The 72,089-nt window shown below is 39.0% G+C and overlaps 1 pseudogene; it reads left to right on the top strand.

Annotated features, from left to right (window-relative positions):
- Positions 1-32,423: 32,423 nt before the first annotated feature.
- On the top strand, positions 32,424-68,155 carry LOC130848056 (S-adenosylmethionine decarboxylase proenzyme 1-like; annotated as a pseudogene).
- The last annotated feature ends 3,934 nt before the right edge of the window (positions 68,156-72,089 follow it).

Below are 72,089 nucleotides of genomic sequence, written 5' to 3'. Positions count from 1 at the left end.
TTTTGTCAAAGATCAATTGGCTTTATTTATGTGGGTCTATTTCTGAGTTCCCTATTCTTTTCCAGTGATCTGGGTCTTTTGCCTCTCCATATAAACTTTAGAACCAGTTTGCTGACATACAGAAAATAATTTGCTGGGATTTTGATTGTGATTGCATTGAATCTATAGATCAAATAGGGAAGAACTGAAATCTTGATAACATTGATTTTTCCTGTCTACAAACATGATTTCATTTAATTAGTTCTTTGATTTTATTCATCAGAGTTTTGTAGTTTTCTTCGTATAGATCTTGTGCGTATTTTGCTGGGTTTATACCTAAGTGTTTCATTTTGGGGGATGCTGAATATATATGGTGTTGTGCTTTTTTTTTATATAATTTTATTTATTTATTATTTTTGGTGGTGTTATGCTTTTAATTTCAAATTCTGCTTGTTCATTGGTGGCATATAGAAGAGCGATTGACTTTTATATTAATTTGTATCCTTCAACCTTGCTATAATTGTTTATTAGTTTCAGTAATTTTTTGTTTTCAATTTGTTAGAATTTTCTATATATGATTATGTCAACTACCAAGACAGTTGTATTTCATTTACAATATGTATATATTTTATTTCCTTTTATTATCTTATTGTGTTAGCTACAGTTTTCAGTATGATGTTGAAAAGAAGTGGTGAGAGGAGACATCCTTTCCTTGTACATCATCTTAGATGGAAAACTTCAAGTTTTTCACCATTAAGCATTATGTAAGCTATAGGTTTTTTTGCTTTTTCTGCATCTGTTGATATGATCCTGTGATTTTTTTTTTTTGGGGGGGGGCTTGATGTGATGGATTACATTAACTGACGCTCAAGTGTTGCACCAGCCTTGCATACCTCGTGTAAATCCCACTTGGTCTTGGTGTATAATTATTTTTATAAGTTGTTCGATTTGCTAATATTTTGTTGAGGATTTTACATCCAGCTTCATGAGAGAGATTCACCTATGGTTTCCTTTTCTTGTAATGCTTTTATCTGGTTTTGGAGCTAGGTTAATGCTGGCCTAGTAGAATGAGTTAGGAGTATTCCCTCTGTTTCCAAAATGTCTATCTTTAATGTTATTCTTTTGCTTTATTTTACTCCAATCATTAATCTTTTTTTCTCTTTTCCTTTTACTTCCTTTTCTGTAACTTTAATTTTCATTATTTTTCCCCCATCCACCCCTTCCTCCTTCCTTTTTTCATTCTTTCTTTCTACCTATGTCACTCTTAACTTCCTAGTTTTTAACTCACTAGTTTTTAACCAGGGAAGCCCATCCCATGGAGGTGGTCACACTCATAAACAGAAAGCCTAACCCTCTATTTGCATGAACAATACAGGTATGCTGCACCTCAGAGGGAGGTATGTTGGCTTCACAGTCTGCCAGATGTGTATTAAAACCAACTGCTATGTTCCTTTAAGACCAATTGGCACCATGGAATTTTATTCTTAATAATTTAGATTCCTGAATGGGCATCATCAGAAAATCTACAAGCAATAAATGCTGGAGAGGGTGTGGAGAAAAGGGAACGCTCTTGCACTGTTGGTAGGAATGTAAATTGATACAGCCACTATGGAGAACAGTATGGAGGCTCCTTGAAAAACTAAAAATAGAACTACCATATGACCCAGCAATCCCACTGCTGGGCATGTACCCAGAGAACACCATAATTCAAAAAGACACATGCACTCCATTGTTCATTGCAGCCCTGTTTACAATAGCCAGGTCATGGAAGCAACCTAAATGCCCATCAACAGATGAATGGATAAAGAAGATGTGGTACATATATACAATGGAATATTACTCACCTGTAAAAAGCAATGAAACTGGGACATTTGTAGAGACGTGGATGGACCTAGAGACTGTCATACAGAGTGAAGTGAGTCAGAAAGAGAAAAACAAATATTGTATATTAACACATATATGTGGAATATAGAAAAATGGTACAAATCAACCTGTTTTCAAGGCAGAAATAGAGACACGGATGTAGAGAACAAACATATGGACACCAAGTGGGGAAAGCAGGGGGTGGGGGGGTGGTGGGATGAATTGGGAGATTGGGATTGCCATATATACATTACTAATAAGAAAAATATATATATAAATATATATATATAAAGTGCTCTAAAAACAAAAACAAAAACAAACAAAAAGAACACCATTCAAATGTTTTAAAATCATGTTTTTATGTTTGTTTGTTTTTACCATTGAAATGGGTTTAGATGAGTATCTGACCTTTTTACTCAATTTTTATTTTGTTGTTAACCAAGGCATGAAATAAATGACTCACTTGCTAGCAGAGATGTATAACTTCTTTAAAAAAACAATAATTTAGATTCGTTTTCCAGAATATGCCCATAAGTGTCCTAATATTGATTCTAACACGTTAGCTTTTATAATTGGGCCATTGTATATCTGTATGCATGATGGATTTAGATAGTTAAGTGTTTTCCCCCCTATATCTCTCTAGTTGGGAGGGTAAAAATAGTCACTAATGAAGGTGGGAGTACATCCATTTTCTGTCATCTGTAGAAGGGTTGCTTTTACGTTGGTGAGCTTAGTTGACCAGAATATGTTTTGTCGGCATGGTTTTATACCCTGGCAGGTTGTATGTCATATGCCTTAACAGTTGCATCCCTCATGTCAAGGAGAGTAGTGCCCGCATGAGTACAAAGTCACACTCTAATAATTTTTTTAGTTTGTATTTATTCTATTCAGCTCAAGGCTGAATTAATTTTCCCTGAACAGCAGGAGAAATGAAAGTGTCGATGGGGTCCTAGCTGGACCCGCTGACAAGTGGATGAGTTGCTTCCCCATAGAACAGTCTTCCAGAGACAGATGTGAATATATCCATGGCCCATACCTCACTATATACATTTACGAAAATACCTGGGCCATATTTCATGGTAGTACTTGGGCAACGTTGAGGGATTCCAAGAGATTATTTCAGATTTAGAATGTATTAGTTTATGAGTTAATTTATTACTACATAATAGATTACCTCAAAATTTAGCAACATAAGCATTTGTCATCTCATAGCTTTTGCAGGTGAGGAATCCAAGAACTTAACTGTTTTCTGGCCTGGGATTTCTCAAGTTACAGTGATTTCAAGGCTTCACGGGGTCTGGAGCATCCTCTACCAAGGTAGCTCATTCATATGGTAGGTGAGTGGTGCTGGCTTTTGGCAGGAGGACCTCTCCACAGGGCTGCTGGAATGCCCTCCTGCATGGTGACTAGCTTCACGCACAGAGGAAGATCCAAGAGAAAAGGCAAGCTGAAGCTGCAGGGTCTCGTATAATCTTGCCTCTGATGCCACACACTCATTTCTGCAGTATCCTGGTGGTTAGCTTACATCAGTCCTGCTCAAGGTGGCAGAGGCCTATCCAAGGGCATGAGTAGAGGGAGGCTGACTCACTGGGGGCTCTGACTGCAGCTGTCTACCTAGATGGATATAGGATGTACTTGATTGAGGAAGAAATCTTCATTAGCCCTCATTTTACAGCCTGGTAGAGTAGTCCCTGAGCTGGCAGACGCTCAGAATTAAACTGATGGAAACAGGATCTGGGAACACTAAAATGAGCATTTTTTTTCCTCTTAAGATCTTTGAACAGATGACTTATGTTCTTTGCTTGCCATTTTTAAAAACGAAGAGCAATAATACATCTACTAGGAGACTTTCATGATATCACCAAGGCAAGATACACTCCCTCTGTTTTTTATAATACGCTTAACATAGTGCTTCTTATGATTTGCACTTACCATTGATTGAGGTTTGTAATGTGATTACTCTTCCCTCTATCAAGCCGCCGTGCTTGAAGCCACTGCTTTGATAAAAGGTGACAGTATTATTGAGTACTTTTCTGAGTTAATCAGCTTTGACGTTGCGTGTCCCTTTCTGCCCCACCTATACAATGAATAATTGATCTGTCAAACATAATACTCAACTTTTCATTAAAAAGCCATAGCTTATTAGATGTCAATCTAGAATATGCCAACATGGCTGAGTTGTTGCCATCAGATACATTCTATCTCTATCTCTTTGGTTAAATTTAGTGTCCACCACAGACAACCCAAGAAGTCAGCCTCCAGCTTTGAAATTTTATGATTCAGTGACTCCAGGGTTCAGCCCAAATTGGTGCATTATCAATATTGCTGGTTTGCTGCCCAAAAACAATTTGTTCTGTTTTCACTTTTAGGGCATACTAGGGAATACAACCCCGTTCTATTCATTTAGTGCACATAATGGTTCAACCAAGCTCAATCCTGACAACCAATTTCAGCCTAAAACAAAACAAAACAAAACAGAGAAAGTGGCTGCTTTGAAAAAAAAAATCAATCTTCTTTCTCTCAAAAAATAAATAGATGGAAAGTGGAATGTTTATGTCTAACTTTGAGTTGACAGGCCTGTATCAGACATTTTGAGGACTTATTTTTAAAAAAGCAATAATGTCACTATCTATTGCATGAATGGCTATTGTAAGGGCTATCTAATGACTAAGGAAAGGTTAAAGCATTGAAAAAATGTAAAACATGCAGTTTCTCTAAGTTTATTTTTCTAGGCAAGCAAATGGTGAGCCTGATCTTTATCTTACATATAATGCTTAGAGGCATTCGATTCTTCTATTCTTGTTTTCCCCATCTCCCTAACAATATGCCTAGGCGTGAAGTGGTCCAACAAAAGCCAAGTGACATTGAGGAAAGATGTGAAAACCCAGGGATAAGATGGCCATCTATAAGCCAAGGAGAGAGAGGTCTGGAATACAGTCTTCCCTCATGGTCCTCAGAAGGAACTAACCCTACTGAGACCTTAATCTTGAACTCCTAGCTTCCAGAACTGTGGGAAAATAAATTTCTGTTGGTGAAGCCACGTAATATTTGGCTTTGTTATGGCAGTTGTGGTACTTTGTTATGGCGGCCCTGGCAAACTAATTCACTGTGCTTTTAAATCTCTGCACTATCTGAGATAAAGCCTCCAGTGTATTAATACATTCTTCAAATTCATCTCCCTTCTTAGGCAAACATCCTTTACCAATCTTTGTCTCACACACTTTTACCATCTTTGTATTTGTAGTGTTAAGATAGGGAAACGTGTTCACCAAAAACTTGCAAATGGTCTTAAGAGTTTGACCCTCATAACATGCAACAGAAAAGTAGCTTGTAGTCCAAATGGTTTGATAATCTAAAGGAAATCAATAGTGTGGCAATGGTGGTGTCTGCTCCATATATTTTATCTACAGGGTGTAACAGTTTCTGCCTGGTTCCTGCACGTCACACACTGTGCACACCAATATTCTTGGCACGATATGAGGAATCATAGGCATGGAATAATCTTTCAGGTCAGATAGTTTTGGATCCAAAGCCCACCTCTAAAAGCACCAAGACATTTGTCTAACTCCTTTGAATCTCAATTTATTCATGTATACAGTGAGCGTGATGACACTTACCTGATAGAGGTAAGTTATTAACTGTTAAATGTGATGAGAACAAGAGTACTTAGGTTGCTGCAGTTTTGGCACGTGGTAGGGCACACATCTTCCTTGCTCTTGTGACAGCGTGCAAGCCAGGAGGACTCACAGAGTGTTTTTCTGCTATTACTACCCCTAACTGGTCAGTGTCCATGTTTTGATTACATAATATCCTGTCCCTCTTCTACCCTCAGGATATCTTCCTAAGAAATATCATCTTCCTTTTGATTATATATTGCTCTAGGTTTTCAAGACCATTTTCAAATCCAGTCCTGTTTTATTTACTGTTAACAGATTTTCCTGTCTTACAGAGAACTCTGAGTTAGTGAGTATGTCCTATAGTTGTCATTCTAATCTTTGATTCAAATAGACATACAGGCAATCTTTATTTTGTACAGAACCATGTTAACTGAAACTCATGCAAAATTAGGACCTGGGAAAAATGAATGTAGTTCAATTAATACAATGCTGGTGCTGTGCAAAGTGTGTGTGTGTGTGTATGTGTGTGTGTGTGTGTGGCGGGGCTGGGGGCGGGGGGTGGTATCTGTAATTCCACAGGAAAAGTCAAAGAGATACACCTCGATGTATTTCACCCTATTGAGGTCAACCAATTGATAATATTGGTGTGCCTGACTTAAACATAAACACCCACACACATTTTTAAGTATGTTTTCGTTCAAAATGTATTTTTCTCAACATTTGTACCCATGTGTTCCTCTTTTATTTAATGATTTCTCCTACCCATTCCCCTTCATCCTGCTGAACTTCCTATATATCTCAAAGCTTGAATTAAATGTGATCTTGTGGAAGTTTTTCTTTAATTCACCCCAGAAAGCCAGTTTCTCTCTCCTCTGTCCTCCCAGTACTCAGTGTATCTCTTAACATGTATAAAATAGATGGCCTTTGGCTAGGTCAGTGATGAGGCCGGGCTTTGGTTGTCAGAAAGCATCATGCACCCGAGTCTGTGTGCTCTGCAGTGAACTGACTTAATTGCTACATTCTTGGAGTGGATCTTAGCTGTCACAGACTGTTCAGGGATGCTGAAGAGATACCCAGCCGTATGCCTTGATGTTCCTTGAGAACCAGGGGCTCTGTGGGAAAGAATTAGAACCAACGAGATGAGATATATGCCAACCTAATGGACTAGGTAGGAGAGTGGGGGTGATGCTTGACTGAATAATGGCCCCCAAAGATATCTATTCTTTAATCTCTAGGTCCTGTGAATATGTTACTTTACATGTGCAAAGGACTTTGCAAATGTGAGTAAGGTTATGGGAATGTGATATGGAAAGAGTATTCTGAATTATACTGGCAGGTCTAATGTAATTACACAAATCCTTAAAAGTGGAAGAAAAAGGCAGAGAGTCAATCAAAGAGATGTAATATGAGAAGGGCTCAACGTGCCACTTCTGCCTTTGAAGGCAGAAAAAGGAGCCATAAGCCAGGGAATACAGGCAGTTTCAAGACTCAGAAATGGTGCTCAGCTGACAGCCAGCAAGAAAACAGGGACCTCAGTCCTACAACCACAATGAATTGAACTCAGCCAACAGCCTGAATGAACAAGGAAAAGGATTTTCCTCTAGAGCCTCTAGAAAGCAATGCAACCTTGCTGAACTGAGACCTTAATTTTAGCCTTGTGAAATTGTAAACAGAGACTCAGATGAGCCCTCTAGACGTCTGACCTATGGAAAATATAAGCCAATAAATTGGTGTTTCTTTAAGCTGCTAAGCGTGTGGTAATTTGTAATGGCAGCAATAGAAAACAAATACAGGAACAGAGCAGGAGACGTCCATAATGAAGACCACCATGGAAGAAAACACCGTGGGGCTGCTAAGAGAAAAGTACCCTGGCAGAGTGTGAAAGTCTGGCAGAGTGGGCGAGACGAAGCATCCAAGCCTGAATTAGACCTGGAAGTGGTGTTAGGCACCTTGCATAGCTGTGTAAAGCCTCTCGGCTCCCCAGATCTCAGAAGCCTGATTATCATGTGAAGATTATCATGTGGGACAATGGAAACCACTGTGACCAGGGATTCCATCAGCTCTGCTGTGGGAGGGAATGCTCTAAAAATTCTGGGGCAAGCACAGTTTTTCTTATGGCCTAGAGGACAGTCAGGCAGTTGCATGGTTGCGAGACCAGCAGTTCCATGCACAGCTGCTTGGGCAGCACCCTGGGGGCAGCTGGATGCCAAACTTCAGTGGAAAAGAAGGACCAAGAAAACCAGCTGAGCTGCAGGAGGCACTCTGCACAGGAATTCCCAGAGTGAAAGGATGACTCAGGAGATCCTGAGAACAAATTAGGGCTTCGTCAATTATGTCCATGGGCCCTTAGAGTGTTGACACACAAGAAAGCGTTGCAAATGTCTGTTTTCCACACCTGTGATCAAATTCCCCTTTCTAGCTCTGAAGACTTTAGACATTCACTATTCATAATGATTCTGCCTCTTTTTTTTTTTGAAGAAATGAATGGACATCAGAGTTGTTAACTTTAATTGAACATTTGTTTTGTAATGGTCTAAGCATGTTTCATAAGTTAACTCATTTTATCCTTCTAAGGAGCCCTAAGATAGACACTATTAGTTGCATTTTACAAGTGAGGAAACTGAGGCACGGAGAGGCTGTTCATTGACCCACAGTTGCATGGCTAGTGTGTGGTGGCACCAGCATTGAACCTAGACAAGAGGACTTCTGTCATCATGTTTCTCACCGCTGCTGTGGTAGATAGAATAAAGACACCCTAAAACATCCACCTCCTAGTCCTTGGAACCTATGAATGTGTTATGTTACTTGACAAAAAAAGAAATTAGGTTTTTAATCAGCTGACCTTAAAATAGGGAGGTTTTCCTGGAATATTCATGTGGGCCCAATGTAATCAGGAGAGTCCTAAAAAGTGAAAGAGGGAGACAGAGGAGAAGGTTGGAGTGATGTGATGTGGGAAGAACTCATTCTACCATTTCTGGCTTTACAGCTAGCCACTAAAAGCAAGAAAATTTGACAAAGGGCTTCTCCCGTAGAGCCTCCAAAAAAGAATGCAGCCTTGTTGACACCTTATTTTTAGTCCAGTGAAAACCACATTAGACTTCTGACCTATAGCGTTGTAAGATAACAAATTTGTGTTGGTTGAAGCCACTGAGTTTGTGGTAATTTGGTACAGTGTTGTAGGATTTTACAGAGCGACACGAGGCACCAAGGCTATATGCAGGAAGCAGCATTTATTTATACCAGCACAGGCCCAGCGGATTCCTGTCCAGAGGCTGAGCCCTGAACAAAGCAGGGCAATCTCTTTTATACTTTTTTGTTAACTTTCTATACGTTAGGCTTTCTTTGCCCCCCAAATAAGGTAACACAGAAGGTAGCACGTGACTTGATCGGATACTCTTCTCTCACGTCCTCTGGGGCAGCTTCAGAGTTACAAGGGCTACATAGTAATGGAGATATGCAGAAAACAGCAAGAGGAGTTGCCAAGTAAGCAGGCACATATAGATGACAACTGGACCCAACTTTGTTTCTCTCTGGTTGAATTCTGGCCTCTGGGTCTTAAAGTTCCTAGAGTTCCCACGACAGCAGTAGTAATAGAAAACTAATACATCTGCTAACTATTGTTTTCAAGTCATGGAAGTGTTTCTCAGAAAGAAAACTCCCTTAATAGCCACTAATCCTCAAGGCTGTGTTAAAAGTGTCATGCTGCCGTCCATATGGAGTCACAAGAGTAGTGTTCGACTGCACTACTCCCCCAAATACCGTGATGTAGAAACTATGAAATTGCTACATCTAGGGATATCCTTTCTCTGAGTTCCCACATCTGGATGACCATGGCCCCAATCCACCTTCCAAATAATATTTTCTCTGGCTATTTATGCTTGATTTGAACTCCCCCGTAAACGTATCCAAAGTGCTGGTTTTAATGGTTAGGGCATGTCTCGTTCTTTCTACATACTTTCCTGCCCAAAGAGGAGGTAATGGAAGGAAGGAAACTTGTTGGGCAGCATTTCTGGGACATCAGAGGGGTAACTTCTTCTGGCTGGGAGAAGCCTCACTCCACTTCCACCCACTCATAGCCCCTCTCCTCCCACCCTTGCGGTTTGGTGACGGTGCAGGCATGGGCTATGCAGCTATCTTTGTTTACATACAAAAACAAACTTGTTACATTTTTGGTGGGGAAGTGGGTATCTCTGTTTTCATGTGAAAACTAATTTGTACTGCTTTTTAAAGTCAGTGAAATAAGCATTTTAAAAGAGACTGTTAAAAATAGAAAGTTTTTAGACTGGGTGTCTTGATCACACCATGAAGCTTTTGGCCCTGGCCCAGGGCAGCGCAGGGTGCAGGACTGAGTACGGTAAAGATCGTCGATAAGGATTCCATGCTAACATTCACTTGCCTCGTTTACTGCCTTTTACTCATTTGCTTTGGGAAAGAGCCTGTAGCGCCCAAGGAAAAGTTTACTGACCCTCCGAGCATACTGTGGGCCTCTGCCACTATGCCATTTTAAACACAGAGCAGACCAACGGAGTCCATGAGGACCAGAGGAATCTGTTATTTCTGACAAGGGTGTCTACAGCGAACCAGATGGCATCGTCCCCTGGAGGGGTCTGTGTTCATGTTTGTGAAATGCCTGGTCTCTTGGTCTCGTAAGCTTCTGAGCCCTAGGCCCAGAGTGTTTCCTCATTTCAATCAGAACTACACTTGCCTTCCAGGGATCAGCCCACCTAAAAGCCCACCAAGGAAGCCTTAATATTCTGTCCCCAGAAACGTTCTTGTGTCCTTTCAAATTTAGAGAATGCTAAAGGCACAGCGCTTAGACTAGCTAACTGGATTATGATGTCCATTTGCACTGGGAGTGTTCTGACACAGTTGGAGATCTGGCATGAAGTAATTGGACCGCTTTGAGGCTTCTGAAATAATTGATCAAAGTGAAAGCTGTTTCCACGCAGCTGCTTTACTTTTCTAAGTTGATCTTCCAATCTCTTTGTCCCACAGTGACTTTCAAAGGAATTGCATGAATTTGTCTAAATTTACTGTGGCAAAAGGGATATCAAAAATGCATCTTAATTTCTTGAGACAAAATAGCATCCAATATCTATTTTTCAAAGGTATTCCAGGTAAAAGTTGGGTTTACTTTAGCTATAGCCAGTATATGAAAATCTGTATTGAAATAAAAAAGAGGACTGTTATTCACGGTTGAAAAAGAAGTTCAATAGCAAATAGACCTTCAGTTTAATTTGATTTGCTGAATTCCATTTATACCGATATTTGAAGAGAAATACTTTTGTGATAAACAAGATAGAGGGGGTATCACCTTTTATTGCTGGATTGCAAAGTTATAGCATTTTAGTCTGAAATCACAATACTGTTGAGTAAAAATTCTGGTTCCCAACATGATTAGGTGTGTAAACTTGAGCAGGTTACTTGAACTCCTTTTTCTCTGGTTTCTTCATTTATAAATAGAGGGAGTAAGAATATCTTATAGGATCACACACACATGCACACACACACACACACACACACACAGAGCACTTGGCACACTGCGTAGCAAAGAATAAGGGAAGTAACTAACAGCGGTCATCAATGCAGTCATCACTTAAAATAACAGAGTTGATGTGCACTTGATACTCTTAAGTTTCTGGGCAGTTTACTTGACTTGAGGAAAAGAAAGACTCCACTTCTATCCTGTAGCAACAGATAATATTTCATTAGCCTCAATTATGTGCAGTCACAGAAGATATGTAATTATAAAATTATTATGTATTTTACTCCATGTTTAGGTAACTGACTTAACCAGACTTTTCTGTGCACCAAGTAATGATCGTGAAGCCAAAAAACTAAGCATTGATAATCAGCGAGCCAAAAAATGCTCTCTGGTCTCCCATTACTGCACGTAAGTCTACTAAGGTTTCAACCTAAAGTCACGTATCTATGTAAATTACTTATTTTCACATTTTAAGTTATAATACAAGACTCACTTCAACAGACCACATTCTTTTCAGCATTTCAGGGACATAAGTTTCCTAAATGTGCTAATTCTTAGACATGAGGCATCACTTGGGATAATTTTAAATACTATACTCTTGATTTTGTTAAATCTTTTTACTCTTGATTTTATGTCTTCTTTGAGATTGAGAGATACATTCCTAATCAGAGATACCATTACCATTTCTGTTATCTGGGGTTATTTTCAATCACTGCTGCTTAATTCTGATTCTCCTAGGGTTGGACAATGAGTTGGACATTCAGGCAGTTGCATTTCCTATTAATTACGGTTGGATCCAGTGATTTTAGCTCAGCTAGCAGGGGACTGGAACTGCAGATGTCATGGGCTTCAAAATTTTTAAAAAGGGGATTGTCCTCTTAGTTCACATAATGTAATTCCCCATCTATTCTCAGTCTCCAAACAGGTAAATCATTTGATTGAATTTGGATTTTCTTCTTTCTTGAGGTCTTGCATTTTTCTTTCTTTCTTCCTTTCTCTCTTCTTTTTCTACCACACATTCTTATAGATATTCAGAATTCCTGAATGAATTTCAATGATCTCTGTGGCTGTATCTAACTTGCAGATACAATTCCACTCCAAGGTCATTTTGCTGACACAGTGGAGGGATTCAAAACACAGAATTTAGAAAACCAGAGAAACTGCAAAAGTTAGTAAATAAATGCCTAAATAAGTTTATTCATCCATGCAATGAGGGGTGATAAAGGATTTTTTTTAAAGCTCTTTGGCAGTATCAACAGAGGAGAGGCTTGATCGTGAGTCTCTTAAGGGTTGTTAAAGTTGTTTTTCTTGAAAATAAATATATTAAATGCAACTGCCAGAAAGAAAAGATAATTGAAATGGAATAGATATGTAGGTGTAAGGGTACACTTAACATTTATAGGAATGCATATAAACATAGACATTATTTCTTATCCATTAATGGGTTTCATAAAACTTGAAATGGAAGAATTGAAATCCAGTGATGAGTTCCCAGTGAATCTTTTTATTCATTTATTTATTCATTTATTCAATGGAAAAGTATTTTAAAGCCCCTTCTATGGACTAAGTACTATATATTAATTGATCCTTATTCTTCTTTCTTCATGCTAAACCTATCAATTTAGAAAAGTTTATACACTTATAAATCAGCAAGATGAGTAAGCTACAATCAGTTGTAGAATCAGCAGTAAATGATTGAATATGTTAATGTATTCTAAATAATATGAGGATCGGCTATACATAATTTCTTTAAATGATTACACTTGAGGGTTATCCATGTTTTACATATTTGTGTGTCTTTATATTAAAAGTAGACATACAAACCAACACACACACACACACGGAGAGAGACTTTAAATTCAGCTGATTTGTTTTAGACTTGTTTCACTCTGATCATCACAGTTGTCACAACACCTTATCTGCCCTGTGGTATAGATTACGGCAGCAAATTCACTGTGCTATGCAGAGCATACTGAGATGAAAAGACACAGTCTTAACTACAGGGAGTTCTAGCTAGGATGAAGGGCATGAGAACAAATGATTATGAAATAGTTTGATGCTGTTACAGAGGCATGGACCATATACATTAGAGCCAAAGCTGGGTGTGATCAACCCCACTTGGGGTAAAGAGTGAACTTCCCAGAAGAAGAGATGCTTAAACCCAGGACTCAAGCATGACCAAGAGCTCATCATGTAATCAGTGGGCAGATTTTCCAAACAGAAAAATAACATATACAAAGCCACTGATACATTCAACAAACACTTACAGAGCTAGTGCCTTGTGTGTGGTAAGGTTACAACTGAGTGGGTATTGGGGTGGGAGGGCATAAATAAATTAGTAAACTAATTAAGGGTGATTTTCCATAGTGAGACATGCCATAAACAAAAGAAAATAATGTAATTCAAAGTTACTGTGAGTACAGCCAGCATTTGCTCCTGCGGTCAAGGAAAGCGTCTCTAATAAAGTGACAACTGAAACCTGCATAGATGGAAACCAGCCATGCATATGCATGGAGGGAAAGCTACAGAAAGGTTTCAAGTGTATAGTCCCTAAAGCAGAAATGAGCTTGGCTCATTTGAGGATCAGAAGGAAGGTCTGTTTGGTTGGAGTGACTTGAGTGGGAGAATGGAAAAAAGGTGGGCAGGGAGTAGGCAAGAGTCAAATCATGTAGGGCCTTTTAGACCAAGGTATGCAGTGTGGACTTTTTATTCCGTGTTCAGCCACATGTGAACCATGCAAAGGACTGGTATGGTCATTATGTTTTGAAAATTCACTTTAGAGGTCAGGTGGAGAATATGTTTAAGAGGTAAGAAGGAAGAAAGAAGAGGGTCTTGCCGAAGGCCAGAGAAAACACGACGGTGGTATGGTGGTTGGAGTTGGAGTGGTAGAGGCCAGAAGCATTTGGGGCACTTTAAGTACTATTATGGCTGGATGTTTGTATATTAAATATATGTAGGGAACAAGATGGAGACTGGTTTGCATAAGTTGTCAGGGTCTAGGTTATAAATTCATTTTTGATGGTATGGATACTGAAATTTATTCTTTTGGCAATATGGAAACAAAGTGAGATTTGGGTTTTCTAACGTCATTCAGGCTGCACGGTAAAGAAGGAGTTGTGAGGAGGGAGACTGGAGCCAGCAAGACCAGCTAGAACCCTATCACACTGGTGCCCGAGAAGTACTGAGAGTTTAACATAAGGCATATGTGATAGGCAGAATGTAGAAGGGTTGGCTTTAAAATAATATAGAACGAATGCCAGTTGGTGAGTAATTGGGTGCTGGGCATAAGGAAAAATAAGAACTGCATGATGGCACCTGGTATTTGTTCTGTTCTATTTTGTTCTGTTTGTTAGCATTAGTGATGGAATGAGTGACAGCACAATGAAATAAGATTTAAAAACTCAGAAGGGGGCTCGGATTTGAAATGTTGTTGTGGTGAGTTTGGGATTTCCAAGAGGAGAAGTCTGTTAGCCAGTGGAGAAGCAAGGAGATATATTGCTAAATTTGAGAAGGAACTTGGGAACAAGTGGTCACCATGGGAACAGAATGGAGCATGTGCTAGTCTGGAGGGGGTCTGTTCAGATACCAAAATGTGAAGAATAGCTCACAACCCCGTAGAAATGAAAAAGCATTATGAGGACATGCAGGGCATGGGTTTTTTTCCAGTATTTGGGCAAGAATTTAGGCAAGGCTGGAAAACAAAATGAACCTTAAAAGTTAATAATTCAGAAAGTTTGGGAAGCATTGATCAAAACTTAGATCCAGTCAAGGATCCACGTATAAAATATGAAATGCTGTTGTACATTGATATTGAGTCAACATCTTGTCCCAGCCTGAAAGCTTTTGTACTGTTTACCTGCTTTAGGGAGGAAACAATACCTTGACATGACCAGGCCAAGCCCTCCCAGTGGACTGAATAGGAGGACCTGATTAGCAGAGAGAGGAAAGGAATGAAGAAAGGCAGGTTCAACAGTTCTATTTAGATTAATTTTTTTAATAAATTTATTTATTTATTGGCTGCATTGGTCTTCATTGCTGCGCACCGGCTTTCTGTAGTTGCGGTGAGCAGGGGCTACTCTTCATTGCGGTGCAAGGGCTTCTCACTGCGGTGGCTTCTCTTGTTGCGGAGCATGGGCTTTAGGCGCGTGGGCTTCAGTAGTTGTGGCACATGGGCCCAATAGTTGTGGCGCATGGGCTTAGTTGCTCCACAGCATGTGGGATCTTCCCTGATCAGGGATCGAACCTGTGTCCCCTGCATTTTAGGCGGATTCTTAACCACTGCGGCACCAGGGAAGTCCAGATTCATATTTTTTTGAGTGTGATCTCAGGACCATCTGAAACAGGATCACCAGGAATTTCTGTTTAACAAAAATAAGTATGCTCCTGAATCTTACCTAGATCTACTCAAAATCTCTAGAAATGGGGCTATATTTCCTTTGTAATCAAGTCATAGATCTAGCACCCTCTAGGACCTGCTTTGAGTCTGCCCCCAATTTTTATAGATTAGCTCAAAACTCTGATTCCTCGACGTCAGGTCTCCTGGCATCTGGAACAATTCACCTTTGGTAGATAAACAAGGTAAGTTAGCACAGCTTGGTCAGAGCAAGTCTGCTCAAAATAGTTACTGAACTCGCACCTTAAAAACCAAAACTGTGCTAGTGAAATCCAAACCCTAGATCCCATTTTATAAAAGAAGCACCCGAGGAAGGCTGTTCCTCCTCCACAGCTGCTGATTTTGATTATGCTTTGCTCATGAACTTTCCTCTGCTTTTGGTTGCATATTTAAAAAAAAAAAATCAGTGTATTTATGGGACTAAATATAACCTGTGGTGCCTATTAAGTACTTAACACAGGGTAGCTGCTATTATTATTATTGTTATTATTTGCATTTTTTTCTCAGGGGAACTTGTAAAATTGGAATGGAATCTAAGAAACCTCGAAATTAAAGTACCATACAAATAATAAATCATAATTATAATAGAAACGTCATCAAAAAGCGCTCCTGGTGATTTTTCCCTAAGAGAGTGTCCATCAGCAAAAGATTGTACAGAACTGAAACATCGTTTTCAAAAAGTGTATTCATTTCAAAATGTATTCTTTGTGTTAGCATGTGAACAGGAGATGAGTATTTAAAGCAGGACCTAGGAGATACCAGAACATTCCCTAAAGGGTCCCTATCCTCACATAGACGCTGAGCGAAGAGAGGGGCAATTGTGTCACAAGGGCGCCGAAATCAAGATTTGAGGAATGTTGACAGTGAAACGATAGTCCAAGCCTGGGGCTGCAGGGATGGTGCTGTGAATCAGATACATCCCCCCCAAATTCTGATGTGTTCTGAGATCGTCATCCCCCGAAGAGACACCTAATAAACCCAGTGTAATGTGCCTTCCGGGAGCCGCAGCGTGGCTGTGGTGAATAGAGACGCAGCGAGGAGGGTACTTGTACTCGGAAGGGGAACCTGTAGGGAGAGAGGGAGACAACGTGCAATCCATAAACTGGACGAGTTTCGGGGCCCCACGGGTGCATGGATGGAAAACACCCAGGGCACAGATGGGGAGAGCTCGCACATATTTAATGTGCTCCATTAAATCTTTTTAGCTAAAAAAAATCTCAGGTCTGTCTTCCGGCGGGGAGGAGGACGGGTGAGGCATCGTCTAAACAAAGCAGAGAGAAGAAAAACAGCCCCTTAAAGGATTAGAGACAGACTCTGACAGGTTCGTGAGGTGACTTTCTCACCATCATGTCCCCATCATCTAGTTCACTGATAAACCCCAGGTCGAATCTGACGTGTTGCCTGCGTTTGTAAACAAAGTTTTATTGGCACCAACCACTCTCATCCTTGGACGTATTGCCTACAGCTGCTTGCATGCTATGGCTGCAAAGTTGAGTAGTTGCAACAGAGATGGTATGCCATGAAACGATTAAAACAGTTACTATCTGGCACCTCACAGTAAAAGCTTTCTGACCCTGATCTTGTATAAAGCCTGGCCGAGAGTACGAGTTCAATAACTCTTTGATGGACCTGAAATGTATACTAGCCATATTCCTTGGGCAAGCTGATTAATCTCCCTGAAACTCAGTTTTCCACAGCGCTAAAATGGGCATAGTGATACCAAAGTTAGAAAACCTTTGTCTGCTCTGTCATACTGTTTGGAATGTGGTTTATGGATAAAAACAGTATGTCATTCTTCCTGGTCCTGTCCTGTCACTTAATGATGGTTTAATCCAGAATAGTCCGAGCCAAGGTCTCTGGTAATTTTGCAGCTTTCTAAGTTTTCAGCCATACAGAAATAATTTACTCTCCCAACTGAATCATTGGTTTATGATTATTTATGACTATCCTGAGTCAAGATGTAGTTTTCTCTTTTTTCTTATCCTGGCTTTCTCTCCTTTTAAGCTGAACGTTTGTTTTCCCATGCATCCAAAAAGTCTTTTTATTTTTACATTTACCACATGGACTCTAATTCATTGCATGTCTTCTGAAAGGGACCACATCATAAAAGTCTATAATGTCTGGTTGCCTTGCTGTTGACACAGTGGAAATAACAAAGAGCATGTTTTTTAAAGAAGTCCCCTCAACCTTTTGTGTTTGGTGACCCACGGCCCCCCTTCCCCCGCCACGCTGGCGAGAGAAGGAGAACTCGGGCTGAGGGACACCGCAGAGCCAGGCACAGCCCTGGACAGAGCCCGTGGGCGACAGGGAAGTGCCCTCTGACGGCAGGCGTGGCCCGCCCTCAGCTTTCCCAGGGAAGCCTGGCTTTCATCCTGTGCTCACCGCGGAGCAGGCCCTCTTCCCAGACAGGTACACTGAGGCCCTCGTGAGCGATGTTTCATCCCAGATCGTGTGGGTGGAACGGCTTTATGGTCACCCCTCCTCATGTTTTGCTTGACGGAATGTTTCACCAGACACGTCTTCCCCCTCAGGCTCCTCAGACCCAGTCCCGCAGGCGCCCGTTGCCAGCACACCTTCCACCCAGGACTCTCCCCTTCCTCAGCTGCTGTTTCCTGTCCCCAAATCCGACCTGGAATGCGGCCATTCTTCATTTCTTTGTAATGTCTTGGTCCTGTGTCAGCTTCTAGCTGCCTACCTGGGACCTCCAGGTACTGTCTTAAGTAAGGATTCCATTGAGGGTGAAGATGCGGTTTTGCTAAGCAAACAAAAGATTAGGCTCCCATCTTTCTAACAAAGTAATTCAGGGATGTACAGAGCAGTAATAACAAAAGCTTTGTTCTTCTTTCCTGGCTCAAGGCCAGGTGGAGGCAGCTCTGTCAGGCTTTCTTCTTTTGTTTTTCTTTTCTTCTCCCCAGAGGGGTAGATGGGGCTGGGAGGATTTCAAAATCCTCACACATATTTGATGTGGCTAAGACTTTAGTAGCATTTCAAGTTAAATGAGACCGTCTGCATCCCAGAAAGCAGGACAGCTCTTAAAAGCAATTGTGGAAATAAATTTGTAGTTTTAACAGTTGCCACCATTTATTGAGTCAATAGATTTCTCCTAGTATATATATAGAAATGTTAGTAAAATTGTTTTTGAGAGACAGTTACGGTTTATGTAAATATTAGTCCATTAGGATTAATCCAAACCCTTGGAAAATTTTAGTGTCATATCGCAAAATGTAAGTGTTAATTGAACTGCTGTGATTATGGAGGGATTTGCAGTATAACAAAACTAGCCTATCTTCATTCAGAACTCTGTGAGGGATGATCCATTGTGTTAAACAAGGAGCAGAAAATGAGAGCTGGACAGCTAGGAAAACAGGGCCAGTGAAGCAACGTGTCGGGAGTATCAACGGACAAACCCTGGCTATCTCCTAATAATAATTTTATATTTGGAGATTTACTGAGCCAGCAACCTGGGGTACCTCCTCAGTGCCTCAGCACAAGTCATTCTGGAAAGCAGGAGGTTTCAAGTGGCCCCTGGAGCTGCCTCATCCCCCACAGACTCCTCAGGATTCTGTTATCAACCAACTGGGACAGGGTTGAGACTCATCACTGAACCCAGTGGCCAGCATATAGTGGGTTCTCAGTAAATATTGTCCAAGGAAATAGGTAATGCAAATATTCCAAAGTGAACCTTGAGGTCTTCTGCTTCCACTGTGCGATTGTACACACTTTTCAATTGCATAGTCATTAAAGTTGTGATAGTCATTAAAGCTGTGAACCTAGAAGCCAAATGACTTAGGCTTAATTCCCAGCTCCAACATTGATTATTTTTCATGGGAAAGTTGATCACCTACTTGTGCCTCCACTGACACATATGTAAAATGGGAATAATAACAGCATCTACATCATTGCATTGTTGTGAGGATGCAATGAGTTGGTATTCAGTAAATGCCTAAAATAGTTGTGGGCCCATCGTGTTATCTTAAGTGTCGTCATTCTGTCCTGTCTCTAACCCACGTTATGAAGGTGTTAATCGGGATAGGACAGGGCATAGTATACCTCAAATGAGCCCTGAAATTTCTGAAAGCAACAGAAGTTCAGTTCTCATCTATAGCCCGGTATTCAGTGCTGGTCAGTGGGGATCTGACTTCCACACAGTCACCTGTCAACCCAGGCTGTAACTCTTTGTCCACTTTGAAACAGCACAATCTAGGACACGTGGCTTCTCCAGTCATCTAGACAAGAGTTTGCCTGAAAGTCTCACGGCAGTAATGACATACTTCGGCCTGGAAGTGGCAGGTCTTCCCCACAGATTGATGGCCAGAGTTAGTCCCGTGCTGCACCTCCTTGTCCAGGGCACCCTGAGGAATATTCTTGGCACACGTTGGTCGACGTCATCGCTTCAGTGAACAAACCCCCTGTGTTAACTGTGTTTAGCCCTGTTTATAATCTCTTAAGAATCATGTCTTTTTCATCTTTATCTCTTCTACGAGGCCTAAATACTGTTCGCAGTAGATGCCCAATACGTGTTCATGACAGAAAGAAGGAAGAAGAGAGAAAGGAGTCATGCTAAATCTTTGAGAACTCAGCAACTGAAGGAAGCTCTGTGAAATCATCAGAAAATTAAAAAAGAAAACAAAATAACAGGAAGAGAAAAACCCTGGGCCTTACAGAAGAATTGACTGGTTTTATACAATGGGTTCACCTTACCTAAACAGAAATCTCAGGCAGTGAATATTGTTAACCGACATTTGATGGGCTTGACTCAGGAATAAATCTGTTGCATAAACCAACATGCATCTATGAACAGATGAGAAGGGCAATAATATTTTTTTCTGTAATTTGAAGCTAAAGATTCTCCTCTGAATACTCATAACTTCCATATTAATGTTGTATTATTTTTCTTTCTGTTCTTGTTCAATTTCGCTTGACTCTTTTGTTCCATAAATGGGTTACCCTTCAAAACCTAAAATTGTCTCATACAAAAAGCCTGAATTAGACATTATTTTTACTTTTCCTTTCTTACTTCTGTAAGAGAAGATGATCAGAAACGTAGAGTTGGGAAGCATTAAGTAGGAATTGAAATACTGCTTTAATATCAGTCTCAGATGTGTTAGCTGAGTTAGCTATCTCCTTGCTCAAAAACTAAAACCTATTCAAGTTAGAAGAATTTCTAATTCAACCTTATTTTTCCCCCCTTATTTGTAAACCTGGAAAACTATCATATACTTAATGGGACACCTATTAGCCAATGGACAGTAGATAGAAGGAAAAAAGGAAATTAAGAGTTATAAATCCTACTCTCTATGAATAGGGTACATAAAGGCAGTTTAGCATATCGGTAGAAATAAAGCTTCTAGATGTAAATTGTCTGGGTTCATATTCCAATTTTCGTGCTTATTAGCTATGTTGCCTTATGCAGCTTGCCTCTTTCTGCCTCCGTTTATTTATCTCTAAAATAGGGGAGACAGTAGTGCTTACCTCAGTGTTAAATGAGTTATTATGTATACAGTGCTTATTTCAGCTTCTGGTACATAGTGATCAGTAAGTGTTTATTATGATTACTGGATACATAACCATGTGGTTTACACAGATGATCACATTTCATCCCAGAGTTTGGAGGCTGGGCATTTGACTCAAGGTCATACAGCTAAGAAAATGTGGCTGGAAAAATTAAAACTCAAAATTAAAACCCAACAAAATTAAAACCCAAAGCCTTGCCTCTTTGTGGTCCATCAGGGACCTTGGCGCTAATGAGAAGAGCAAGAAGGAAGTCAGGAGTGTTGGCTTTCTGGGACCTTGATTATCTTTGTTTTTAATTTTTTAATAAACTTTATTTTTAGAGTAGATTTAGGTTCACAGCCAAATTGAGGGGAAGGTACAGAGAGTTCCCACAGATCCGTCACCCCCACACAGGTACAGGTTCCTTCACTATCAGCATCACCCAGCAAGGCAGTACTTGTTACAATTGGTGAACCCGCATTGATACATCCTTACCACCCAAAGCCCATAGTTTACATTTCCATCCACTCTAGGTGTTGTAAAGTCCATGGGCTTGGACAAAGATATAAGGACACATCATTGTGGTATCCTACAGAGTATTTTCACCGCCCTGAAAGTCATCTGTGCTCCCCGCACTCATCTCCCACCCCAGGCAACCACTGGCAACCACTCATCTTTTTACTGTCTTTTTTTACTCTCTGGTTTTGTCTTTTCCAGAATATCATTTAGCTGGAATCCTATACAATAGTAGCCTTTTCAAGTTGGCTTCTTCATTTAGTTATATGCATTTTAATTTCTTTCATGTCTTTTTGTTGGCATAACAACTCATTTCTTCTTAGCACGGAAAATACCGCATAGTCTAAATGTACCAGTCTATTTATCCATCCATCTATTGAAGGACATCTTGGTTGCTTCCAAATCTGGGCAGCTATGAATAAAGCTGCTACAAACATCCATGTGCAGGTTTATATGCAGGTGGACATAAGTTTTCAGTTCACTGGGTCGTGTGGTAAGAGTATGTTTAGTTTTGTAAGAAACCTCCAAACTGTCTTTCAAAGTGGATGTACCATTTTGCATTCCCACTGGCAATGAATGTGAGTTTCGTTTGCTGCACATCCTTGCCACTATTTGGTGTCGTCAGTGTTTTAGATTTTGACGGTTCTAATTGATGTGTAGTAGTATCTCATTTTTGTTTTAATTACTAATTCCCTAATGACATATGATAGCAGACATCTTTTCATATGCTCATTTGCCTTTCATTATTTTAAAATTCTACTTCCATACCTTTGTGGAGACTATTCTTTTGTGGGACCATGCACATTGTTGTGACTTCCTAGAATTTATTATTCTTTCGTGACAATAATCTGAAAACTTTCTTGAGGAAACATCCCTTCTCAGCTCTCAGACACTAGGTGTCAGATGGAGTTGATCATGTCTCTTCCTTTATTCTGGCAATGAACAAAAATGTGAAGCCTGGACAGTCAGAGGATTGAATCCTCTGATCACAGTCATGGCTTCAGAAATAGGCACTTGACTCTTACAGTCAGTGACACGTGATGAAACTTACATTAATGTCAGGAAAACAGGTTCTCTTTCCTGCTGAACTTGAAATGGGAGAATGTAAGTTTAAAGGTGCCACAGTCAACTTGCCACCAAGAGGTGAGAGGAAGAAAATACTTGCAGCTCATTTATTCCAGCTGTGGCACCTGACAAGTTTATTATGTAGTTTATGGTACTTTGACTCTCATTATTGCCTTGATTCTTATGTTTTTTTTTTTAGTAAGCCAATCTTCCCATCCAAGTAAACTTCCCAGACCAATGTACTATACAAGATTTAACCAATCAATTTCTCTTCTGTTTAGGTAAGCCAGTCTGTTACTATGGTGTGCAACTAAAGATATCTGCTAAAACACATGTGAAATCTCACCTTTCAACTTGTCTCTATTTTAGAAGAGAACTGGTCTCTCAGAAGAAATCTGGCAGTTGCCACACTGTTGAATAGAAAAATATTCAGTGTGGAGCTCTTGACCAAAAACAATGGACTCTAATTTTGTGTTACTAGAGAGATATTTTTCTGCATTCAGACTTTGAGTTTATTCCAGTTGCCCAACTGGGTGAGGTAGTTTTAAAAGTGATAAGCCCTGAAGGAGATAGCTAATGAGTGTTTCATTAGTAGAATACTAGACAAAAGAAAACATCCTTGCTAATGCCATAGTTCCTGAGACTGGAAAAAAAGGTCCTTAGTTTAAAACCTTATTAATATAAACTCTTGCAGAAGACATTCTGTCTGGACAGTTTCCTCCAGGATATTCTCTTGGCTAAGAGGCAGCAAGCCTGGCTGGGGATGGAGGAGACAGACAGTTCTCATTTCATTAGGTATTTATGCAATGGTTATCATGGTAGCAGCCAACTCATGACAAAACAGGGCATATAAAATTATTCTGAGTCAATGAGGCTCCGGTGACAAGATACTCCAAGGAGAAACTGGGAATAGGGAAAGCACTTTTAGATGAAAGCAATTATTGTTACTCTGAGGAAGAAGCTAAGAAGCCCCTTTTTATTTTCCTCAAAGCCCAACCTATATCCTACCTGAATTCCCCAAAGATTCCATATTCTGCTGCCAGGTGAGTTGAAAGAAAAATGAGCTGCTTCTTTATTAACAGTAAATGATCTGCCGAGTGTATGGGATGCTTACCGGGGAATGAAGTATTGAAATAATGATCATGGTGATGCTGTGTAAAAGGATTTTGCCAACCTGTCCATTTGGACCCAGAATTCCATGGTTTCCAAGGACACAAAGTCAGCATTTTCATTGCAACTTCCTTTCAGTTAAAGAGAATCTCATAACTTTTACCATATAGTTCATGCCAAAGCCATTTGAGTGGTGATTAAGTCAGAGTGATAAGGATATATAGCATTTATCTCCTCAAATTGGCCCTTTTTCTTTCATATATCAAGGTAGTGATTCTCAACCCCAGTCACCCAATAGAACTGATTTGCAACCAGGACATTGGTGTTGCTTTAAAAGCTCCCCATGGGATGTTAGCAGCATCTAACACTGAGCACCAGTAATCTATAGGCACTCTACCTGTATCACTGAAGTCCACAATAATAAACATTTACTGTTAGTTTTGCTAATCAATTTTCAGTTATCAGTGCAATCATTATACTGTGGGCAACTTCTTACAGCTGTGATTTATGCTTCAATTCAAGGTCAAGGTGTCTTCTCACGCACTGGCTGATCTCAGTGAGACACACAGGCCACACGGCAAGTTCACCATCATGCGTCCTTGTTCTGAAACTGTACTTGTAACATGTACACTGAGAGGTCAGCTGCCAGGGAAGCTTTATAGCTCACAGTCTGCACAATGCTCAAGTCTGAATGTTATTGGTAACACAATTCTCTTGATTAAAGGAAGCACTGATATATATATATATATATATCTTCTTAAAATAGTAAACCTCTCCAAATATGAGAGCTTGCTTCATAAGTTGGAGCTAAGGGAGCAAAAACAAATTTGAAAGTGGGAACATAATGAAGACCTAGACATGAATATAATTCCAGCGAGGAACCGTGAGACTGTAAACTGTTTACCATTTATGAGGAACTGTCAGGTAGATCAGACTGTAAATTTAGCAACTTGGTTTAAAAAGCACAAAGTGTTGTGTAGGCAAATGCGCATTGAAGAGTTTTTAAAGTAAATTAGTGAAAACAATCTACTTGTTACGAATGCTGTCTTGCCCTAGAGACACTTAGACTTGTGCGTTTGTGTTCTAATGTACTACCACCTCTGTAATAGAAAGAGATCAGGTGTAAATTATACGCTTGTGACCTTAGGCATTTTCAAGCCCACATGTTTGTGAAATATAGGTATATCGTCTGTAATATTGAAAAACTAGCTAACCAACCTCTGAACAGAAGAGGAGGAAGAAGAACTCTAAATGTTAAGACCTCAATGTGAGCTTAAAAAGCCCAGTCAAGTAGGACAAATAAATAATTCTGTGCAAAATACATGCAGCAGGAACCTAGCACTTTCCTTGCACCTAACTGGATGTCAACATGGGATGCACTCAACTCGAGGAAGCCGCCCAGCATTGGTCCCATCTGCTGTAGCTTGTTTCTTTACCAATATTCAGCCAGACTTCTACACATAATTAATTCCCTCTAATATTTGCATATTTATGATGTTCTATAATTGTAAATTTTTTTGTGTGGATGTGGTCCCGATTTCCAATTAAATGCTAGGCACCATGGGAGCAGAAATGGTACACTCTCTTGTTCTAATTACACTCCTTTCCTCTTCTCCAAATAATTGTCACCTGTAATTGTGATTGACTTGCCTCTTAATGTTGTTGATGGTTAGTTCTTATGAGCAGATATTTCAAATTTTTGTGCAGACACTTCTATCGATTTTTAATCTCTTGTGATTTCTCCCGCTACTTTTAAGGTTAGGCAGCATTTTTCCTTACTGAGATCAAATAAAATAGTCCCCCGTGTTTTGTGCTGTTCGATTGATCGACTGCATCTTGCTGTTCCTCTTCTTCTTCATTCTCCCACCCTCTCCATTATAATTTCCAGTGCTGGTTTGCATTTCCTAAAGCCTCACTCTCTGCCGGATCTGGCTTTAAACGTTTCGTGTCTCGTGTAGTGTGCTCACCAACCCTGCACGTTGATACTAGTATTGTTCTAATAAAGGCTAAACTTTGCTCAAGGTCATGAAGGAATTAATCATATGTTTTCCAGCCCAAAGCCTTTGCTTATAACTATTATGCTATCTTTTCCTATTTGTTTGTAGTTTTATCGTTGTCAATTGAATTCTCTTGCAACCTTGACTGATAGCCCGTTTAAAAGATATTGAATTTTTTCCCCACATCTCTAAAATAGTATCGTAACATCCTGACACATGGTGTAGCTGTGAGGAGTCCATGAGGCAATACACATACAGCCTAGAACACAGCATTTGTCACAGAACAAATGTAACTGCCTTTGTCCCTTCACATTGTTCCTATGGAATTACTTTAGATCACAAGAAACTTGGCATCATGTCTTTCAAGTTACTTGTGTTATTTTCCTTTCAACTAGTCCACACGCCTCATTTCCTATCCTCCAACAGAGCACACACATAGAGGCCCCAGGATATACTAAGTCAGCAAATTGTTGGCTGATAGATTTTTAAAAGCTTTTTTGAACACAAATGCTTCCTATTTTACCTTGACAGCACTAGAAGAAAAATGATCCTTCAACTAGGAAGGACAGGCTCAGTCATGGCTCACTCAGTGACAACTCCTTGCATTATTTCCCTTTTTGTGGACATGGTATTAGTGCTGCTTTGGAACAAGAGTTTTCAGAATATCCATGACTCTGAGAATTGGACAAATTGCCCTGTTTCAGGTCTTGGCATAGTTCCACGTAAGGGCATGTGTCTATCTTGATGTGTCAGAAAAAGTATCCTCTTCAGCCAGGCTTGGAAACTTTCACCAGCTGGTTGGAGTGTGCTGGGGGCAGCGGGGAGAGTGAGAAGTGTGCCCTGGCATGGAGCTTGGTGCAGATCTGCATGCTGAAGGGGAGCAGGAGGGGAATGTAATGAATCATTTTATGAGGACGAGGTTAGCCGTGTTTGTGCCAGTTCTGGAGACCAAACTGTCAAGAGTGCTACAGACAGCAGCCTCTGAGCTGAGAATTCTAATTAAGGTTAAGAAATGAACAGGACACTGACAGACGGTCAGCACACAAGCCTGGTGCCCAGACCACAAAACCAGCGGAGGCTCCCACTCTGTCTTTGCCCTTTGATGGATAATAAATGCATCATATTTTTAATTCCTACAATTTTAGGGTCAAGTTAACCAGCATGGGCATTCGGCTTAATAGTGGCTACTTAAGTTAAAAATTACCTTCTTGAATTTATAATTCCAATGTGTTTATATAAACACTCACTTTGTTCCTTACCCCAGTACCTATGGAGTAGTAGGACATTTTATTCCACTTTGTAAAAACAGCAAAAATGATTTAAATTGCAAAAGGAATATATGCTGTGCAGCATTTTAGAGAGGAATAAAAAGGTGTTGGAAAGTGATTGAACACGTCTGCTCAGAGCTCTTGGGAGGTTCTAATATGGAGATTTCAACAGACTCGTGTGTTTTTCCTTCCTGTTCACCTCGTGTCAGTGGACAGCCCATGCAACCACAAGACTGTCTCTTTGAAGAGAAACTAAGAAGCTCCCTAGCCATGGATTGTCTTTTCTTTCCTCCCCCTCCCAAACACCAAAATTTTTTTCTGACCTGTTAGTCAGATCTTTCAATAGTTTCTTTCTTGCTAGATCCTTAAATAGAAGTCAAAATTAGCCCCCTCAAGTTCTCTTTTTTAATTTGTATAGCATTATCAATTCACTAAAACATGTGTGTGTTATAAAATGTCTTATATTTTTTAGCATCTTTAGGAGATCAATTTATTAATTCAGTTCTTCAACTATTTAATAAATCTTTGCTGAATGTGCAGTCTTGACAGGCACTATGCTAGAAATGGCAGTAACGACATGGGGAATAAAACATCCTTGGCCTCTATCCTCCTGCAATTCACAGTTTAGAATAGGATAGAGATATTTAACAAGTAAGTACCTCCTTGTTAAAGGAATCTTGAAGGGAGATAGTTAGGAATTATGGGAGAGAATTAAAGGAAACATAATGTGCCTTCTGTCCTTTGATGGCTAAAACCTCATACATAGTTCAAAATCCAGATGAGGGGCCATCCTCACCTGTAGCTTCTTGTCCCTTATCTCCCTTGCTTACGGTATTTACAGCCTGCTTATCTAGTTCCACGCTTCTCATTAATATTTTATTTCTTGTTTCCCCAATTAGATTGTGGTCTAGACTATGCCTCATATGCTTCTCTGTCCTTTAAGACTCAGTTCAGCTATTACCTTCTCTAGAACCCTTGCCTAGCTTTCCTTACAACCTTGAATGCAAGATATATTATATATAGATGGATAAATATAGTATATATGTATGTATATATATCCTCTCCTGTGTGCGTTAATTCTATTAGAGACCATTCCTTATCTCATTCTCAGTGCTAACATAGCACTAGTCCCAACAGCTTCTGCATGGATGAAAAAATGATTAGTCCTATTAATTTTGCTATGCTCATGAATTTAAAAGTTCAGGACTGTTCCAAGTTATGACTGCAGAATCCTGATATTACAGGGATCTATTACTAAAAGGTACAAACAAAAAGTAAGAATATTCACATAAGCACAAAACCTCATTCTTGGCTAAATATTTGACAACATTTCCTAGAGAAAAGGTAGATTTCAGTGATGATTGTTGTATAATGCATTTTTCTTATTTTTTTTCATTACCAGATCATGGTTCTAGAGTGAACATTACCTCTGCTAATACCCCTTTGGTTGGTGGTTGCATTTAAGATCACAGCTCCCTGTAGGTAAAGATATAAAAATTAGACATATCCTGAATATTTGAAAGCCAGGTAATTCCGTCTCTTATATACAGCTTGAGATACTTAGGGTCCTGATTCTGCCTGGGTTGGTTTTGTATACCAATGGGATATCAGAGAAAAAGGAGACAAAACCCTAATGCCCAATCAGCCTCAGAATTTTTCCTGAGAACTGCCATGATAAAGAGAGGAGGGCACATCAGAGACAAGTTATTAGGAATTAAGTATTTTTAGACTTTCCCTCACCATGCCAACCTTTGATATGGCAATTACCTGCCACCCAAAGCAGTGTAGATGCACATGGTCGATAAATATGGCTCCTGAGAATGTGGTGCGTAGAGAGGGTTCCCGATTTCCTTAAAATTAAGTTGATGCTCAGTAAAATTTTTTCATTGGTAGAGATTGGCAATTATCTACATAAAATTTATTTTGCATCCTTTTCTTTTTATATCTGAAAATAAAAAGAAAAATATTTCTTTTTATATCAAAAGTAGTTGATAATTTTTGCTCGTTTGAATGAGAAGAACTCTTAGCTAAGGTAGTCTAGCTATCTTTAAATATTTAAGGGCTGTCACAAGGAATCGTTATTTGACTTATACAATTTGATCTCAAAGGGGGAAACTGAGATCAATGGATAGGAAAAACAGGAAACTAGAGTTCAGTACCAAAAAAATGACATTTTAAGTAGTGAAACCCACAAAAATGGAATATGGCTGATTGACAAAGTAGTGAGTTGCCCCGTACTTAAAGGTGTCAGATACTGGTGGTGTGAACTCTTAATTAATTGTGTTAGATGAATACTTTTTGCGAAAGCCATGTGTTTTACTGTTTGCTAATATTCCCTCGCACCTCGGTACCTATGGCTTCTGTACAATTTCTCCATCCAGTGAGGTAGTTGTTTCTGTGGGCATGCAAAGCAGAATGGTACTCTAGATCATTCCTGTGCTAGTTAATTCTAGGCCTGGCGCAAGATAGGTTTGTCTTGGTACAGATTACATGGGATGGTTTGGAAACCTCTGGCAGAGACGAAGCACTCAATACATATTAACCATTGTGTTTCGTTACGGCTGTTTCTTTTAGGGGAGACATTGCTTCCCAAAGGTCTCATTCTCCAGGTTCGTGGCTGGGTCTGCTGCTGCCCCTGTGGACAAGTCAGTGTCTTTCTAGCCCCCAGATGGACACCTGGACGTAGGAATGTGGTGGAGTGATGTAAAACAAGAGAGATGGGTTGATGTTAAAAGTGAACTCTGTGGTTTATGTGTGTTTTTATGTCACATTTATTTCTAATAGCCCCGTGAGGTAGGTTAGGAGTTATCATCCTATTGTGATATGAGAAAACTGAGAGCCGGGGTGGTATTGTGGAATTTACAAGGTCACTCATAACCAATAATGCAAGATTTGAAAGTTCTTATACTTAGTTGGTAAATCCAGGGCTTGTAAAATTTAACAGCCTGTGTAGCAAGAAGACAAACTATATTGTACATCTTTAGTTCGAGTAAATGCCTTCATTGCTTAATGCAGATACAAAGCAATCCTTGGTGCGTAAAGGTTCTGACACCAATTCCAACATCCCCATACATCCACGCAATTCTGTAACACCTGCTTGGTGTCCTACAGCTTAGCTCAATTCTGACACTGTCTACCTCAAGATATAGCATTAGACGCCACAGGTTAAGGGCTCAGCCCTCCAACACTGCCCTCCGTCCTCCCCCGTTCAGACACCAGTTGCAAGTCCAGCGTGTCACCTGTGCTTCTGACCAACGGGCTACAGATTGGAGGTTCCAACAATCTCCTCCTTGGGGTTCATTAACTTTCTACAGCAGCTCACAGAACAGAGAAACATTCTACTTACTAGATGACCAGTTTATTCTGAAAGGGTATAACTCAGGAAGAGCCAGAAGGAAGACATGTGTAAGGCGAAGCACGTGAGAAGGAACGTGGCGCTTCCGTGCTTTTCCAGCTTGCCGCTCCGGCCCACCCTGCATGTGTTCACCAGCCTAGAACCTCTCTGAACCGTGTCCTTCTGGGCATTTATGGAGACTTCATTTACATAGTCATGATAGATTAAATCAGTGGCTTTAGTGACTAAATCAACTTCCATCCTCTCTCCCCTCTTCAACCTCAGGGGGATGAGATTGAAATTTCTAACGCTCTCATCACATGGTTGGTCCTCTTGGCAACCGGCCCCCATCCTTAGGTGCAGTTCCCAAGTACCCATCTTAACATAACAAAAGACACCTTTATTGCTCTCACCGTTTGGGAAATCCCAAGGGTTTTAGGAGCTCTGTGCCAGAAATGGGGACAAAGACCATCCACGTATGTCATCATAAATCACAATATCATGGTAGGTAATAATTTCAACGTGAGAACAGGATGATTTTGTTAATAAGTCAATACAAGTTTGACCCTGACTAGCAAGAATAAGACTACAGCTTTTGCTTCTTGTTGTAAAAAATGATGCTAAACCTACCTCATGGGAGCTACTACTTTAAAATAATGAGGCTGAGACTTGATGGCTTATACCCATTAAAAAAATAGCTTGGATTGTAAATACCACACATAAATGATGGTTACTTGTTTTGTATATTAAGGAAGAACCCAAGGATTATTTTAATATTGGGAGAACTATATTTTTATTAATGGACTTCGGCGCTACGTATACTTGTCAATTATAAAGAAATGTTACCAAAGTGGCTGACGCTTTTAGGCTCCATGTTATCAGTGTTTTGAGCCTTCTCTCTGTTCTCTGTGAGGAGTTTCCAATAAGTTGATTCGTATCAAAGGAGGAATCTCACATCTTGAAGCTTTTCCTTTTAGAGGCCATTTAATTAGTTCCTGTCGCACTGTCTTTAGACTTTTCTTTTCCATTTCTCCCTATCAGTTTCATGATCTCAATGCCCTTTCTCACTCTTATCACATAACTTACCCAACGTGAGACACCAGGAGAGGCAACAGCATGGAATGCTTTATGCACATAGATTCTGGAACTCCTGCTTCCCCTCTTTCATTCATTGATTTATTCAACACTTATTTTCTGATCACCTATAATGAGCCAGACCGTGGATATAGAGAGAGATATAAAATCCACCATTCCTCCTCTCATTTTAGGCAAAGAGTCTAAAATGAATGGAGACTTTAAATGAAAATTATGCAAATAAATATTAACCTTTGGAAACATGCTACTAATGAAAACTACAGGATGCTGCTGGAATAGGTCGAGTGCTTACTTTCCCCATCTTAGTCCCATCCTTTATGCAAGGGAGACGGAGATACTTACCTCGATGCAGAGATAGGTAAATGACACAAAGTAGGTGAATGCTTAGTACAGTGTTACAGATGTGCATTATCTTTAATCAATCCTAGTGTTATTCATAACTTTAAAAAGCAGTTTCTCTTCTTCACCAAAAAGCTGGTGATTCTCTTTTTAGGTAAATGTTAAATTTATCGATAAGTGTTCATTGGTAATCATTCGATTAAGTTATAATCATGGTTCATTGCAGTCTTTCAAACTGATATTCATTAGCCATATTTTTCTTGTGTGTCTCTTCCATTATCTCAAAGTTTTGCTTTCCTTTCAACACCCTCACTTCATGAAAATAACAGTCAATAAATTAAGCTTCTTGAAAGTTCCTTTTATGATTTCTGAAATAATGGACTTTATACACTAGTACTTTTATTATATATTCAAGCACAATTGTTTTCATGAGAAAGTAATATATGTGTACTCATGAGTTTTCAACTGTCTTCCCCACTTTTCCTGCCAACCTACCAGCATGGTGTTTAAAGAGCAAAGAGGAAGCTTGATATGTGCTGAGATCAGTGGTTCTCATTTTCATGACACAGTGAAATACAGTGCCGTTTCTTTCAGTTGTTTCTGTTTCATTTCGGTTGTGTGTTATTTATTTTATTTTAGAATAGCAGTTTATATCGTGATAATCAACTTTTAAAGTAAAAATTTCTTTCATACGTGATTGGAGTCAGCTGAGAAAACCCTGACTGTTCCCTCCATCCGTGAAGCCTAGTGGGTAAGGTCTGTCCCGGGGCGAGGCGAGGCTCTCCACGGATGTGAGTGCGTGCCCTCCCTGAGTGTCAGTTTCCCCTTCCCTCCTGGGGATGAGATGAGAAGAGCGACTACCTCGCAGCATGGTCGTGAGAAACAGGTCAGTTAATACGTGGAGAATGCTGGCCCAGTGCCTGGCACACGGTAAGCCCTCGGTGCACATTTGCTATTACTGTTGTGCATTCCAGCAATATTTATGAAGCAGCTATGTTTGCCAAGTCCTGTGCTAAGTATAAGGATTCACTATGTTAAGCTTTTTTTTTTTCAATGGCTGTTTCTACCCTTGAGCCACTTGCTTTCTCCAGCCAGGTTTGTTTTCTTCTTAAAAGTGAAATGAAAGTGGATCGTAGGAAATGGTCAGGCTCGCTTGGAGAAGCTGATGCCTCTTGCTCTTCCACAAAAGTTCAAACCATTCAACACATGATTTCATCTGGCCTTCACGTTCCTACCTCTCTCCTTAATCACTATGGCTCTTTCTTTCCTTTTTTTACATTTTATTTTGTTCTTTCCAGTTTGTTATCCCTGCAGTGACAGACGTGTCCTGGAAAGAAATTGAGCTTTGAAGGCTGTCAGCCCTGTGGCTGAATCTAGGATTTGCCTTTCACTAGCTGTGTGACCTGGAACAAGGCACAGTCTCTGAGCCTAAGCCTTGTTGTTTCTAAATTGAGCAGAAGGTCAGCTAATTGGTTATTTTGAGGATCAGTAATAGTGGTAGGTGCTCAATACATTGTGTTTGTTGTTAATTGAGGTAATTTCCTGTCTAAATTATATAAATTGTCACTTAATCATATTCTGCCTCATCATTTTATTAAATCTCTGTGTGTGTGTATATTGATTTGGATTTTAAATTTCTGTTATGGCAGGTGAGTTCTTCACAACTAGAGTGATTGGGGGTAAACGCATGGTATAATTCAGGTGGACATGAGTCTCCCTCTATGAGTTAAACAAAATTTAAAAACTGATTTCATCTTTCAAAATTGATTGTATTTTTTTAAAGGAAAACAAACTTTTGAGGCCTAACATCTAAGCACTATAGGAGGAAAAATAGACTCATTTAACCTTTTTCTCACTGAAGTCTAAATGATAAGGGGGGAAAGAAAATTGTAAATGAGAGTAATGATTTATCCTCCAACTACCTACTAAGCATGGGCTAGGCAGTTGCTCAGTGGTAAACCCTTGTTTAATTTTCTGCATAAATCATGGGTCGGTATCTTTCATTATAAGTCTAATAGCCAGCTATCGGCCAGGCATCACGGATACTCTGGTGATGTGAGGATGACTGAGACATATTTCGTGTTTGTAAACGGACAAATGAAGGAAAAGCATAGAAATTTTATACCACAGAAATCATCTTCCAATGAAATATTTAAAGAACTCGTAGCACAGTGTCCGCCTCAAGTTCGTAAAGTCAGTCGTCCACTCATTCTTTTTCTTCCTCATTTCTTCCCTGCTTGGAACGCAGGAGAAATGGGTAAAAGTGTCTTTATACTGGGCTTTGTTCAGTGTTTTAGCCGTGAACATTTATCTTTTATACATAAATTCATATTAGAATTGCATTAAAATAGTACATCGTCATTTGAAATGCTGCTGCTAAAATGGTTTCCTTTGTGTAATTTGTTGTATGGAAGACCAAGCATGTATCCCTGGCATTGTACCAACTAACGAGCTCCTCCAGTGATGACTATTCTCACCCGTAATAGCTGCTATTTATTGAGTACTTGTTATATGTCAGGTCCTGGTATAACCGTTTTATATAGACTGCCTTATTTAAGCATCTCTTCTACCCTATAAAGGGGATGTTGTTATCCTTATTTTACCCGTGAAGATAGTGAGGCACAGAAAGCCCAAGTAATCTTCCAAAGTCACAAAGCTAGGAAATAGTGGAGTTGGCGTCTGAACTCAGACTTGTACACTTCAGTTTTGTCAAATTATAAAATCCTTGGCCCTTAAGGCTGCTGTACAGGCTTTAATGAATGTGCTTCTAAATTTTTCACAGTGTTTGATTTGTAAACTCAGTTTTTAAAGATGATAGATGTGAATTAAAATTCACTTTTGGGGGGCCGCTTTTCTCCAAAGGGGAATGTCTTCAAAGGGGAAGGAAAATACCGCAAGCATGTACATGAGTCTCACGTCGCAGATGTGTTCTCTCTTCCTCGTTAGAATTAGGGCAGCTACAGATTTTTTACTTAAGGGCTTCATTTAGGACAATTCCTAGTATTGTAAGTAATCCTTGAAGTTACTCTGACTTTTCTGAAATGACAAAGGGAAGACAATGAGGCTCTTTGAAACCAAGAATACTGTGAAATGGGGAGGGATGCACATATTAATTTTAACGTATTTCATCCTCTTTCTTCTCATCCTTCCCCAAAGACCACCCTCGTCATGCTGAGTGACTATCTAGATGTGAAGTGGAGACTTCTCAGTTATCTCAGGGGGGTTATATTTTTATACCAGATGCCCTGTTTACACCCTTTATATCATGTACTCGTGGTTTATTCACAAGGTGGATACACGGATTTGTGTTGGAAATGTTTTCCTTTGAAAATGCATCCCTGTAGAGAAATATTTTCATCCAACAATTGGAAAATCATTATTTTAATATTTATATGAAACTTCCAGGCAAGAGAAATTTTCAAACCCCTATTTTTATGCCGTTATTGGCACATAATCTATTCAGCAATGATTAAATTATATTCTTTTTTCTGTGGGGATGGAGTGGGAAGGGCAATGACACAGTCCTTTTACCATTTGAAGTCTAAATTATATAAATCTCCATTAGCGAACCAGTACATTTAGGTAATGAAATCACCAGCTTATACAACCCTGGGTCTTATTACACTCCAGTTGCCATCGTGTTAAACTACTTGTCCCACTTCAAAAGCATAAAGGAGGCAACATACATGGTATTCACTTTCTGGTCATGGGGTCATGAACATAGAGTGACCAAGGCTAGTCGCCACACGGGTAGTAGAGTTCCAAAATTTGGTGTCATCCTGTCCAGTGCTTCTCAGACATTTTTGATTATCACCTGATAAGAAAATGTTTCACTGTAATCCAGCACATGCGTGCACAGACAGACACAGACAGACACACACACACGTACACACTAACTGTAATAAAAGATTTCAAAAATAACCTTTATCCCTACTCTGTGTGATGTGCTCTGATAGTGTCTGGTCTATTCCATTCCATTCGAATTCCACTCTGTTCCGTTTTGTTCTTTTCTTTCTTCTTTTGTCTCATTCTGACTCATCATCAAATTGATATCATGACCCATTAATGAATCAGGAAGTAAAGTTTGAGAAACACTGTGTATAAATAGTAGGTAATTCGAAGAGGTGAATAAAGAGAATGGCATGATCACAGAAGTCTAGCCAAGTGTGTAAGATGGACAGACTGAAGGAGGCAGTTCTCCAAGAGAGATGATAAGGGTATGAACCAATCAATACGAATAATAACGACAGTTAACATTTACTGAATAATTTCTTGTTGAATGTCCTATGAAAAGCTTAGCTTCGAGTGCATTGTATCATTTCTACCCTTTAAGCCCTTAAACAACTACATATATGACATTTATTTATCATCCCTGTTTTACAGATATAAGAGCTGAGGCTTTGAAAATACCTGTTCTCAAGTTCATATAGTTTGTATTTGGCAAAAACCAGAATTTGAATGCAGATTTATATTACTGGGCCCAAGCTCTCATACATTCCATTCCTATCTCCTTTCCTCTCAAAAATATGTTGTTTTATTTTGCAAAGTTCAGTACATTTTGTTATGAATTAATAACGTGCATCCAAAGAAATGTGTGCAGCCTCTTCCAGATTTCTCAGGAGAGGGGCGTGTGGAATTTTTCTAACAAGAAAGATCTTTCAAATTTAGAATTGTGAATTAGTCAAGTTGTCAATTCCCTTGAAAAACTAAACCTCCTGCAGGTCTATTATTATGCCATTCTTCCACCAAGGTGCTTGCTTTTATTTGTTTAGAAATATAATGATGTTTCACTTAAACATTTCAGAAACAGATATGATTTTCTCTGCAGGTCTATACTTAATGTCATCATGCAGGGTGACAGAGTGAAATGCAGAAAATAAAATAAATTGAACATGCACTGAGGTTTCTAAATTGAGCTCTGGTTGAGTGTCAGTTCTCATGGATATACTCTCAGCACACTCATTGAACTTGGTCATTTGTTCTCGGAAGGGGTGACATGTCCTTACAAAAGCACAAATGTTACCAGCTTTCCTTTTCTCCCTCCTTCTTCACTGTGATGCTCAGGAAAGGAAATCCAATTTCTGTGTACCATATCTTTAATGGCCCTTCCTGACAGTTTGTAAAGTACTTGCTGACACAGTGGCTGAGTTGATTTTCTAGAGGAAAGGAAAGGCAGGTTGCGAGTTCACCATCCTTTATAGAATAATATTCTTTAAATGTGTACTTGGCAATTGCAAGATGACAAGTTTGGGAGAATGCTGAGAATGATCACCTTTTAAACACTTGTTTATACTTTGCATGAGGCATTTTACGTAATTACCTAGAGGAGAGTGTCTATTCCATGCCACCCTAGGCTAAATGTCATTTTTATTCAGTAATATTTATTAGTTTATCTTTTAAAAAATAATCTCTAGCTAATATTAAATATTCCCATCAAGGCATAAATCTTCATTTCATAGGGAATTAATTTATTCAGTAAAGGCTGGTTTTAGAACAAGATATTTAGAGTTAAATGTAGTCTTTGTTGCCTTTTAACAGTATAACCTTGAATGTGGTGTTTAAATTTTCTGAGCTGAAGTGTCTTTATGTGCAACATAGGGCAATAATACTTAAAGGCAGGACTTGTGGATGTTAAGTGAGATAAATATGGCCTAAAAGAGTTCCTGGCTCAAGGTCAAGCTCAGTAAAGATTCATTCCCTTTTTTTCCCCAAACATTGTGAACTCATACATTGAGAACTCCTGTAGTTTTACAGTTACCTAGATAAAATTCAGTGGTAAAAAGATATTTCCACTCTACCACACCAATAAAGATATTTTATTATAGCATAGATTTGGGCACTTGTTATTATAATTGGAAGTGATTTATTTAGTGGAAGTTGGGGTCAAGTGATAGTTCTTATTGTAAAACATAATGGTTCTCAACTTATCTATTTCTGTATCAAAAACTGAGTTTTTTTAGATTGTGTCCAAGTTAACTAAAAAAAAAATTATTTTTCAAAAGTAATTTTCACTGTGCTCTATATTCTTGTTATGCTACATGAGTCAGGATAGATGGAAATATTTAGTTAAATTAAGTTTTTATCTCTAGGCTGAAAGGCAGTTTATGGAGAATAATAACTAGAATATCATTTTATTCAACATGCATTGAATTATCCATTGACTTTGAGAATATAGAAGGTATCAATAGAGTTTGCCCTCAATATAGTTCAAGGGTTTTCAGCAATGAAAAGCAGGGTGGTTGAGTGTTAGTTGATTCTAGCAGGTTACTACATCCGGAATTCTGAACAGGGCGTTATGATAAAAAATAATCCATGGGAGGATAAACAAATACATAAGTGACATATATAATTCAATTAAAACAGAAATTAATAGGCTGCATAGCAAGCAATTTACACATAAGATATGAATAATTAAGATTAAATCAATATTTAACATGGCACAAAGGAAACTGAATGGAAGCAAGGCATGCAACGGATGCAAATGATATTCTTAATATATTCTTCTTGGAAGAAGTCAATTTAACTTGTCAACTTTTCTCCAAAGTAGTTTTCTTTCCTTTGGACTCATCCACAGACTCATCTTGTACTTGTGTTATGTTCAGACAGTACTGCGGCTTTAAATATGTTTTTTCTGGATTCTCAGAAAATATGAGACACTGTGTTCTGGCTTAATCCCTATGTGATCATGGCTTATGGTGCGCCTAGGGAAGCTGTCATAAGTAGCAAAGCAGAGCACTGGATTTGCATGCTTCTCGAGTTTACACCTCATAAAGATATTTTATATGAAACAGCCTTAAATCAGTTGATCCCTTAGAATCTCTGATACAGAACTGTTTAAGTTGGAGAAGGAGGAAACAATAAAGAATGTAGACGTCTATGAGCAGAAACAAATGTTGATAAGTAGCAGCATTTACCTATGGACGCAGTGAGTCATTCTACAGAGCACCTGCCATATGCAAAACAGTAGTATCATCAAGTCAGTATGCAAGGTAAACATACTTTAAGAAGGTGCAACATGACAAGACAGAGGGACAGCCTCTGAATTAGTCCAGTGTGAGCTGTATCACACCCATGCTGGAAAAAGGTCATCGTTTCTTTGGTTGAATAAAAGATGAAGTCATTGGCTTGTCCTTGGGGGCCAAGAGATAGGGAAAAAGACACACGATTAAAGACTAGATTCATACTCAGGACTGTGAGAGGCGCACATTCTGTGATGTCCCAAAAGTTGAGATGGGAAAGCAGTAGAGTCTCCTCCCTCTCTCTCTTTCACTCACTCGTGGCTATTCACCTGATGAATAGACTGCTGTGTTGAAGAATCTGCTACATTTCAATCCTTTCATTTTGCTCTCTTACTTTCTGTCTCTTATTCTTTTCTTTTTCTTTCTTTCCTCTTTGACTCTCTCGCTCTGTCATATATACATATATAAAACTGCATGACCCCAGATCATTCAGGGTCTTGAAATCTACACATTTTTTATGCATTGACATTTGAGAGATTACGGTGGCTTTCCCTCTTAGAGTCAATGGTTTTCCAGACGTGGCCAGCTGCTTTCACTGAAGTCCCAGGGTAGCTAGCGTCCGGCAAAACACGTTCAGGGAATAAGTAAACATCTTTTACCTAAAGGGGGTTTGTTAGTGTGTCATGCAGGTTATGACTAGAAGAATAAATTGACATTAGCTATGATGCAGAATTTATTAAACTAAAGAAAATGTAAGCTAAACCACAGTAAGTATGCAGCTGATTAATTTTTTTAATGAAGTTAACCATAAAACTCATATTTTAGAGAAAAAAGTATGCTCAATAAATAATAAATTCTATTGCTATTATCAAAATCATTAAATGATAATGCAGCAATCGCAAAGAAAAATAAAATACAATAGTATTTTAATTAACCTATTAAATCTGCAGTGGTTAAAACCTTAAGTGTTTCAAGTGAGTGTAATTGCTGAAGAAATTAGCATATTAATGTAAGATAATTATAATCATAGCACTTCAGTTGTTAATTCAAGGGTTAGAGAAAATGTATTATTGAAGAAAATAATTTGATAAAATGAATAATCAAAATTAAATAACTTCCAAGTCTTCTAAAAATGTTCAAATTTTTAATAAGTTACTAATCAGAGATTTATAGTTTATCTCTGAGATATATTTCCAGAAACAACTTTGGGCAGAGTTTCAAATAATTCTGAGTGCGTTAAGCAATTTTAGGACTTGGGTTTTTGGTCAGTGTGCAAATCAGGTCTCACGTTTCTCCCTTGGCATTTAAAACTTTTCAAGGATTTTGGATTATTTTCAGTCAGAGGACATCCACAATCTAACACATTAGGCCAGTTCCTGTGAGAGAGAAACTCAAACAATTCAGTGGTTTAACCAAACAGAAGTTTATTTTCTTGCTTGTCTACGGACCAAAAGTTTACCCAGGTAAATAGCTCTCCGACAAGTGGTGGCTCAGGAACCCCAGCTCCTACTACCTTGTAGCTGCACCATCTTCAGAAGGTGACTGTCAGGTCCCTTCTACAGGTCACCTGCATTGGAAGATCTCAGGCAGGAGGTTTTTAGGAGCCTTTTTCGAAGTAGTAGCATATGTCACCACCGCGCACATTCCCTTGGCCCGAATTCAGCAAAGTGGCCGCTTCTAGATGTCTGCCAAATGTAGGCCAGCTCCATGAACAGAAGGAGGAAAAGGGTGGCATGGTGAAGAGCTTGCCCCCGCCAGCTACTCATTCTGAGGAAGGACAGGAGCACGGGTGCATGAAACCAACACGTGCAGGGGCTGATAAGCAGGTTTGCCCAGGTGACCTCCTTTAATCTTTGCTACAAGCTTACAAAGGAGCAACAGCCCAAGACGCTTCTTTGTGGCACTTACTTCAGCGTTTAAAAACAAGAATGTAGCTTGAGGTTTATCAGGTCATTTCACGTTGAGTTCTAGGCATCGCTGCCTGTCAGCCTTGATCTGCAACCCCAGCGCTACTGTTGATACGTATGTGCTGTTGGGTATGTTAATTAACCCATTTGAGTTCAATATTTTCATTGACATCCTTAGAATATTTATATTCACTTTCCGTTTTTCCTGGCACAGACAAGTGCTCAATAAATAGGAGCTAGCCTTTATTTTTGTAAGATTATATAATTTGTGATATCTTTCATATTGTCAAAGCCACAGGTAATCATCCTGTGTTTAATTAATGAGATAAATATGGCTTGCTATGAACTATGACATGAAGATTATAATGGAAAATGTGCTTTAAATATTTGACAGTGAGCATCAGTACAGGACGGTGACTCTAGGAACTGGTTAAATGTGCTCCCTTTTGGAAATGACAATTAAATCGTGTACCTAATAGAAAGCTTAACTTCTGCCTGAATAAATGCTAAGAAGTAAGCTGTAAAGGAAAGAAAAAGGAAAGTTATTGCACATTATTCTCTTTCAATAGCCAAATTGTTTTTTGGGTATAAGAAACTACAGGGAGATATATTTTCCTTCTTAAATTCTTGAAAATCTGGCCTCTAATGTAGAAAGTATTGACTTTAATTCAAGACAGAATAAGTGATTTTGCCCTAAACTTTCCTATCTCAAGACTTCCGAATCATATTGCACTCAATTCAGTAAGTGTTAGATATCTAACCTTTTTCATGTGACTCCTAATTCAAGCCGCATGGCTGCCAAACCATCGCCTCCGTGACTTGCCTCCCTGCGGTCAGCTTGACAGCAATACCAGCTCTGCCACCGGTGCCAGACTAAGTGTAAAACATTTACTGCTTATGCAGTGTTCATCACAGTCTTGTGTACACAGGACAAGTGCAATTATTCTAGAAGATGTGTAGACACATGTTTTAATTGTCATACTTAATTCCATACATTATATTATTCCATTAGTTCATGGATAGTGTTACTTAAAGCAATGGTATGTAAAGAGTGAATTGATATAAAATGGATTTAAAGAAAGTTGTTAGGTTAATAATAGTAGAGAAAAAAAATACTTCGTGGTAAATTTCCTTTGCTCAGAATAAAAAAAAATAATAGTAGAGATAATTGACAGAATTCTCAGAAATGACAAACATTTAAGTCAGAGATACTAAAAATGCTGAAGTAAGGCAAACACAGGAAGAAGAGAATGGATAGACTGGGCATAAGGCTCCATTCTGCTTTAAAGAAACTTCTTTCTGATTCCATCCTCAAATCTAGTCTTATCTTCTATTATTCTCCATTTATTTTTATTCAGGTCTTCAAGTATGTATTCTGCCTTAGACTCCTGGTTTGAGTGTTCACCTTCAATAGCTAAAGACAATCACTTTCCTTCAAATCGTGTTGCTTCTTTAATTTTTCACTCCTACTAGGATTACAGAATTTTATTGCATTTATAGCCCCACTTAAATTCTACCAAGTGTATAAGGATTCTGCTCCCTCAAAAGTGGAAAATCACCTTCTTTTCAGAGGCCCATGAAACTTGCTCATGTTTTGAGAGCTACCAAAAAAACTCAGTAGATTATTTAAGCATATAAATAGTGTAGACACCATTCTCTAGTCTCCATGTAATAAAGCTGGAAAATAAAAACAAAACTGGAAAGCAAAATGCCAGTATAACCTAGAGATTTCAAATCCTTTCTTAAAGACACATTGATCAAAATATAAGTGAAAACAAACTTGTAACGTTCTAGCAAATCATAATTTTAAAGACACCAGATTAAAATTTTCATCGAATCTAAGACAACATAAGTTGTGGTACGCATAGTTATTTTATGTTCATTAAGAAGAACGTTTCTGCCAATAGGCTATGACAACTCTTTTTTATGCCTTAGAATATTTCTTCCAGTGTACCACCACGTACATTACTTAAGAAAGTGGTCCACAATATCTGTAGAAATTTCTTCCAAGGCATTGACATATTTTAAAGTACTGCTTTCTTGATCTTCTTAGAAAGTGTCCATAGAATGTTTTCAATTGAAAAAAAAAAAAAGAAGAAGAAGATATTTGAAACAGGCACTAAACTCAGCTCTTGCAGCACCAGTAATGCACATAACTCAGTGGGAGTGATGCCAGTAGGAGCAGCGTGCCCGAGGCTGTGCAGGCTCTGAGAACAGCAACTGTCAGAACCACAGCCCGGCTGATACCCACTGGAATCTGATCAAAGTGGAGCTTAGTGTACTAACAGATGCGTATATTCATCCTTTGGTGAAGGCATCTCTTGATTCTAAGAAGTGTTGCAAATGGAAAGAGCCTTAAAAAACGTGTCTCAGAAGTGGTGAGAAGTCATTCAGATGGTATGGAGCCCGACCGTGGCACTGCACCATGAAAGTTCATAGGCTTAAATCCTTAATTCATTTCAGTTTTCGTATTTTATTAATTTAAGTATCTGTTAAAAAAAGAAACAAAAATGAACCTAAGGAAAGAAACATGAGACTTCATAGAAAAACTCAGAAATCATTGCTGTGGAAATCAGAAAAACAGAAGAACCAGCATACACACAAAAGAATTCTTTGGGGAAAAATAAATATAAATATATATCTAAACTACTTAAGGGAGAAAAGGGGATGCACGAAGACAGAACACAAGAATACGGGAGAAATAGCAACAGATAATGGAGAAATGAAAATAAACTTATTTCCCCTCAACAGTAGAGTAGGGATAGCTAACGTGTGCTAATCCACGGGACTTGAGTGCACTAGAGTTCGTATATGTAAAGCGCCCGATCCTGGGCACACAGGAGGCATTCCGACCGCGGCAGGTCCTGTTGCTGCTGGTGGTGGAAGTTCTGATGTTCGTTTCACTTGCCTTGCCCCTACCGCTGCTGTTCTGGTACTGCTGGTACTAACAGTGCCACTGGCTGCTCCTAGTGGTGTTGCCCGACGAAACAGTGGGGATGATAATAACTTGTCCAGGATGCTCTTGGAACATCTGAGATGGACACTTAACCCGGCTGGGAAGGTCAGGGAAGCTTTGCCGAAGAGAAGAGGACCAAACTGAACTTTGAAGTACTACTAAGAAATGGAGGAAAGGAAATGAGGAAAGAGACTGAATGCACAGAGGCACGTTAGGAAGAGAAATCTCGGTGGACCCATACATTTTTCAATACTGTTGTCCTATAAAATATGCATCAGGGGTTAGAGTGAAGAGGATAAGAAATGAGGTGGATGCATGAATTGGGATGCATATATATTAAGATATTAAGACTGATTTTGACAAAATTATTTTATTGTGGTTTTTTTTGGCTTATCTACATGATATCCTATACAGAATTTTAAAATGGTTTGTCCTGGATATGTGCTTTAAATTTCTTTTGCCCTAGAGTTTGAATGCATAAATAAAAGAAGATATATAAAAGAGACCATGGTAAATTTACTTTAAACTCCTCAGGCAGAACAGACCAAGATTTGCTGATGTATCTTAAAAAAGAAAAAAATATAAGCACCACATTTTGTTAAAATGAGAGATTCAACTGTCCATAACAGATTGTACCCCCAAAACGCACACTTGCCAGAAATTTTCACAATTAGCAGACTCTTTCAGAAATAGATAAAGTTGTTTTAGAGAACAAGTATGTGCTTTTCAGTGAACTGGCTGTTTCAAATAGAAGACTCTCCAGCAATCAAGATGTGAGTTGTGGCAGCTTGTGATAATAATTACTAATTTAGGCAGTTCTAGATTAAAATTCTCTTTCTACATTTATATCTGTAATATCTATGTGTCTCTATATATCTAAAATATCTTTATTTTAGGAACGCTAAATAAGATTCATTTTCTTTATCAGTAAAATAGTGCACCGTACGTAGCCCATCCGTTTGGGGTGGGAATGAAGTGTTAACATAAGCAAAACACTCAGCACGGTGCTAGATGGATGCTGTTAGGGCTCTTAGAATTGCTTCCCTTTCCCTAAGTCATCTTGCATTTGTGTGCAAACTCCCCAGGAAGTCTTAAACATTTCAGAAGTTACAAGCTCTGGATTTTCCTTCAGTGCCATTCCCCTTCTTATGTCCCTGGACACCTTCCAACTCTGGGCAGTAAGTGGCCCTTCTGTAAGCCAGATGAGGTTTCATGTAACCCGCCCGCTCAGCGCTCCCTGCCCTCCCCCACGTTCTGCAGGGAAACTAATGGGTGTGCGCGTCCGCTGATCCGCTTGGCTTGACACTTGCATAATATCTTGGCAAGAAAATAGCAGTGCACCTGCTGCTTATTTATGTGGAGGTTTTGTCTACTGTGTTCATATACGTAAGATAAAGAGCCAAGCCATCAAGGCTTAGGAAATAGAGCAACTATCACCCGTACGTTTGCATTTCTGAGTTTCACCGTCCTTTCTTCTGAACAGCGGTGATCGGGTCTGCGTGGGTGTGCCAGCCCCCGAGCTGTCATTTGCACATATGTCAAAACAGCTGGGGCTGCTCTGTCGCAGATGCGTCCTCTGTGAACCTCTTCTTGCCCACGCCTGGCAGCCTCTCCTGTTTATGGACTTTGTATTACCACATCCTCATCACCATCATTCAGCCTGTCATCTCGGAGGACGGTGACAAACTCTAAAAAGTGAGAAGGAGGGGAAGAAATGCTCAGGGGGGATTATAAATGAGCTCCGCTAAGAACTTGGAGAAATGGCTCAAGCTGCCAGGTGGTACTTGAGTCTTGAAATGACCTTGTTGATGACTATTTTGAAAGGATGTGTGAGTCTGGATGACTTTTCTGAAATGTCATGAGAGTGCAGTGCTTTAGAGAAAGGGATTTGGAGTCAGACTTGCTTTTGAATCCAGGTTCAACATGACTTTGACCAAATGACTTATCATCTCTGATACTCAGTTTCTTCTCACATAGAATTGGGGTCATAATACACACGCCCACGTGTTGTCTGGAGGGTTTTGATAAGGAAAGTGCTCAATTCTTGCCACAGAGTAAGTGCTGGATGCACAGTATAATAGTGATGATGTCGACGGTGGTGATGATGGTGATATTGTTAATAATAAAATGATGATTGACTATTAGAAAAGTAAATCTGTTCTGTGACGTTCTCTAAGTAAATGCTGACGACCCCACTGGCAGATGTGCAGAGCCATTCTCAGAAATGCTGAAGATGAAGCATAGTTTGTTGGGTTATCTGTACTTCCCTCATATTGGTGCCCCAAGCTATCTAGAATACAGTTCTAGGCTTTTATTCTCCCTTTTCAGCCTAATTTCCTATTGCCCCCTTATGCACACTTGTTACTCAAGCTAAATAGTCCGCAAGTAACTCTTCCCTATCTTGCTCACTTCTCTGTCTTCAGCACCTAGACTTGTTCCTGACACATATCAAAGAATCCAAATCATTGACTGACCTTCCCATACATTCCAGACTCTTGGCCTGTGTCCAGACATTTCAAGTACCCTCTTTTACCCTGTTTTTTTTTTTTTTTTATCAAAGCATTTACATCTCTGCATCTGTTACCTATTGACTCTTAGTTCCAAGCCACTCCCTCATCTGCTCTTTTCTGAGAAGCTGACATTAAAACTCCAAAAATTACATTTCCCAGACTCTGTTACCAACCAATTTCTGGCTATAGTTTGCCAGTGGGAAACACTGGCAGGGGACTGGATGGAGACATGTTGGGAGAAGGAGTCTTTTCTGGCTTCCAGGTTGGGTCTTCCTCTCCATTAGAGGCAGACAACTATGGTTCCAGCTTCCAACTCATGTGGAAACCTCCAGACCCAACTTTACTCCACCTGCAGCAGGAGAAATACCAGAAAGGTACACCCCAGTCCCTCCAATACCCAGCCATGCCCCTTTGGGGAGTCTGAGAAAACAACCAGGTCCCCTCAGTGGTCCCGTGCCTGCAGGGCTGTGGCCCTCCTCCCCTGAGAGGTCTGATCACCAACTGCAAGGAACTCCTTCTTCCAGATGCTCTCTTTTTTTTGTCAGCCTGAAGGATGGTAGCTGCTTCCCAAAGCAACTCATGTTGAACTCTGAGTTACACCAGCATGGTGCAAAAGACCCTCATGGTCTTTAGCCTCTCAGCACCTGAGTAACCAATGCCCAGTTTTAAATCTCCTCTGTCTGAAACACTAGTCTTTGTTTCTGTCTTCCTCACTGGACCCTGATTGATAGAACATCTTTCAGAGTTCTCTAATGCCAGCTCCTTCTCTGACCCCACAATGGGTTCTTCCCACCTTTAACCCCTGACCTTCATCTTCTTTGCTTTATACAGAAGCCCTTTCTCAGCCTTTGAAAATGTGTCCTACGAACAAATCCCCAAATACTATACTACCAATATACTAAACTTCTGTGCTTTCTATTCAGTTCTTTCACCAGCACTTACTGTAAGCAGTTTTTGAAGAGGGCTGTTTGCTTTTCAGAAAGCAAAGTTTTCCCCTGTTTTCTCTCAAGTGTCATGTTGAAATATTCAACAAGTTGAGATTACTCACTGCGGAAGTTGCTGAAAACATCAGTCTTTTAATGCACATGATCCAGAAATGTCTCTCCAGAAACCTGTACATTCCATTGAGGTTTGTATTAGTTTGCTAAGGCTGCCATAACGAAGTACCACACAATGGCTGGCTTCAACAGTAGAATTTATTGTCTCACAGTTTTGGCAGCTAGAAGTCTGAAATCAGAGTGGCAGCAAGCTTGATGCCTTCTGAGGGCTGTGAGGAGTCTGTTCATGCCTCTCCCGTAGCTTCTGATGGTTTGCTGGCAGTTTTTGATGTTTCTTGGCATGTAGACGCATCACCCAGATCTCAGCCTTTCTCCTTTTGCGTTCTCCTCGTGTGTGCAGTTGTGTCCAAATGTCTCCTTTGTACAAGGACATCAGTTGAATTGGATCAGGGTCTCACTCTACTCCAGTATAGCCTCATCTTAACTAATTATATCTGCAATGATCTTATTTCCAAATACGATCAGATTCTGAGATGCTGAGGGTTAGGACTTCAGCATATGAACTTTTTAAAGTATTGTAACATTGTTTCTCCCTCACCTCTATCTCATCCTGGAAGAATGTGGGTTGAGTTGAAAGCTGCTTAGTAGCACTTACTGCGGCTATAATAGATATGGTTTATTGTAAAGCACTTCTTTGTCTCCTCTTCCGGTTTATAGACTGTTTGGAAGGAAGAATCCTATCTCTCTTCCTCACTGGTACCTAGAAAAATATAGGGTTTTAAGATACCGCATGACTGATGGCTCTAATTTATGTGATAGTGCGCTCATTCCTTATGATACTCAAGATTATCATGACTGCAAATGTAACTTTTTTCCTCACCCATTTTTCAGTTTATATTAGACTATTGGGGGTGGGGATAAAAAGGTCCTGGTTTTAGGGTTAATCCTGCTGTAGTCTCTCATACCATTTGTGCATTTTACTTATTTTTGCTTTTCCTAGCTCAAAGCATGTGGCTATCTGTACTACATGTTCAATAGTTTTGGTTGCACACACCAGAAAATCCAATAGCATTACCTTATATAAATTAGGGTTATATTTTTATTGTATGAAGGTCAGCAGTAGCCTGAATTGGGCTGATACAGAAGAGATGAACTCCTTCTTTTTGTTCTACAAGGATTGCTATGTATTTCTATTCTTGAGCTATGGCCCTCACAGATACAATTCAAGAACACAGGAAAAAGGGAATGGGGGCAGGCAAAAGGGCTAGATCTCCACATAAGTCTAGTTCCTTTTAAAGTTTTTCCAGACATGCCACCCAGTTACTTCCATTTGTAGCACATTGACAACTCCTAGTTTCATTAGACAATGGGGAAAAAAAAAATTGGGCACCTTGCCAGTCTTAATAAAATCAGTGTTCTGTTCTTAAAATGGAAGTGGGAATAGGTATTGGGTAGGTAATTAGCTATTTACATCACAGTAATTATAGGAGCTAATTAATAAATGTTTGTCATCCATAATTGAATTTTTAAAATTTGATTTTATTTTTAAATTATGATAGAGGTTTCCAGTTTCCTATACTGATAGTCATCTTGGTATTAAGGAGGTAGTTGATAAGTCTGCCAGTTCCTTATTGATTTGCACAAATATGACATTACATAAAATGGAGGTAATTTGATGCATAATCTTTTGCAATTATTCTTCATGTCTTATACGTCTGCAAGGCTACATTTGTGGATTCCCTGATGTTGCAGTCATAAAATCTGACTCTATCCTAGCAGCAAGCGTCTGCCTGTTTTCTCAGTAGATTTAAATCTCTTAATCCACCTAAAAATGGGGACTTTAGGTCTACTTATGCAACTCACTGGGTTATTTGAAGGGTCAGCAAGAAAAAGGATTCAAGATCTTTTTTTAGACAAGTTTTATTATACAAATCTTACTAAACATGACTTAATACCACCATACACGGATGGCTGTTTAAATCTAGAGTTGAGTTGTAAGAACTATCACATATTTAATTGTGGAAAAATTAATTAAATCCTAACATAACTTAGGATTCTACTAGCTTGTGTTAGGCAGGCATAATTTACATTCAAGAAATGTATAACAAAAAGTCTTGTTTCTTTTTGCTAATATGTATTGGACTAAGTAAGGGTCAGGGAAAAGTGGGAAGAAGACTAATATAACTGCAAATAATTATACCTCCTCTATATTTCTTGGTTCCATCCTTTATTTCATTACATGCCTACTTTTAAGACTAGAAATCTTAATGTGTTCCTCTTTCTGTTGCCTCAGATTCAGTCACCAACTTGTATTGATTCTGTCCCCAAGTACTTCCCCATGATGCCGCTTCCTTTTTATAGCACCATTGTCTTGGATCAGTCCATCCATCTTCTCTTGTCTGGAGGCTATGACACTGGCATCCTAACTGGTCTCCTTGCCACCAGTCTCTCCCTAGACCAAATCCATCCCTCACACTGTGGCTTACAGTAACTTAAAATTACCTTTTGGTTTTTCCTAGTCTATTCATGTAGCACACGAGGCCTCTTGCAGTCTAAAGATCAACTTTATCTATCGTTTCATGTCTTTACCCTTCCCTCTGTGTGACTGCTGCTTCAATGATTCCTAATGTCTTTTAGTTTCCTTAATTTTTTTTTTTTTTTGCTTCCTCCCACATCAGATACTATTCTCTCTGCCCACAGCAACCTGATCCCCTTTGTGCTCGATAGTAGAGAAATTCTACTTGGATAACCAGATTTACCCAAAATATCACTCTTCTTTAAAGCTTTTGTTAATTTGCTTGGACAGAATTAGTCACAAGTTTTCCCCATCTCCTTATCCTGTTTTGTATTCCAATAATCTCTTTAGAGTTCTGTCTACTCCTCACTGTTGTGTGAGCTTCTCAAGAGTAGGGACTTTATCTTACACCTATTGTGTATCTTTTTTTTTTCTTTCCAGTACACAGTACAGTCCCTGACATATAGAGCCCTCTCTAAATGACCAGCTATGAACCTGTAGTGAATGCTACTAATATACAAATCAGTGACTTTAGCATATGTTGTAGGAGATGTTACTGATGTGGACGTAAAACCCGAGAAGTCATGTAACACGAATAGTTGCCGGTTTTGGATTGTTGATATTCTAGGTTTGAGGCTGAGCAGTCCACGTTCTTATATTTGTGAGAGCTTCAAACTATTCTATGATATTTTTTTTTCTCTATTTTATGCAACTTGCCTCAGGTTGCACAGCTAGCAAGTAGAATTATGACTTTACATTTGTCCGAATTAAAACTCATGCTTTGAATGAATATATTCTGGCGCCTCGCTGCTAAACCCTGGGCAGGGATGAGGAGGAAGCTGCGTGTGGGAAGGGCAGGTGGAAGAGGAGTCACGTGCTCATCCTTCCCCAACACGGGTGTCTTTCCATCTAAATTAAATGTCGTCCTTTGAGCAGCGGGTCATTGGAGGGCTGAGCGTGCGCGTGTGCCTGCTCGTTTCTGAGCTCTGACTTCGGAGTCAACCCGCTTGAGGAGGATCACTCTGGTCAGCTTGCTACTTCGCATTTGGGAGCAAGCAGCGTAGCGCCGCACTCATCCGTCGGCCACATGAAACATCAATGTAGAGATCTTTTAGGCTATGCAATAAGATGAATCATCATCCACTTGAAAAATAGTATAATGAGGTAGGAGGCCGTGGAAAGGTGTGAATTTACATTTAGGTAATTCTTGGTTTACTTTCGATTTTCTAATCTCTAAGTGAACATAATAATAATACACCGCAACATTGAGATACTAGATTAAAAAATCCTGAATATCTTAGATATGGCGATTGTTCAGTAAAGGGTGTTTGATTATACTGTTTCTTATCCTTCTCTTTTCTGTCTTCCTTTTATTTGAAAAACTTCAGTTGACCACAGTCCCCCCAGTCGGCTAAAGAGGTGACATGCATGTTGTGTTCAAAATATGCTGTAGATAATCCTATCGTTTCAAATCCACAACCTCCTCTCCCACCTGCCTTCTCACCTAAAATCCAGGTGCTAGTATTTCCCAAGACCCATTTCAAATGGTATCGCTTTATTCTTCTCTCTCTTTCCCTCTCTCTTAGTCAAAATCATCTTTCCCCTCCTCTGAACTGCCATAGCATTTGCACTGAACTGTTCTTATAGCAGTTGGTAAAATTTATGGATTTCTCCCATAGTCCACGTTGACGCTTTTTTCTGAATCATCTCTTTGTTTAGTAGCTTCTCATTAAATGTTTGATTAGTCGATGATGGACAGGGCCCGTCATGAATGTGTTGTTTTGTAATCTTCATTGCCTTGCATATTTATTATCCCATTTGATTCTCATGTTAATTATGGGGAGAACTGTAATGCAAGTAAAAGTGTTCTCAATTTGGATATAGTAAGGCACAGAGAGGTTAAGCAATATGCCGAAAGTCACACAGAGAAGTATTACAGACCTTAAATAAAAATGTGATGTTTTCAGATTCTCTTTCCAGTGCACATTTCATTATTTTTTCTGTCCTATCTGGAGAAATAGTTCAAACACACAGAAACGACAAAGCATTAGGTTGATAGAAGTATGTCATGTTGAGTTTGGATCAGTATTTAATATATCTATTCCTTCTACCAACATATACCAATATGTTTGTGGCAAAATATATCTATCTTTAAAAAAGCCCAATAATGATTAGCGTTGCAAAATTATGGTTCTACAGAAACTAATCCATTGAAGTGAAAACTGGTTATTTTACCGTCTCTCTTCATTGAATCACACATATTTGAAATATCAGACCTCTGAACAAAGAAGTGATATTTTAAAAATCCAGTAAAATCTAGCTGACGTTAACGAGAAATTACAATTTCAAATGCATTACCCTTGTAAGATAAATCAAAGGTAACAGTAATTAAGATAATTGCAAAAGATATTTTGGGTGCTGTGTATTTGCGCAAGTGTCGAGAGGTGGAATATAAATGTGAAAGTATTTTCGTTCACTTTGGTATCTTGAGCTTGAAATAATTTTTAGACTACAACATTTTTTCATGCTGCGTTAAAACCTGAAATTTGTTGCTGCAATCTTATCTTTGTATGCACACGCAGTCTCATATTTTAAAACAAAATACTGATTAAACTGGGTTTGTTATTGTTGTTCATCTTATATAAAATGTGAAGTTTACTACATGATTTTTAATACTTTCTTTTTGTGTTGGTTATAATAGTTTTCCCATTTCTATTTGATACATGATAAACGTGTGATTCATTATTTAGTCCTCATATTAAAAGTCATCGTCATCATTAAATCCCCAAATATTACATGTCATTTGATTGGAGGAATTTATGCATGAATGTTGTTAGAAGTAAGCAATTAATGCTCTTTTAGTTAGAAGTGATCCCAAGTTATCGCAGCGGGGGCCGGGGAGGGGGCATTTAGATGTAATGTGCACATACATTCATTCTTGATAATGGCTCTTTAATATCCTGGTGAAAGGCTTATCCTCCTCTGTAAATTAAATGTTAATGATAGCCACTTAAACTCTAATCATTCATTCTGACTCCTCTAGAATTGCTTGTATGCTTCAATAATACTTTGATAATCTTACATGTCCCAGGGTTCAGCAACTTTTCACCAAGAGTATATTAAAGCTTCATTGTATTTCTTTTGCATATAAAAATGATTTTTCCACAGTAGTTTTCATGGTGAATGAGCTTACTACTAGTCTGAATATAGGGAGAAAGAAAGGAAGGGAAAAACTTTACTTACAGATCCACAATAGATGACTGGAGGGTTTTTCACAAAACTGGATAGTTTCAGGAAAAGCCCCAGGATTCTGTCACACTGTCAGACACGTGTCATTGCGTGTTCACTCCTAGACTGGTCATCATGATGGAGTTCTCATTAACCAGCCTGTGGGTATGTTTACCTCACCGGCCAGGGGATGGGACCTTCCTTACAAATGAACAGTGTGGAAGGCAGCGTGATATTCCAAAAGGCAAGGGTGGGCTCTCTTATCAAAATACTGATTTGAGGCAGGCTGACATAAAAGATTAAATTATATAAACTATCAGTATGTGAAACAGTTCATACCACTCTTAGTAAATAGTAAATGCTCAACTGGTGGCACCTGTTGTAATCTTTCCCTTCGTAATGACAGTGACTAACATAACTGTCTTACCTTTTACTTCTTTACCTGTCTTTGCCTGATGTTTCTGGGGGGATATATTGTGTGCACCAAATTGGCACCTTCCTCCAAATGAGGAAAACCAGTGGGATCATTGCTGTTCATCAGAGACTAAGTGATCACAATTAAAAGGACAAGTCCCGTGAGTTGTTCCTGAGATCACTTTTGACAGATAAGAGGAGAGTAAACTGATTCCTGAAGTTCTGTTTAGTGTTTGGTCTGAGGAAGTCATCAGGCAGATTCTCCTATCTCAATGGTTCTAAGGACTTTGGGGTTCTATCTCTTCTATTTGTAGTCTTTAATGGATTCTGCCTTTCACTCCCTCTTTCCTTCCTTCCTTCCTAGCAGGAAAGGATGCTGAAAGGAAAACCATCTTTTTCTAGTGCTTGTTGTTCACTTTGGACAATGGGTAGCAAACGGTTACTTCACTCTTCTTTATATTCCCACTAATCCTCCAGAAGGTCCTGAGGACATTAAAACTCCCCTAATGGGAAAGGTTATTTCCTTACTAATCTGTAGTTTCTCACGCTGCTTCAGTGCATGTAACTAATAAGTGTGCAATCCCGACTCCAGCTGTGGCAGAGTAGAACACTCCATGTAATGAGTTCTATTATTTTTTCCCTATGCAATTTAATAGACCAGTAACTTTAATACCAAAAAAATGTTTCCAAGACAAATCAAAATGTGGTTCTAATTGTATTGCTTGTTTTCTTTTTCCAGAATTGATTTTTTTCCCTTTTCATTATGTAGTATAATCTCTTTAGCATCAATAAGAACAAAGCTTTATTGTTCATTTGTGGAGGCATCAACCTAGACATTTCATAGCAGCACACAGTTTTGTGCTTGTTGGCTGAACCTTCCTAGAGGGTTATAGAAATTAAAGCTTGCTATCTTCTGTGAATAATCATAAAAAGAAATATTCCCCAATTTATTAACCTTTTCAAAGGGCCAGAATCAAATCAATCAGTGAGGTAAATAAGCCTAAGATGGTATCCTTGCCCATGCATTAAGTAATATAATATTAGATGATCCCTTATCATTGTTTAGACATTAACATTTCAACAGTGTACCGTGAATGAGAGCTGTATTGGCTGAGTTCCCCAAATAAAATAAAATGTCTTCTCAAGCTACAAAAGAAGTTGCTTACCATTAATACAGTATACTTAAGGCAGATATTAACTAAGGTTATTTGGTACTAAGTACTACTATTATTTGGCTTTCAGCGGTTTTGAGTCTGTGGTTTTGTAAAATGAGCTGTATTTGCAAATATTTAATTTTCAGAACTTCAATCTATAATAGGCACTTATTTATGGATACACTTTAAATTTTAATAAGGCTCAATTGCAAAAATAGCTATGGTCCATTTGCTGCAACAGCCTCTAATCAGAGTTATAGTAAACATGACGATCTAATAATCGGAGTATCAAATGCAAAGTTGGTTTTACAGCTGGAGTAACCCAAGAGGACGTGACCTTAAGGTCAGGACATTGTGCATCAGGCCACACCAAGTGAAACAAAGTTCAATTTAGATCCCCATGAAGTATCATTGGAAGCCTATTTGCATTTACATTATCTGCTTATTTTTAGAATATGCATACATTAACTCCCTGGGTGGGGGGCAAATTGCTATATACAAAGAGAGAATGAAATATTCTCAAAAGAGCAGCAGCTGATTAGGAAGAAAAATTGAAAGTAAAATGAAATAAAAGCAAGTGAAGTTATAAATCAAGTAAGAGAAAACAATTCCATGAAAGTGAAGAAATTAAGTAAAAAGTTATCCCCAGTGGAACTAAAATGCTGAAATTATTTCTCCCTGCAAACATATGCCTTGTTTGAGAGAACAGGAGACAGAGTGGATTATAAAGCATGGAAGTATTATTAGATATGGGTCAAAGGACCTGAATTTCAGTTCCAGTTCTGCCCCTAATCTGTTATGTGACCATGGACAGATGATGTATTCTTTTCAAGTTCTTGGTTTTCTCATTGGTAAAATAGAGTTGATATTCTCTCTCCACTCTACAAGGATGTGGCCCGCTCTGCTCCTTCTCTTCCTTCAAGACCCAGTAAGTCACCACCTTTTCTGTGACGTGACTTTCACTGCAGAGTTAGCGCTGCTGCTTTTCTTCCATCAACACTGTCGAGACCACCATCACGTCCCGGGGTGCGTGATGTGCGTCGGTCCCCTATTGTACACGCTGAACTCAAGAGGCAGCTGCCATCAGTTATTTCTTGAGTAGATCTGGGTATGAATAAGTAATGATATGCACTCATGGAGAATGTATACACTTTGAATTTCCAGTGCCTACCACAGAGCTTGACAAATGGTGGGTCTACAATATATTGCCGAGTAAATTTTCAGAAGTTCTTTGAGACTACTTAGAACTAAGCAATTCAGTGTCCGCATTCAGATAGTGAAAGATTTGGATTGAATGAACTCTGAGTTCCCTTTTATCACCCTTAAAAGTAGGTGATACTTATTATTATAATTATTTCTTATTTATTTGCTGGTGATTATGTGCTACATACTGTTCTAAAGCTTTGTATTCATTCCATTTGGCCATAAATAGATCTATTTAGGTAGCTTTTATTATCCTATTTTTTTACAGATGAGAAAACAGAGGCTTAGAAAACTTGTTCAAAACAGATGGCAGAGCTTATATGTAAATTAAGGTCCCTCGGATTCCAAAACCTGTTCCCTCATCCACCAGGTAAAAAGGTACAGGGGAAGATCCTTACGCATGTGGGTTAATTTTATTGACTCAATGAAATACACTGAACAGAATGATAAGGATTGGGAAGTCACATCATCAAAGAGTAAATGGCCAACGTAAGCACTGCTTATACCACTCACAAGCTGCTTACTACTTTTTAATTACCAGTCTTAACATTACAGCATCTGGTAAAGTGATCTATAAAAATCTTTGCTTCATGTTCCAGTTTATTATCATGGTATGGCTCTAAACAGGTGAGAGATCATTGTTTTCTTTTAATGATCACTTTTGGTTGTGGTATCTAAGTAGATGGTGTTGATGTCCTTAGTTTTTGTACCTAGATACTTCTTTTTTAATGTCCCTCAATAAGGCAGCACTCCCTTATTCAAGGCTAGCCCTTATTAGAGGCTAGCAATGTATGGTTTATATTACTTTGCTAAATTTATATCCTGAAAAACACAGGCTGCTTCTCATTTAAGCCACAATGACTGCAAATATCTAAAATAAAGCTGACCTGTAGCACAGCTCTTGGATGCAGCGCACTCTGGTGCATGGAAAGTTTCTGGCCACAGACACTTCTGGCCGCAGCACACCTCTCTCGTTACTTTTAAAATCAGAAAGCATCAGAAGCACCTCTCCTTCACAATAGCTTCTATTCCGAGTCTCAGCCGGGAACTTCAGCATTGGCATTCACACTCTTTCCCCTTTCTCCGTATCCGTAAGTCACATGTGCCCATGTCCATTGCTGGTCCAGCACCTGACGACCCGTGGTAGAAGAATTCCCATTCCTTCCTTGGTACCTTGTTTTTTTTTTTTTTTTTTTTTTTCTTCTTTTTTTACTAGTTTTATTGATATGTAATTGACATATATTGTATAAGTTTAAGGTGTACATCATAATGATTCAATACATGTATATAATGCAGAATGATTACCAAGCTAGTTTACATTCTTCACTCACATAGTTACAAAGTTCTTTTTTGCTTGTGCTGAGGACTTTTGAGATTTGTACCTTAGCAACTGATATGTGATACAGCATGGTTGACTATACCATGCTCTACATTACATCTGCAGAATTCCTGACTGCACATTTGTACCTTTTGACCACCTTGACTCATTTCCCCGACCCCTTGTTTTTCCTGTAGTTACAAAACCCAGGAAGGAAAGTGAATTCATTGTGGCCTAAATTTGTTAGTTTTAAGTTATTCATAAACCCTTTGACTTTGGACTCAAAACTGGAAACTAGGACGTGCCATCATCTCAAGGACGTCCCCCCACCAAGCCCTGCGGTGGGCCGGCGCGTCGCACTCCTGGGACCTGAGTGCTCTCCACCCCATGTCACCAGGACACGTTGTTCTCTCCAGTTTTCTGATTTTAAGATGCAAAATGTTGATAGTCAGGGAGCTTAAAGTGGAACATAAAATCACCAATGAAATATCACTGGGGTCGTAAATGTTATCTTTACACAGGACATTTTTCTATAACCATATTAATAAGTATATATTGTGAAAATTTTTATTTTTATTTCTATTTTTTCCTAATATTGTATTTTACTCTTCTCATCTTTCTTGCCATCTTTATGATTGTGAAATAATGCAATTCTGATAAGATCCATGGTGAAACTAGCCAAGGTAATTATATTAGTGTTGTCACAGTATAATGTACCTTGTGTGCCTTTTCTGTGGTGTATATTAAATCTAGGAAGGTCTGTTACTATAGGCACTGCATTTTTCATCAGTAGAGCATTCCTAAATATTTATCTAGGGGAAAAATAATAAAGAAGTCATGTGGTCAAACATATTTAGGCAGTGCTGTGTACTCTACCCACTACCAGAAGGTATGTGATGCACATGTTTGTATTGAAGGTGGTGGTAAGTGCTGCTGTAAAGAAATATGTTTCGCATAGCTTAACCCAGAGTTTTCCTTGACAGCTTTTTAATATTGTTTTCAGTAGTGTCTACTGATATATTTTGGAATTAGTGTTCCACAAAAGACCCTTTGCAATAAACTGTCCTGTAGGGTTACTTCAAGGTAACTGGCAGTTTGCGAAATCAGTAATGGCAACCATTTCTGAAATCATCTGAAAGAAAGAAAACACACCATCCCATCCTTGAGAAGGGTAACCCTTCCCAGGAGGTTTGACTCTTTATTCCTATGTAAACCAGGAGATAAAAGACTTGAGTTTGTCCCCTATCTCCGACACGAATCAACTGTGAGAACTGGGGCAAATTATTTAACTCCTCTAGACTAGATGGTCCTAATCTCTAAATTGGGTATAGTGATTGGTGAACCGTGTACTTGTTGAGAAAATACTTCATACAATGAAAAAAACCACGTAAAAAAAGAATTGCCATCATATCAGCATCATTAGAATCATCCCCGAAGGCTCTCCAACTCGAAAGCCATTAATCTATGAACATTCCTCAATGTTCTCAAAATTCGTTTTTAAACATGTTTTTTGTCCCTGTAAAAACAAAAACAAAAAACTGTTGGCTTTACAAATGTTTTGAGCAAAATTCATTTATCTCAATAGTATATTGTGATGCAACAAACCAAAAGACACTCTCCGTGCAACATTTGAGATCTGAAATCATTCCACAGTTAACTGAGCATGCGTTTTTCACAGCATACAGCTGTGTCCACAGACACACCTGGGCCAGCATGCTTCCAGACTGTGATAGAATGGCTAACTAGACCTGGATCTGGACTTGAGATATGAACTCTGACAACCGTGGAAATAACAAGGGACATCGGTCACAGTGATTCTATTTTTGCCCAGATGTATAATGCTGGCCTCTCTGTTTAGATGCTCAGGCTAATTGGATACATTCAATATTTACTTAAAGGAAGATATTTTTCAAACATAAAAGGGAAGTTCATCTGGAATATTTCTTATTCCCGCCAATATGTGAGAAGAGATGTTGTCTAAAATGGTTCAGGTGTCTCTTCCATCTGTAAGATGCATCGGTTTCTGTTCTGTGTTCTTATTTCTGTAGCTCTCATGCTTTAACCCAACTGCACATACTCACTTTGGAGTTTTCAATAGAGAAAATGAATGAATTCTCATTAGGAGACTTTGACTCATCAAAAAATTGAGTGTCTCCAAAGACCCCATTGCCTTGAAGTATCACTGAAGGTCATGGCTGGTGGGTCCATTTCTGCTGGAGTAATTGAAGGGAGCAGACTCTTTTCACTGTTTGTATATGTGTATGTGTGGGGGGTGGGGGAGGGATGCATGTATGGTTCACAGATTTTATTGGTTTTTCAGAACTTAGGTGCCTTAAAATACAATACAGCTCAGTGAGTTCAGTATACAATAGGGGTGGAATGAAGCAGTTCCCTGAATCACAGATTTGGCTGCTCTGTTGCAGGGATTTGGTGGGTGAATGCAGTTTTCTTTGCCTGTTATCTCAAACTTAATGTAGGGGAAACAGCCTACCATGCATCAGCTTTTTGAGGCATTTTCAATTCAAGAACAATAGGCTATTTTAATGAGAGCAATTTTAATGAACTGTTAGAAAAAAATGTTTAGATTGTGTCCTGGCACTAACCCTGTACAAATTCATGAAACACCAAAAGGGAGTCTATGATTAATTAAATGATGGGATGGAATAAATAAACCCAGGCAAAATCGAATTAAATAAGACCGAGATTCATTCGCACATTTAACAGGCATTTATTAGGCACCCATTGTGCAATGTGCTAGTTTCGGAGACTCTAAAGATGAGGAAGACATCCACATGACCGTAAAGAATTGCATAGTCCCGTGGGGGAGGCAGGCTTGTAAACAGACAGTGACAGTGCAGTGAAGGAAGTGCTCAGGGAATAGGTGCCCTGAAGTCTGGGGGGAGGGTGAGAGGCCTCTGACCAACCCAGGAAGAGGGAGGAGGCACACAGGCCAGGGGCAGGCAGGCAGAAGGAATCTTTATGCAGATGCATGACACGTCCAGTGAAGCACAAGATGATGAAAAGAAATGGTAGGGAATCTCGAATGTCGTTTTAACATTGGCAAAGGATTGCTCTCAGAGTACTGTCTTATTAGAGCTAATTATTTGAGAACATAATATTTAAATGTTTAGGCCTATGTGTAGGGTTTGGCTTAAAATAGAATGCCTGCTTGAAAGAAGAAGACAACTCTGCTGCTTTCAGCCGCCCCATCAAACGTGGGATAAAATGCCAACTCCTCCTCGTGACCTGTATGCTCTTTAGTTCAGGCTGCTGTAGCAAAATAACCAGAGGCCGGTGGCTTATCCACAACTGGAAGTTACTTCTCACAGTTCTCGGGGCCAGAGGTCTAAGGTCGGGGCGCCAGCACGGCCAGGCTCTGGTGAGAGTCTTCTCCTGTGTCCGCTCATGGCGGAGGGCAGAGACAAGAAGGAGACTCTCTCGTGTCTCTTCTTGTAAGGGCACTGATCTCATTCCCGGGGCCTCCACCCTCATGAACGCATGACCTCCCCAAAGCCCTCCTCCCAATATCAGCACTTTGGGGATTAGGATGTCAACATATGAATTGGGGGGGGGGGGATGAATTCATAAGCACCCCCTCATCTCTTTCCCTACTGGCGTGCTCCCTTGCTGTGCTTCCAGCACCGGAACTTTCTTGGTTTTCCTTTGTCCCTTTGCATTCACTGCTCACTCTGCCTAGGACATATGTCCCCCATTTATTTGCATATCTTACTCTTTCATGGTGTCATGTAGTTCTTGGCTCAGCTATCCCCTTCGGAAGGCCTTTACTCATTGCTTTCTCCTGAGATCATCCCCCACTCATCCTTAACCCTTGTTCTTTAGAGCACCATCACTGCTCGGCATTACAGAATGTGTCAATTTATATTCTTCACAATTTGGATTGAATTGGGGTTCCGCCAATGATATGACCATCTCCTGACACTGGGGAACCTATAAATTAACCTTATTTGGAAAAAGAGTCTTTGCAGATATAATTGAGGTTAGGATTTTAGGATAAAATCATCATGGATTAGGGTGGGCCCTAAATCCAATGACAAGGATCTTTATAAGAGAAGAGAAAGGGAGAAGGTAGAGCTTTTGACGCTCTTGTCCTATACTAACAATGACAGTAATAATAACAAAGGCTAATATTAAGACACAAGGAAATTTGCTTTCATTTCCTACATCAGTGCTTGTAACAACCACATGAGATGGTGAATTATTATGATCCCATGTTATGTCTGACTAAATTGAAGCTCAGAAAAACCTCAATAGCATGCCCTATGATCACATAGCTGCTAAGGTGCTTCCTCAAACGGAATAGGGATCTCAGGTGGGACACCTGCCTCTGTGAAGCCTCCGGCCCCATCTGTGTTCCATGTAGAGCTGTGTCTTCTAGCACTGGCATTCGTCCTAGGAAAAGGAAACAAACTTCCGTGAAGGTGTAAGATATGCAAACGTTACCATAGGTATTTTCATGCACATTATCTCATTCAGTCCTCTCCACACTCCTGCAGGTTGTTGGCTGCTGTTGTCGGCTTCCATTTACAGATATGCTAGTGGAGATGAGCACAAAGCTGGACAGGGATGGATGGCACTTTGAAGTTACTATGGTTGATTCAAGTTCCTGATCTTTCCACAGTAAATGACTTTCGGACGACACACACCTGTGCTCACATCAAGTTATTTCAACTCTTTTATGCCCCATTTTAAGCTTCCAGTGGTTGTTTCCTACAGTCCTACAGCTATGCTGCATTGATCGCTCTTTTCATCAGTGCTCTCTGCCCTTGGAAGAAAATTTTATTTTTTCCCGTCAGTCACCACCTAGTGCTTATTCCCCAGGAGGCTGAGCTCCTCGCTGCTTTCTTTTCTCAGGAGAGCTGACTGGGATGTGAGCTAGGAAGCTGAAAAGCCACCTTTGGCATTTCAGAGGTTCTTCAACGTCCTAGTCTAACTTCGCAGGAACTTTATTTTGATTGTTTACTTTGTTCCCACATCCCCGTTATTTTCTGAGTCTGCTTCTTCATAGCTTTGTGAACCCCAGGAGGCCCAGGAATAGAGCTCCACAGCAAGATAGGCTACTCTAAGGAAAGGTCAGTTTGCCAAGAGAAGCCTAAAAAACAAGATATTTGAAAAATAGGCTTTACTGCGGCAGAGATAACACTCTGTCCTCCAATCCTCCTCAACCTCTCCCCCTTTGAAAAATAAAAGTATTCACAGTCCTAGAGACTTTCAAACTCCACAGTTATATCTGATCAGGGTATGGGCAAGAAATATTCCATAGGTAGGGATCTCTTATAACTTTGTAATAATAAAAGAAAATAGCAAAGTGATCTCTGCACAGGATTTATTCAGTCTTGGAGTGATCAAGTTTCAGATGCTTAAAATAGCTTCTTTAATGCAAGATTGGTAAATGACCTCAATCCAGTAAGTTGACTTCAAAGGAAAAAGACTAATGTCTTTTATTAGTATTTATTTTTTGCAAATTAATCTTTTACCTGTATTTCTTTTGTATCCAGTAATAATAGCTAATTGAATTAATTTAGTCTGCACTTTGCAGGATCTTGTGTTTGTGGTTTGAAGGAATTATCAGTATATGGTAAGATTAGAAGCTTGTTTTTCTTCAAGTGAATGTAATTTTGGAAACTAAGTATTCAATTGACCTTTTCCTAATCACACGATTCAATAATATAACTTTACCACATGAATTCCATACTTACTAGTTGTAAAAATAAGAATGACTATATTTTGCAACAAATAAGCTTTTAAAAAGCCCTCCCTTATCTTCCTCAATCTATGCAATAACCCAATGAACATCTAGAACTGGACAGACTTAAGCCATTTGAACTTGCCTGGAGTATCTGAATACTCTAACTGTATTTAAGTATCTCCTAACTGATATCTTTTCTCACAATCCAGTATTTCTTCCATTCTCCATTTTGACAGCTACCTCTGTTCTTCAAAGGTGAATTGCCATTTAGGGAGGAAGGAAGATGAAAAATTCTAGGGCCAGTTAAAGGAACTAAGATATAAAGACCCAGGGTATGCCAGGCAAAGCTAGATATCTTGTATATGCTATTTAATCTTCATGAAATAGCCTACTGTTGTGTCCTCTCTGAGAGAGAAATTGAGAACTCTAAAAGCTCCACAATTAACAGCTTTTGGCAGAATTTTATCCTTTCCATTGAAATAATAATTAATTTTTTATCGGCTGTCAAGGATGCTTAGTCTTTTGGTAACAGTTCACAGCACTAAGACACATTGGACTGTCACATTTCTATGAACTGTAGCCAACTCCAAAGATCATTTAATAATTCAGTATGGAAAGTTCTTAGTATCATAATGGCAAGGCAGTGTGAGATTGGCTATGGATTTGGTACAGGTAGAAATTATAATTATTCATAGGGAAGGTTTATCATTAAAAGCTGGAAGAACCAAAGAGTTCTATCATCTGCCTTTGCCTTGAATAAGCCAAGTGTGTTTATATGTTTTCCAAATATAATCATGCCCTTATGAAAAATTTTCAGAGTTTGAAGTGAAGTAAAAAAGCATTTTCCAGTTTTGTATAACAATTAAAGGATACATTTTTATACAAGGGAATTTACTCATAAATACATTTATTTGTATATATCATATACACGATAAAAACAATGGCTCATGTTTTCTGTGGTTTTTTGTTTGTATTATTTCTGTTTCTTAACATTTACAAGTATGTAAGTGAGTTATAAAACTATCTGAATATGCAGTGAGTGACCGTAAGTGACCCTCTAAAGCATTTTAATTTTATTTTTAACAAATTTCTTTATTGCAGTGTAATTGATTTACAATGTTGTGTTGGTTTCTGGTGCACAGCAAAGTGATTCAGTTATACATATATATATATATATATATATATATATATTCTTTTTCATTTTATTTCCATTATGGCTTGTTACAGGATATTGAATATAGTTCTCTCTGCTATACAATAGGATCCTGTTGCATTTTAAATTGTGCTAATGCAGCTGGCTATGGAAGGGAGTAGAGGGCAGAGTCTTTGGTACTAGACATAGAACTGTGGCTTTCTGGCTCAGAAAGACTGAGAACTGTATTTTCTTTTTAAAAATTTTGTTTATGGTGTACTTTCACAAAATTTCTCTGTCAGAAATCACAATCAAAAAATAAATGCAGGGCATTGTTCTCCTGGACTCTCCATTATGCCAGAGGTCATTTATCATGTAGATAACCACATACATCTTTATTTTTCCATTGGAATTTGTAAGAATACATGCCTGCCGTCATGTCTTTGGGGAGGGAGGTTAAGTGGTGAAGAATTTTGACCCATCAGGGAATGATGTGGTGATGGGCTTTAAGGAATTGTGTGAAATGAGCAGTAACTGTAACCGAAAAGTAGTTTTGTTTTTTGTTTTTTGTTTTTTTTTAATTTAAATTTTTTTTTATGGATGTGTAGTTAGTGTACAATATGATATGTTACAGGTGTGCAAGATAGTGATTCACAATTTTCAAGATTATATTCCATGTATAGTTATTATATAATGTTGGGTATATTCCCTATGCTGTACAACATATCCTTGAAGCTTATTTTGTACATAATAGTCTGCACATCCTACCCCTATGCTGCCTCTCCCTCATCCTTCTCCCCACTGGTCACCACTAGATAGCTCTCTGTATCTGTGAGTCTGCTTCTGTTTTTGTGTTGCTCGCTAGTTTGTTGTATTTTTTGTAGTCCACATGTAGGTGGTACATACAGTAGTTATCTCTGTCTGACTTGCTTCAGTTAACGTCATGTGGCGAGGACTCTCCTTTACAGGGAAGATGTGAGCTCTGCTGAGGGACACTCACCACGTGTTCTGCTAGGAGCCCCCATGACAGATGCCTCGTCACGCTGTGTCCATGCTCGCTCGTTAGGGTTTGTGCATCTGCCCTTGCTCAGCCATAGAAAATGGGGATTTAAAAGTGGTTTGTTTTAACAACAGCTGAATCGGTTCATTGAGGGAGAAGAGGGGTTCGAGACAGGACAGCTAGTGAAGACAAGCTTTCAGGGAGGTTGTAAGAATGGAATGTAGCACATTCTCACGCACAGAGTCTTCCTTTGCTTTGAGAATGGGATTTACAGGAGTCATCTCAGGTGAGGAAACTGGCTTCTTCCAGTGTTCATTACTAATTTAAGTAACACTCTCAGACGGATCACATTTTCTGGCACTTATTTCAAAGGTTCGTCTTCACTTCCATCTGGCTCGCAGTTAACTCCTTTCTGCCATTGGCTATGCAGGCAGGGAGAACTTCTGTGTAGTCTCTCCAACCATGTCTCTGATTGGCTGTGACCTTGAAGACCTTGTAAAGAGATTCATGAAGAAATTTGCAGGACTGTTTTGTGAGCTGTCTCTCCTCCCTGCAGAGTTTTCTCATAGTGACAGGTTTAAGGAAATGTACGCACTAAAATACTGTGAATTTCAATCAATGAAGATGGATGGCTGCCATTAGGAAGTGAGCTGCTGTAGCTGGACATTATCTAATGTGTGGTTAGCTTGCTTTTATTGAAATAAATCCAGCCAAATAGATCTGCCTATAATTTAGGGAACCACAGATCCTCTGAGGTCATCTCGCTCAGCTCCCAGATATAATAGAGGAGCAAAGATAGCTCCAAGGGGACACTGTTTATGAGCCCAAGGTCTTGCTGGACTCCTGATGTCCTGAAACCCATTTCATTTAAAGGGAGAAATTCCTGTGTTCAAACCCAGGCTCCCTTACTGCCTGAGCAAGTCACTAAACTTCTTTATGCTTCCGTTTCTCATCAATAATATGGAGGTAATAATAATATATAAGGAACTTCGCTTTTATGAGGAGTAAAATGAATTACTTTACCCTGTGTCTGGCAGAGAGTAAACATCATAAAATTGTAGCTGTTTTGGTGCTTGTGATTAGCATCTGGGATTGGAAGAAAGACCATATTGCATTACATTTCTCTAGATCATTGGTTTTCATCTTGGGGTGACTTTGTCCCCAGGGGACACTTGGCCACGTATGGAGACGTCTTGGGTTGTCACAGCTCCAGGTTAGAGGGTGCTTCTGGCATCTAATACGTAGAAGCCAGGGATGGTGCTGAACATCTTATAACGAGCAGAATTATCCACAACAAAGAATTATCCAGCTCAAAATGGCCACAGTGCTGAGGTTGTGAAGCCCTACTCTAGATTGCAAAACACAACAATTTGAATCAGACCATGAATTAACATTAAGTTTAAAAAGAAAAACAATGGTGCCTAAATAATAATTTTATAAATGGGAGAGGGTTTCCTAGTTTCAGCCACATGTTGGTGCATATGTGCTGTCCCTACTGGTGAAGGACTGCATGTAAGATAGTCCCTTACTCATTGCCAACTGAGTATTCTGCTTATTCTGCTCTAGCAATTGGTTATAATAATTTCAGCAATTTGAAACCATCCAAGTTGGTTTAGGTGCAGAAGTTTGTAAGGATGTATACATTTTCAGCACTTTACATATTGATTATTCACTTGGGTTATATAGTGTTGCCACATACTGTTTTTGATTTCATAGTGAGTAGGAAATCTTATGGTCAGACGTCTTTATAGACAATGATGTGCTTTTACAACTGTTGAAGTAAAAGAAGTCTTTCCCATCCATTTAAATTTATTTCAGCAGTACTTTTGAAGTGTTCTTTCTTCCCCAGTATTCATTTTTCTTTTGATGTTATTTTGATTCAAGGGGAACAATTGTTACATTGATGTAATTTGCAAGTATTTTTCTCTTATTTTTAAAAAATCAAACATCTCACAAAATTATATGTAATATATATGGAATATTTAGAAGGTTATAGCCTTCTGAAAAGGCAATTTTCTGCACATGCCTATGCTTATAGAGTTATAAGATCCCTTTAAAAGTGTGAATAGGCAGGAGGCTACAGTGGCTGATAGTCTGACAAGGAAAAATAACACTTTCAGCTGCACTGATGTTAGATTTCACTGTGAGCAATATTATTATATAAGGACTTCTTTAAATATAAATTTTAGCATAAAATTATCTACCAAAGAGAGTACTTTTGTAAGTGTGATACATTGTTAAGAAAACACTCACATACACATAGACGTGCAATATGTGTGTGTGTGTGTGTGTGTGTGTGTGTGTGTGTGTGTATATATATATAGAGAGAGAGAGAATATAAATATGTATATATTTAACTGAATCAGATTTAAATAACAATCTGTATCTCTAGATTTTTTCCCTCCCTGTCTCTTTTCTATTAGTCAGCTATTCCTAGAGCAATGCTGTGTAATAAACCATTCCAGACTCAGTAGGCTTGCAGCAGCACGTGTTTATCTCCAGACTCACAGGTCTGCAGGTGACTCTGGTTCAGTGGATCAAGAGCGGGTTCAGCGGGCCGGCTCAGCTGATCAGCAGGCTTTGTCAGTTCTGCTCCGTATTTATGTGTCCTAGTGTGCCGTTTGAAGGGGTTTGGTTTTATCATAGTGGGTCACCAGAGCACGAGAGGCAAGCCAAACCTCAAATGTATTTAAGGACTCTTGTCACATCACATTCACTAGAGTTCTGTTGGCCAAAGCAAGACACATGGCCAAGCCCAACGTTAAGAAATGTTAAGGAGATGGCCGGCAACATTAGCTAGTGCTCGCTCTACTCTCTCTAATGGGGAAACAGCGGCTACGAGAGACTGAGCTATATCTGCCTCTATTTCCAACAGACTCATGTTCAGCTTTCACTCAAAAAAAAAAAAAAAAAAGCTGGGAAATTTTTATTAATCCTTTTTTAAAAAAGTTAATATAAAATTATAGCAAAAAAAGGAACCTGAACTTCAGTAACCACTGGAACAATCCGCAGCGGCAGCAGCGGTGGGAGAAGAGATTTAATTTAGGGATCTTTGCACCATCCCAAGATCTGAGTGGGACGTACTTTTGAAGGATGTGCAATGTTCAATCATAAGTGTGACAAAAACAAGCAGGAAGCTTGTGTACTCAGTGAGAGGAGCATGTTTGTCTCCAAAAGAGGTTTCCTTTTGAAGACATGTGGTACCACCCTCTTGCTGAGAGCTCTGGTTCCCTTGTTGAAACTTGCTAGGGATTACAGTGGGTTTGACTCAATTCAAAGCTTCTTTTATTCTCGTAAGAATTTCATGAAGCTTTCTCACCAAGGGTACTCACACCGAAATTTCCAGGAACAAATAGAGTTTCTTAATGCAGTTTTCCCAAATGGAGCGGCATACTGTATGGGACGCATGAATTCTGATTGTTGGTACGTGTATACTTTGGATTTCCCAGGGAGTTGGATACTCAGCCAGATCAAACCCTGGAAATTCTGATGAGTGAGCTTGACCCAGCAGTTATGGACCAGGTCTACATGAAAGATGGTGTTACTGCAAATGATGTCACTTGTGAGAGTGGAATTCCTGACCTGATACCAGGATCTTAGCAAAACTGGTAAAAACAAAATTGTAGTCATTGAACATAGCGCTCTGGCAATCAAGATGTTTAAAACCTTCAATCTTCTGGGGCGAAGAAAGTGCTTTGTGACATTTAAACTCTGATTTACAAGCAGGGTGGACACAAGTTTTCCTGGCTTGAAGACTTCCACAACTGACCTGATCAGAATGTGCAATTTTGTTTTTACCAGTTTTGCTAAGAAGCAGCAACAGCAGCAGAACTGATTAATAAAAATGAAGAAAAAACACCAAAAGAGAACCACGTAGAAGAAGGTGGTGGCTGCTTTTTAGATATTGATACCAAGGGCCATGCTCTCCATAACCACCACCTTGTAGTTGCAGAAAGCCCTAGATGTAATGATAGTGTAATTATTTTGAATTGTATGCATTATTATATTAAGCAGTTAGATATCTTGTATAAATGCTCTCTTCTGTGTTTAGGTATTCTGTGCCACTCTTGCTGTGAAGTTGAAGTACATGTAGAAAAACCTTTTACTATATGAAACTTTACAGCACTTGTGAAAACAATTCAATATGGTTTATGCACAGTGTAATATTTCTCCAGGTATCATCCAAAATCCCCCACAGACAAGGCTTTCGTCCTCCTTAGGTATTGGCCTCAGCCTAGCCATCTGGGACTGTTCTATTAAATTGCTGCCAGGATTTTACATCCAGTTACCTCCACTTTCTAGAACATATTCTCTACTAATGTTACTGAAACCAATTTCTAATTCATACAGTTGTTTTTGCAACACCAGTTAGAGTTTTTCTTCCATAAGTCGAATCCTCTAAGAAAACAGTTATCCATTTTGTGTATCACTATTTCACTGCTTCCTATACTTGTGTTACTTCAGTTGATTCATTCCTCACCATGGTGTCTTCCCTCCTAACCACACCCCTCAATAAAGAAATACACTGTTAAAAAAAAAAAAAAAGAAATGTTAAGGAAAGTGTATTTTTCCCATAGTGAGAAAAGATGGGAGATTAGATATTTGCTCAAAAATATTTCCAGCTATCATATCTTCACCTTATTTCAGAAAAGGGTAAGTTGTCACTTTGTCCTGAAATTATGTTTTCTGCCTCCTCCAACCCCCAGAATTGAGTCCAGTTACCAGAAAAGCAAGCCCAGATCTATGCAGCACTGTTCAGTTGGATGTTCTATGGCATACATCTATGTTTTCCCACACTTATAATGATATGTTAATGTATGCATGGATATGGTTAATTTGTTAGAGACAATAATTTAATTATAGACTCAAACATTCCACAGCATAAACAACTTAATAAGGAAGGAAGATATAAGAATGGCTCAAAACTTCAGATTTGGTACTAGCATGTAAGTATGAAATGACATACCAATTAGGAGATGCAAATAACTTTTAAGAAAAACAAACATTTTAGATGTTTCATGTCTTCCCTTAGAGAGAATACATTAGCAAGTCAGAGAGAAGAATATGCACAGTATTTGGGGTCATGGCAAGTCTGTTTCTCTATTTCTCTCTCTTTTGTGCTCTGTCAAATTATCTCTGTCTCTTGCTCTCTCTCTGACTTACTTCCTTAGCTTTATGTGGACCAGGGTTCAAGCTCCCTGTGAATTGTCAACTCTGATTCCTCCTGACTTGGACTGCACATGCAGTATCAAATCATTTTATCATGACGGAATATGGTAGGCAGAATTGTAAGAATGGCCCTCAATGATTCTCCACCTTTGTATAATTCCCTCCTCTTTGAGTATGGATAGAATCTTTCAATATTTCAAAATATCATTCTTGCAATTATAATATTACACATCAGAGTTGACCTTAAGATCAGGGGATTATCTGTGTGAGCCTAACCTAATCACAGGATTCACCAACTGGTGGCAGAAGAACAAGCCAGAGAGATTTGAAGCATGAAAAGGATTCAATGTACTGTTGACAATTTGAAGATAGAGGGGGTCATGTGAGAAGGAATGCAGGACAGCCTTTAGGGGAAAAGAGCAGCCTGAGGAGAGACTGACAGCCAGCCAGAGATGGGGACCTCAGACCAGCAACCACAAGGAACTGGATTCTTCCAACAACCTGCAGGAACTTGGATTGGATGAGTCCCTAGACCTTCCGATTAGAGCTCAGCCAGCTGGCACTTGGATTCCAGCCTTCTGGCCCCTCTGTAGAGAACACAGTCAATCCTCCCCAGACTTCTGACTTGTAGAACTGTGAAATGATAGATGGATAATGTTACCAGCTGCTGAATTTTTGGTAATTTATTACGCAGTGATATAAAGTACATCTGATATCTCAAAACTTCTATATGTGTGTGTATGTATGTGTGTGTATGTGCATTTCTTACAAGGCTGACTCTGTCAGTGGTATCCTCTTCACACGTCAAAGCTGACACATTAGCTCTGACGAGTCAGATTACATAAACTTTGCTAGATCTCTATTTTTTAATTGGCCTTGGAGTTTACTTAAGTCATTTAATCTTGCTATCATACAAAAGCAGATTTAGGTTTTGTGGGATCTAGAGTTTATACAGTTTTATGACACCCTTTAAAAAAAAGATTTCATGAGTAAAATAGAGAACTACATGTAAAGTGGATAGTTATTTAAAATGAGAAATTATAAATTTCAAAATTATAAATTTTATGGACTTCCCTGGAACTCCAGTGGTTAAAACATGAGCTTCGAATGCAGGGGTCACAGGTTCAATCACTGGTTGGGGAACTAAGATCCCACATGCCCCACAGAGTGGCCAAAAACAAATAAATAAAATGGGAGTTTATTAACAAAATTGTAAAAAAATAATTACAAATTTTAAAAAGCTGACAAATTGCATAAATGTGAAAAAACTAAAACAGTAACATACTTTTAAATGTATTAACAGCTTTATGCACCTATGTGATATTTTTACATATTCCTGTTTGCATGCTATTTGATGATTCTGTAGTCTTCTTATACACAGAAAAGAAAGATAATCCAGGTTTATAGCAGAGTTGATAGATATTTATTTTTTATTTTAAATAGGAAAGTTTCCTTTCACTTAATGACTCATTATTTGCAGTGTTGTAATTTTTTAGGATTATTGTCAAATAGGAAAGTATCTTCTGGTTTTCTTTCATAAGTTGTAAAATTTGGTGATTTTTCATACTTTCGTGTGCATTAATCTTAAATCATCATTGAATTGACCATGTTCATTACCAGTTTATCATTGATGCTTTCATTTTAGTAGCATATTGAATTTATTTTCATCAGTATCAGTGTTGTGTCATTTTGACATGAAATTAAAATATTTTTTCCAGTGTGTTTATTTGATCCATCATTTATTTCTCTTCGCTATTTAAATTATCAATCCAAGAACCTACTCATTACTTCTAGTCAAAACAGATCTCTTCTGCTAATGATTATTCCTTTTAGTGCAATCGGAGTTGTTGTTGTTGTTTGGTGGTGTTGTAATATGCTTTCATGTCAACATAATTTCTAAATTGATAGTTTCAGTTTTGTGTTTTTAAATTTTTGGCTGCATTGGGTCTTTGTTACTGCATGCAGGCTTTCTCTGCGGCGAGCAGGGGCTACTCTTTGTTGTGATGTGTGGGCTCCTCATTGTGGTAGCTTCTCTTGTTGCAGAGCACGAGTTCTAGGTGCCTGGATTTCAGTAGTTGCAGCACGCGGGCTCAGTAGTTGTGGCTCATGGGCTTAGTTGCTCTGTGGCATGTGGGATTTTCCCGGACAGGGATCAAACCTGTGTCCCCTGCAGTTGCAGGAGGTTTCTTAACCACAGTGCCACCAGGGAAGTCCCAATAGTTTCACTTTTCATTTTTATCACTTCTGTTTTACATTGTCTTTATTTAATTTTTTCTCATTTTACTATCATTTTATAAATGATAATAAAGGTAATTTTACATACATCGTAATCAAAAGTCTATAATTTCTTGTTCTTGTATTGAAA

This window comes from Hippopotamus amphibius, chromosome 3 (genome assembly GCF_030028045.1).
Source record: "Hippopotamus amphibius kiboko isolate mHipAmp2 chromosome 3, mHipAmp2.hap2, whole genome shotgun sequence".
Taxonomy (NCBI): domain Eukaryota; kingdom Metazoa; phylum Chordata; class Mammalia; order Artiodactyla; family Hippopotamidae; genus Hippopotamus; species Hippopotamus amphibius.
This window is presented reverse-complemented; position numbering and strand designations above follow the sequence as displayed.